Source organism: Camelina sativa, chromosome 5 (assembly GCF_030686135.1).
Source record: "Camelina sativa cultivar CO46 ecotype springtype chromosome 5, ASM3068613v1".
Lineage (NCBI taxonomy): Eukaryota > Viridiplantae > Streptophyta > Magnoliopsida > Brassicales > Brassicaceae > Camelina > Camelina sativa.
In genome coordinates this window covers 23,961,566-24,032,890 of record NC_141884.1, presented here as the reverse complement: position 1 = coordinate 24,032,890, position 71,325 = coordinate 23,961,566, and the positions used below count along the sequence as shown (strand labels likewise).

Sequence of the window (71,325 nt, the reverse complement as noted above, 5' to 3'; positions counted from 1 at the left end):
AAAGAAAGATGGTTGGAGAGAGAGAAATAGAAGTTAGGAAGGGGAATTTTGCCAAAAATGCCACATTTGAAAAAAAAAGTTTTCTGCAATGCCACAATTGTAAAACTTTATTAGAAATGCCACAAACTTATTAAAGTGGTCACTTGAGTTGACCATTTTGCCCTAAAAAAATAATGACGAGAATCTGAATTAATTTTTAAGAGAGATGATGTGACGTGTCAGCAGTATTAATATGGGCATTAATTGTGTTCGTGGACAACATTTCAGTTATTCATATTTTAACGATAATTGTCCACTAGTTATTAAAATATTCTTAACCTTTAGAAGTAGTGGACATGATGTGTTTTCAAGTAAACTAAAAGAAGTTTACGTGAAATTTTGATTTAGAAGTTGTCCATACATTATAGTGATCTTGTCTATCATAAACAAAAATGTAAATACATTGTGGACATGTTTCAAATTATAACATTTTGTCCTTTGTCCACAACAATTGATCACATTTCATTCAGATGAACCATATTGATTATAGACAACTTTTCTTATCCATGTATAAATGTAGTGGAGAACTTTAAAATTTGGTAAGTTGTCCACATGACTTCAAAGTTGTCCACAAAAATGAAGATTAAGTTGTCCACAAAATGAAAATTAGGTTGTCCACAAAAATAAACATTAAGTTGTCCACAAACGCTGGCTAAATACTCGTCTATCGCCTAACAAACACCATCATTAGCTATTCTGTAAACCAAAACGGAACTCTTGTGGTCCACCTACAAACATCTATAACACAAAAACAAGAGAAATCAAACAAGAACAGAGCCAACAAACCCAGATTTGCGAGTCACAAACATAATCAGAAAACTTCAACCTCTAAGACCAGAGCGGAGAAGAAAAACAAACTCACCATGAAATATATCTGAATGTGAGCACCACATATCCCACTAAAACCAACAAGATAGTCACTACAATATATGGATCCACCATCACCAAGAGAAAAGAAGAAATGTTTTACACTAATGAAAAGAAAAAGAAGAAGACAAGAGAAAAAGAACGACGACGATGCTATGAAATTCATCGGAATCTGTCCATCGAAGAAGATGATGCTTCGACGGCTAGGGCGAACAAGAGAAGAGAGAGCATTATTTGTTTTGTTTGGAAAATATCATTTTTATTAATAAATTGTGGAGAGAGAAAGTGAGATAGAAAGAAAATAAATGAAAAATATATAAATAGAAGAAAGAAAATAAAAAGGCTAGTTTAGTCAATCTACCAAACATATATGACATTGGAGAAAAGGTTTTGTGAATGTGGCATTCTCGGAAAAACAAATCATTGTACATGGCATTCCTCTTAATAAACTCGTTAGGAAAAACGAAAAGAGAAAAGAGAAAAAACAAAAAAGAAAGAAAAGATGATTTATTTTGTGTGAGAAGAAGATGTCTCTACTCCCTTTATTGTTTGTCTTCTAATCATAGGGACAAAATGGACTTTATAGATGGTGGGTGTGGCACCCGAGAAAAGAAGTTTCTGAATGTGGCAGTAGAGATAAGATTATGCACTGTACATGGCATTATTCATAAATTTCTCTTAAATAAACTTTTGTTAGTCGTTTTAATGCCATGATTATATAACTGGGATTATTATCGATTTGGGCTTTTTGTACCAAATATATGAGATAAAGCATTTTTGTCTATGCTTTCAAAATTGAGCATTTCTGGTGAGGGTAAATGAGAAAATTAACCATAATGAAAGAAGAAGTCGACGTTCTCTGTCTCATCATCTGATCGATATCTTCATTTTTTCAATTCCATTGATCAAAATTAAACCCTAAAAATTAAACAAATTTTGTGAATCATTCTCGTCTTAAAGTTTTAGATCGCTGAATTTTTATATGGTTTACAATATATTTCGAAACCACAATCAACACAATCATCACATATCAGATATGTCAGATCTGTATCTCCGACGGGTGTGAATCTCTATGATGCAATTGTTTCATTATTTGTCTATTCCTAACAGTCATAAAATTGTAGACTCGAGAAGGACATGTATGTGAGATTTGAAATTGCCCATAAGAGTAAGAGACGACAAGAGAAACAATGGACCTTATTAGAGTATGGGCCGGCAGTCCATGTTGGACTTTGTTAATGTCGGTTATTATTATTAACCCTAATATTGTTGTAAACCCTACGACCTAGTGTTATATAAACTATCATTGATTAACAAAAATAACACAATAATAGTGACTTTTTTCCCCAAATCTCTTTTCTAGTTTCTACATGGTATCAGAGCAGGCGATTCTTGTGGATCTAAATTAAAGCTTCTGCGTTAGTGTTCTTGTGATCCAATGATCATGGGATGTGAAGATGATGGTGGTGATGAAGACGAACCAGACGATGACAAAGACGTAGATGTACTTTCTTTTCTTTTTCTTAATTATTTGGGTATTATTTGATTTTCCAAAAAAAAAAAAAAAGCAAATTACGTCATGGTTTCTTTTTAGTTTATGGTTTTGATGGGAGAATTTGGTGTGGTGTCTCCGATCCAGTTTGTTAGAGGGAGATAGTTTTGATTTTTTTTTTTTTTTTGCAATAATTAATTGGGGTTTTCTTTTATTTAAACTGATGGTTCTAGGGTTCTAGGGTTTATGGTTTATATGGGTTTGAATTATGATTTTTTTTGAGTTTTTATTTGGTAATAGTTTTACCATTACGGGGGAGTTGTTTGGAACACTCATGTTTTTAGGTCAATTTCTTTTTAGTCTGATTTGTGGACTGTCCGAGATTAGGACAATTATTTGTGGAGATTGCAGGATTTGCACCCACGGGTTGTTGTTATTCCCTTTTACCAAAGACCGAAGACGAGCTGATGTTCTACCTCTATTTTCAAGATTAAAGTTTATGCCCGAAAGAGTTTGTTGACATGATTTGTCCATTCTTGACATGTGTCCACGACATACGTGTTCCGTTTTTCTATTGCAAAGTTTGCATTTTGCGTACCATGTTTGTCGTGCAGGGGAGTATTGGAGTATGGGCCAGCAGTCTATGTTGGATTTTGTTAATGTCGGTTATTATTAACCCTAATATTGTTGTAAACCCTAAGACCTAGTATTATATAAACCCTTGTATCATTGATTAATAAAAATAACACAATAATAATGATTTTTTCCCCAAATCTCTTCTCTAGTTTCTACATACCTGCGTCAATCTTGTTGCTGCATCAATGAAAAGTAAAATCGTCCTTCAATGACAAAAAATGCCTAAAACTGTAAGTTAGGACAATCAGTCCCAAATCCATAAAATTTTGAGAAATGATGCGTATTTCAATAATTAATCCTTACTTGAAGTTTTTATTCTCTTTTAAATCAACCACTGGTCCAAGAAAAGTATATAAATAAAGTTATGAGATAATTAGTGATAATAATAGTCTCTATCCTCGGCCACATCACAAAACACTAGAGGAGGAAGAAAAAATAACTCATCACATGATCTCAATTCTCAAATAATGTTTTAGGTAAGAAGACTCTTGAGCCTTTTTTTTCATGCCGTTCGGTGACTGGTGAATACTAATTTATGAAACTGAAAACTTTAAACTATACATCGGCTGACCTTAGAGATCTTTTCTTTTCGTAAGAGCGTTAACATGTGATGGCACAAAAAAAACAATAGATACGAAAGGGTAACAAGAAGGGACAAAAAAAAATGGAAGACGACTTCACAGACATTGCCATACGTACAAGTGAAATCAACAAGTCATTAAAATGCTAATTCAAAGGGTAAATAAATGTTCGCGTGGTTGGGCACATGAATAATTCTTGGCGACAAGTTAGTTTGCCCTCGTATATGTTTACCCTCAAAAGTAGAGCAAGGGAATCTAACAAAGCTCGATCACATGATATATATGAGAATCAGATATAACATCATTTACACAGGTAACTTTGGTCAATATTTACACTTAGTTATGATATTATAAAACTTTATTTTCATTTACACAGGTAACTTTGGTCAATATTTACACTTAGTTATCATATTATAAAACTTTATTTTCTGATATTCATAAAAATGACCGTTTACTTGCGAACATCCCTAGTTATATACAATATCTGAAAAACGGAACAATGTGAGAATTTTCTTAAAACATATTCTAAATAATGCATTTTTAAGTTTGACCAAAATTAATACACATAGTCAATTCTCCCTATAATATTTATTAATTTGGCTATTTAGTATGCGCACGTGTCTTTTTCTTAATAGCTTTGTATTAATGTAATATATATTTTAAAACAAAGTTTTTTTCCTTATATATAACAACAGATTGACATTGTTGTATTAACCCTCTAGACCTGTACTGTTTTGAAACTTCTGCCTTAGCAATGGAGTCTCTCGTTTGTGTTTTTGCTCTTTCAGTTTTGTATGTGACGGTTGTGTCGTCACATACCGTTCCTAATGTTTTTGAAGGTATTAGACTTAAAGATACCAACAACGTTATAGTCAAAACAATTGTGGTAGATCAGTCTGGTCATGGTAACTTTAAAACCATACAGGCGGCCATTGACTCTGTTCCCTTCGGTATGAACAATTGGACCAAGATTGTTGTCAGACAAGGAACCTACTAGTAAGTATTCCTTTATAGGCTTTAACTTTTCATTACATATTTTACATATATTATAATATGTTTTCTTTTTTTTTTGCCACTTCCCCACTTGTGAGATCTCTTGTACAAAAAATTGTGTTGGCTGATGCAGTGAAAAGGTTACGATTCCAAAAAAGAAGACAAAAATACAATTGGAGGGAAATCGATCATCACGAACGATAATTCAGTATAACGATGCAGGGAGCTCCGTTAAAAGTGCTACTCTCACAGTGTTGGCTGAGTTCTTCGTCGCGACAAATATAACATTTAAGGTTTCTTGCATACTCCTATTTCTAAATATTTGATGTTTCAGAATTTTGTTTTTCTTGCAAATTAAGTTCTGTCCTCATAATTTTGTATGCAAAATTTATTAACTTTTATATTTTTGACCAGTTGTATTCTACAGTATTTTTTTTTTGTTGACTTGGATTTAGGTAAATAATAAATTATATTAATTTCAAATATATATTAAATAATTTCTTAATATATGTGTAAAACCCTTAAACATGTATTTTGAATCAGGTGGAATACAAATTTGTAGTATTGTCTTTTTTTACTTCTATTTTATTTAGTGAAGAATCACAAATTTGTTTTGCCCAAAAAAAAAAAAAGAATCACAAATTTGTAAGCAAACGTAGTCGCTGATTATACTTGTTGATTAGATCTGAATGTGTATGACTTTAGATAATATTTTGGGTTATCATGTTGTTGAAACATCATCTCTTTTTCTTTTATTATAAGGTTTTTTTTGGATTAGAGATCTGAATTGTTTAGTGACCAAAAAATTGAACAATTTGTTGCAGAATACCTATAATCAAGAAAAGCCTATGACACGGTATGAAGAGATAAGAGTAGCTCCAGCGGTTTTGTTAACAGCAGACAAGGCGGCCTTCTTCGGTTGCGGATTTTTTGGTATGCAAGACACAGTTGGTGACTTAGTCGGCCGTCACTACTTCCAACAATGTTTCATCAAAGGAGCTATTGACTTTATTTGGGGAGGAGGCCAATCTATATACCAAGTAATCTCGTTTACAATTCTTATTCTTTCTAATTACCTAATACACACGCATGACTTAAAACCACCATTATACATTTAAATTTCGTTAATGAAAGTTACTGTTACATATTTTTATATTAAAAATAAAATTGAAAAGTCAGTTAATGTGAACACTAAATTAGGAGAGTTTCTGTTCAGAGTTGTACGATAGAGGTTATGGGCGTGACAACAGCGACAGCGAGTAATGATGAGGTTAACAGAGGATTGATCGCGGGTTACATAACAGCGCAAGGAAGGGGGACCGAGAAGGACACAAGTGGATTTGTGTTTAGTGGATGCGCCATTTTTGGACCTGGTAAGGCATTCCTAGGAAGAGCTTACGGAGGTTACTCGAGGGTTGTGTTTAGCAATACTAACATGGCTAATGTTATTGTTCCTCAAGGCTGGGATTCTTGGACACATCCAAAAGAAGTGTAAGTATTTCATTACAAATTAATTTTGAAACAAGTATACGTATGTTAATAACGATATTTGACATTGAAAATCAGGAATAAAGTGACATTTGTGGAAGTAAATTGCAAAGGGCCCGGAGCAAACAAAAAAGGAAGAGTGGCGTGGGAGAAGAATCTCTCACCTCAAGATGTATCATACTTTATAAACCATAAGACCTTTTTAAACAAAGATGGTTGGATAGATAGTCTCCCTCCACATCGAAGAATACTTGGGTTCAAGTGTAAACCATTTTTTTCACCTCCTCCTTTTTAAATCAATCATAATGTTCTATGTAATATTATATTTAAAATAATTCTAAATAAAATTCAAAAAAGTAAAACAAATTAAGAAAACAAATTATGTATACTTTTAATTAAATAAAGTTAAATATTAGCTTGGTTTAGATTTTATAAGAAAAGCCAACAAATCTCCCAGAAATCACCAAAAAGCTCAAGAACACATTTTCTCTTTGTTTTCTCTGAAAGTGGCGTGAGACAAAAACATAACACGACCCCAAGTCGTTTTCTCCCTTTTATATCACGGTTCAATGGTTTCCTTAAACCAAACCGGTCCAAAATCTACGATTAAATCAATCTGGTCGAACCAGAAAACAATGGTGTCGATCGACACCCCTTTGGTGTCGATCGACACCCTCCCCCAAAACGCACAGTTTTGGTTTGCGGGTGTTACAATTTCTGACAAGAATGAATACTTAGAGCTATTACGTCTCCACCAACTGAGAACATCATAGGGCATCTCCAACTTATTTTTTACTTTGGGCTCAGGTTTTTCTGCTAGATAATGTTATAACTCATTGCAGCTATCTGCATTATTCTTCAACCCAACCACCTTGTCGAGTATTGCAAGTATCCCCTCACAATAATCTTCATCATCTGATAACTCATAGACAATAGACTGTGATTGAGAATTTGTGGTGTCTTCTATGGCTTATATCTCAAACTTGCTCAGCAAGATTTTCTACCTTCGACCAAACTTAATCCTAAACATCAATAGATCAAGATTTTCTACCTATATAAATTAGTTTGTCAATAGATCAATGTATTCGGCCTACACAGTCGTCCGTGTACATCATGTCTCTCTCCCTGGTTCTTATTATGTGTTCTAGGTTTTGATACACATGAAGATATAAGGATTTTAGTTTAAATCATTCTTTTTTTATATATACAGATTTGATCATTTGAACCAAGTCCATTTCGGGATGGTCATCCTCAACATTTTGCTTTTATGATAAAGATGTTAATCTAGCAAAAAAAACAATTGCTTTGTTGAGCCTTCCAATAGCTTATGTTTCTAGATTTTTTTTTTTTTTTTTTTTTTTTTTTTTGAACAAAGATTATTAACAACGAAAGAGAATGACTTTTGAGTTTATTTTCATTTACTAATTTTTCTTTTCTTTTTTACTTCTGTGCAGGATTATTTGATTTCCTCAATTAAAAATCTCAATTTGACAACATGACTTCCGACCTATCAATAAACAAAGGAAAATGATTTTTACCAGCTATATCATACTAAAGCATTTGTTGGTTATTTTTACAGGTATAATTTGTATTCATTAAATAAAGATTCAGCTTTTTAACACTAAAAATTCTTTTTCACCGAGTAAGTTGTTATATTTCATGTGATTCGACGAGGTATCTCTGATAAATAATATTTTTAATTTGAAATTGACATCTCTATATTATGAAAAATCTATTGACTCTCCAAAATCTCTAACCGTGTCTTTGCAGCTCTCCAAAGTTTTTGTTCGTCATTTTTTTAAAAAATCAAACGGATGATAAGGAAAATACAAGAATTTTCTAAAAAAGAGAGACAACAATATCTTCGTCATATTTTGTTTAAAATTTTAAATCTTCTACAAAATCTTAATTATTGTCAGCAAAACTGCTTACTAAATATGTATGAAATATACTTATTTTAATTTCCTATATTTAATTAGAAATTATTGTATATACCATAATTTATTTATGTATTTATTTCCATCAAATAATCGCGCGATTAGAATCTAAACTAAATATTTGACAATAAATGCCATAAATTTCTCTTTAATTGTTATACATATATTCGAAAGAAAAACTTATAGAAACTAATTAACTCTGCTAAACTTCCTATAAGGAAAATAAATATGCGGCTTCACTATGATAAGCCTGAACCTATCCGTGTTTGTTAGTTCTTGGATGTTTATTTTTTTCTTCTCATGTTTATAAAATGAGACAACAAAAATGGGACCAAAAGAAATATAGAATTCTAAACTTTGCCTTAATATTACATTAATGAAGAAAAACTAATGATTAAATAGTGATTTAAAAGTTTGTAGCCGGTTTATTTTGGTTCTTTAGACTAACTATATATAACTATACCAAATACGAGGATCTACTCCATGGTATACCACGGGGCAATTGTTTTTTTTTTTCTCCTTTTCCTAAATTACTCTTCTACTATTAGTTTTCATACAATTGGCATAGTTATGTTTTAGTTTCATAAAAGTTACATATGTTACTTTGCTATATATACATTATATGTTTTTAGTATTTTTAATCAAACTAACTATATATATTTATGAATTTGCTGAATTATAATACATTTAGAGATATCAAACTATATTAATTTATTTTATGTAAATTTGCTTGATATAATTTTTGGATGGAAGAAAGTTATAAAAAGAAAATATGTTCCCAGTACATGCGTTTTATTAGACCAAGTTTTGGCTTCTACCTTATTCATCTTCACTCAATTTTCTAATAGAAGCTGAAAGCCGGCAAAATAATATATATATATAAAGAAGCTGAAACTTAAAGAGTAATTTTATAACATAAAGTAAATCATGTTATTAGTTTTGTAAAATTTCAATAATCTAACTTTATTATTAACATAAAATGGATGAAAGAGTTATATAAAGATAAGTTTTAAGTAGAAATATGTTTATTCAACATATTTGTTCTCCATATTCTGGAAGACATGTTTAAACACAACATTAGTTGTTGGTGTTTCAATCTTGCCTCTTTGTTGAGAAAAAATAATTATAAAAACCCTAAATTTTTTAGAAAGCAAGAAGTGCTATTAGTAGTTAATTAATATATAACATATAATGATATATGTATACATGAAAAAACGAAATAAAGTGTTGACAGAGATCTGCTTTTTTATCGGCTAACACCAATCACTTAGGTAAGCAAAAGAGGCAGCTATTTAAATCTTTAAATTTATTATGGATTGCTATAAGTAAATTGTGTATGCTCAGATGATTTTTCTACCTTCTATTGACAGGCTTTTATAGAGATCTTTGATGAGGCCAAGTTTAGGTGTGATTGCGAATCAAGAGAAAATTGGAGAGCAAGCATAATATATTTTAGATAAGGAATCTTAGTGTAGCAAATTTTAGTGTAACAAATCTTGGTGTGATTTTTCCTATATTTTCTCGATCTTTAGCTAACAAATGGGGGAAATCTTACTGAATTACAATTTCATGATTAATGTATATTTATGTGCTTTTGTTTAGAGTATATTTATCCGATTTTACTTGCTTTGATTTAGGGAATAATGTTAATGCATATCATAGTTAGGATTTGATTTATGTAAACTGCAATATACGGATCCAGGCTAATTAATATATATCTTATTATATAAAGTTGGGTTTTGAAAGTTAGTCATTAATAAGATTTTGACATGTGTCAAGTTATCAATCTCAGATTTTGACATCTGTAAAAGTTAATATTTAATAAGAGGAATTTAATTACAATAAAAATAAAATATTTTGTTTAAAAACATATTAGTAATGCAAAAAGATAATTATCAAAAGTTACAGAATTTATAAAAAAATACAAAGTTTTTTAAATAATTATAAGAATATTATATATATATATATTTCATAAAATTCGAAATTATAATATTATTTAATTATTTTTAATTTTAAGTTATTCTAAAACACTGCTTTCAACTTTTTTTAATTAGGATTTTTTTTAATGGAAAGAGAAATTGTTCTTATTTTTTTTAAACCAAAATTTTCTACTACTTTATTCTTTTTCAGTTGGAAATAGATAAGATTAATATGTTGATCCAAACAAAAATTAATATGTGCGTCTACTTCTCTTAATACTGTATTTTAAAATTAATTATAGTATTTTTAGATTATTTTATTTAATTTGTATTTTCATCTTTGATTATTTGAGATTCATATATTACCGTGCTTATAATTTTCTATTGTTTTAAAGCCTCCTTGACGTAACAAACCAGCCATCGAATATGGGTGGATCCACAAGCCGGAAAAAGATGTAGGGCCCACTTAAGAAGGTGAGCCCATGGATTGAGAGTGGATATGGGTTCACTAAGCAAAGTGACGGTTGAGGCATTACAGAGACAGATGCTATATCATGGTGTGTCAAAGACAATCCCATAAATACATTGGGGAATTTAACATTAGTTACTATCAAAAAAATTTTGTGACATTAGAAAAAAGCTTTTACTTTCATTGGTTGTCGGAACAAGTCATTTGAGATAGCAAAAAGACATGAACATGTTCTCTACACACAAGAGGAGGGCAGAGCCGAGGTTCTCTCTATAGTGTAGAAGGTTGGACACAAGGTTATCTCCCCAAGGGAGGAAGGTGGAGGGATTTGACGCAAGGTTATCTCCCCAAGTGAGGAAGGCGGAGCCAAGGTTGTCTCTATGGTGAAGGAGGTTGGACGCAAGGTTCTCTCCATAAGAGATGAGGACGGAGCCGAGGTTTTCTCCATGGTGGTCATACACTATTGTGATGATACATTATTGATTAGTATATTATGTAATATATTTTTCATTTGATATGTTTTGAGCTAACAATTTTAGTAATTAAAAAACTATGCAGAAGTCAAAGTAAAATAGTTGGCTTAATGTGTTCATATAGACATTTTCTAGGTGGGTGAATATATTTGTAACATATAATATATTTAGGTATAAAAAAAATATTTTTAATAGTAACATACATAAAAGATTTGTAAATGGATATAATTTAGTGTATTATAACAAAAATAAAATTTATAAATAACGTATAATAAATTTTAATATAATTTATAAAACTTTAAACCCGCACATCGGGCGGGTCCTCATCTAGTATATAAGAATTTACCAAATTGTTTTTATGATTAATAGTTAGGATCGATATTTTAGGTATGTTGCTAATTGTATATTAGCAAAATTTTAGGGAAGATCCGATTACCACAAACGGATAAATTGTTTTAAAATAACTCGACCCGTGTGATAAGGTAAGGAAATATCCAATTAATTGAATCGGTTTAAATTCTTTAAAAAACCCGACCCGGGTGTGAAAAAGAAAGAGACAAATTTGTACTCCAAAAATGTATAGATAGATAAGAAAAAATTTAAACTTTAAATGTTATGAAACTTAAACTTAAAATTTTTAAAAATATTTCATGACGAGATTAGATGACGAGACAAGTTCAGATCACTATTAATAATTTGAAATATCATTAACTCGGTGCTACAATATAGATAATTCATCATTTCATTTCATGAGTTGGTTAACATCATCAGTATTAGAATATTAGACATATCTAATTGAATTGATTAAATTACGATTATGTAAAAAAAATTGTTTTTAGCGGTATACTACGGGTTAAACCTACAATTAACAATTATACAATCTTAAACATTAAACTAAACTAAAAATTAATAAACAAATACAATTTAAAATTTGATTTTTAGTCTTAAAGAATAGTCTCGCGGTGTACCGCGGGTTAAAATCTAATTAGAAATGATTTTTTCAGTTATTTATATGTTTATGGAAACAATTATCATTGAATGCCATTTAATCCTTACTAGGTAACAACCCGCAGTACGTGCGGGTTAAATCGATTTAAATAAAATATTATGAGTCAAATTATTATTTGAGATTTAAAATTTATTTGTGTAAAACAAAATATGTAAGTAAATTTTTTTTCGTTTATTTAAATTTGCGTTTATTTTATGTGAAATACGTTTCACCCGCGAAATATTGAATTTAGAAAAGAATTTTAAGGTGGTGTAGAATTTTTAATGTTTTTTTGTGTTTTTTTTTGGTAGGAAATTTTCTTTTTGTGTTTCTAAAAATTAAATTCAAATTTTATGTTTTATATTATTATCTGCATTACTATACCATCAAATAGATAAAACAATATTTTTAAGAGTAAACGATTTAGTTTAAACTTTAAACTAATCCTAAGTTTAAAAATGCAATGAGAAAAATGTATAAAAATGGTAAATAAATGAATAATTTTTTATTGTTTGTGAAATGTAATTTAGTTCTAATAATTAAATATGTTATGAAACTGATAATTAAATACATTTCTGGATTTTAATTGTTGATTAAATCTTTCATTTTTAAAAACTAATAGAGAAGCATTTTCTTATATATGTTAATGACATATTTATGTAAATAATAATGAGATGTAAGGACGTTTATGAAAAAAGGCACATAAGTTATGTAAGGGCGACACATCAGCTTTTTTTGTGAGAGTGCTTCACTATTAATATATAGGGGGTATTCATATCCAAACAAATTTAGTTAATTCTCTTTACTATCCTTATAACCAAACAAAATTAAAATATTTTAAATATCCATATATGTAATATTCTATAATTAATATAGATATTTAGAAGATTTATTTCATATCAAAAAAAAATTATTCTCCTGTCATCATTTTTTATATATTTTAAAATGTAAAAAGTTAATAAAAATGTGTATTTTTTTCCTACATATATTGTGATTTAAATTTTTTTAAACAAACATATATTACTCAATTAATATAAAAGCGTGTGTTCAACATACATATATAGTAAATTTATCGTATATAATAAATTATAGAATTTTAAGAAGTTTATAATTTATAACTGATATATCGAAACTTAATAAAAAGTTTAAAATTATGAATATTTAAACATATTAAATTTTCAAAATAACGCAAACGAGTTATATTACATGACGGATTATATAATATTACATGATTGAATTAATAATACTAAAAAATATGATACTTCGATACGGGTTAAATCCTTATTTTACTATTTTAACAACATTAATATAAAATATATGGAATCAAACTGATTTAATTAAGATTGTATTAAACAAAAATTGTTGTGCGGTATACCACAAATTATATACTAAATCACTAAAATTAACAAAAGAGTACATTAGCAAAATTAGAATTAAAATAGTACATTAACAAAAAAATAAAAAAAAATTTGTCCCGTGGTGTACCTGCGAGTCATAATCTAGTATGTATTATAACAGAACAGTATGTATTTTTTTTAAACAAACTAAACTAATTTTCAGTGTCATATTCTTTAACTTTACACTATTCGTTCATTGTCATGTTTATAGTATATATAAGATAGACATAGACCTTATTGGTTTTTTTCAGTAAAGAAAATATTTTGCTTTTTCATGTCATACATTTATGAAATTTATATGTGAATTATAAATAAGCCAATTTCCAAATCAAATAACATGGTCTATATCGAGGTTAAATCATCGACAAAAAAAATAAAATAAAATAAAAACTAAAAAAATGAGAAAAACAAATTAGATGGCTACCTATCATGATCTCCTAACAAACACGACATGTGATAGTTTCATTGTAACATCCGCGAACCAATTTTTGTAAATTTGGGGTGGGTGTCGATCGACACCTTTGGTGGCATCGATCGACACCATGTTTTCTGGTTTGGTCCGGTTCGTTTTAATTGCTGTTTGGTTCGGTTTGGTTCAAGGAAAAATCCCTAAATCGTGTTATAAGTAGAGAAGCGACAAATTTAAGGGTTTTAGGGTGTCTTGTCGCCGTTTTCAGAGATAAAGAGAGAGGAGAGAGCCTATTGTGGTGTGAAGGAGATTAAAGGAGAAAGATCAGAATCGTTAGGGTTTGGGAGGAAACAGTTTCGGCATATCAAATCGTTCTCAAAGGTAATGAAATTTGGTAGGTTTATTCCCAAGTCTTTCATCGTCATTCGCCTTTTTACAGAAGTAGATTTGGATTTAAACTCGATGAGTTATTGGCAGTTTCGTGAGACACGTTTTCTCAGACGCGAGTTGGGACCATCGGAGATTGTAACTGAGATCGTGGTCTCGTGTGGTGCCTGATCGTGCGGAAATTTTGAGGGAAGCGTCGTGACGTCTAGGGGTAGCTTTTCACCGGAGCGATTTGATAGTTAACGGTTGGTTTATATTTTAGGGTTTCGTCTTTGAGACTGTTCTTTTCTGATGTTTCTGTCCAGTTTTGTTATAAGTCGTTTTTGGTTGTGTGGCTTGTTGTAGGGCGTTTCTGGGCTGTTTCAGACGTTAGGAGGGTCTCAACTGGTTGTATTTGTTGTTATAATCAGTTGATAAGGTGAGTGCATGACCATGGCTTATCTAAGCCTGAGAATCCTTTGTTGTTCTTGCTTGATTGGTGGTGCTTTGTGGTGTTGTTCTTGCTTGGTTGGTTGTGTTAGTGGTGTTGTTCTTGCTTGTGGTGGTTGTGTTATGGTTCTTATAGGTTCCTGAAGGTTTTGGGTGAGGTTGGAACGGATTGGAGATGATAGGAAACGGAGGTTCGTCGTTCGGATTTGTGCAGTTCGCGTCTGCGAAGGGAGTGTCGATCGACACCATGTTTGGCCAGTGTCGGTCGACACCAAGTTGCTTGTTATGTGATTTCCTGGTTTGTTTGTGTTTGGTTGTTATTTGTTAAGCATTGGTTTCTCAGTGGCTTGTGTGTATAGCCCAGTAGATGGGAGGATTGCCTCACTAAGTATTTGTGATAATACTTACGCATCTCAATTGTTGTTTGTGGTGTGAAGGTAAAGGTATGTGACGTGGAATCATGGCGATGAGGAGGAGGATGATCTAGGGTCTCGTTTGTGTGTTGTTGGTCTTTGTTATATTGTTTAGGATGGAACCTTGGATAGAGATATGTTAGGTTGCTGGATAGAATGGATAGAGGTGTTATTGTATTGGTTTTGTATTATTGATATATTACCGCTGTGCATGTAATTGGATGTTGGTTTATTATTGGTTGGTTACCATGTGTGGGTTGGTTTGTTTAATTAAGTAGTATGGGATACTTAATTATATCTTGTAATTAATTATTAAAAAGTAAAAAAAAAGGGGTCGGGTTGTTTCATTCATCCTCAGAAATTTTTACAAAGTTTGAGGAGTGAATTAGATGGTTTCCCATCTCAAAATTCTAAGCACAACCTCCAAACAAAGAAACCAAGAAAAGAAAAAAAAAGTATACATAATCAGGTGTAGAAACTGCAAGTTTTAATATTAAGGACACAACTTCTAAATTAAATTTAAAATAATTTTTTGAGGCGAATGAAAACTGGTCTATATTCCAATTCTTAGTGTATTTATATAATTTTTTTAGCTTTTTATTAAAATTTATAGCAGTTTTTATATCTCTTCTCTAGAGTAAATTTTTTTTTAATTTCTTTCATTAAGATCTGTTGAATTTTTAATTCAGAATTTATATAGTGTGAGACTTATATAGGTAAACCAGTTATATGCTTTATTTCTTTTTATAATTTCCCCCATTTATAAATCTTTTCAAAGAACAAGTAATTAAAAACATTCGAATACAATATGGAAGCTAACCAACTAAAATATGAGTTAATTATGAAAGAACACATTTCGTAGTGGCATTTGTCATTTTTGCTAAAATCATATGGATTTGCTAATTTTCAAGATTTTAAAACATAATTTTACACATTATGTGTTAGTTTTTTTTGTTCTTTTTTTTTTTTGTAGAGTTTAGTATTTGTTATGAAGTATGTATTTCAACAAAAAAAAAGATTCACAAATATATAGATTTTAAAGTGACCAAAAGTGGCAAATCTAAAATATTCATACTAATCCATAATAATCCCACTAAAATATAGATACAACATGTAGATAAATATTGATTCACCTCACATCTCAAATTTGTTTAAGAAAGCCTATCCAAACAGCTCTTTTTCCAATCTCTCATCATATAAGATGTGCCAAGATCAAACTAATGATTACTCCATACAAACATTGCCAAAATACTTTTAAATCAGCTCAAAAACGTTCTTGGGAGGCTCAATCCAAAAGTCATTAGAAGAAAGCTGGTTTCCCCAATCAAGATTATGCTCACGTGGGTGGTATCTCCTTTCATGAACCGAATACGCCACACAACGTTTCTCACCGTGACTTAACTTAGGGAAGTAGACGCTATTCCTTAACATCCCCTTGTTGACATAAGTTCTCGATTCACATGACATACTACTCACAAAAATAGTTAAGCTACCAAGTGTATCATTCTTTTCCCAAGTACCTCTTGCAAGATCGAGTTGAAACACCAAAGGATCCTTGTTTTCATATGTACATATCACAAATATGTCTCCTTTATAACCCACCATGAACCTTACTCCATTCCAACTCTCCTCATCAGGACATCTAGGTGGCAGTACATCAAGAACATTCCATGTGCGTAAAGACGGATCAAAAACCGCAAGACAGTTTGTTCGGTTGAGACAGTAAAACAAACCATTTGAGAAGACAACTTTGTTATTTTCAACATCAAGAAATTGAGACTCAACCTGCATTGAAGTCCACATCGTTTGACCGGGGCTCCAAGTGCGGATAGTGACATGGCCTGGATCATAATCCTTGATCGTAAACACAACACACTGACTCGATATAGGAGCACAAGAGAAACCCACTAACTGATAATAATTCCACAGCTGAAGATCAGGCAAGACCACAAGATCAATACTAAACGGATTGAACAAGACAAAGTCTGATGAATCCTCTTTGCTCATAAGTACCCAACCATCTTTAGAGTAACGAACAATAGAGCCAACTAATGATTTAGGAAGCTCCCTTGCATATTTCTTGCCGTTTGATGGATCATAAAACTCGTAAGTGTTTTTGGTTTGAGGGAAGCACATGAGCCAAGGTGATTGGTCTATGACCCTAACCGAAACTGCGGCTTCATACCACGATTTGCATACAACAGAAGCTCTTACGTTATCTTTGATTTCAAGATAAGTCATTACTGAGCTTAGAAGCTCCAAAGGAAGGTATCTCCATATTTGATTATCAGCCTTTTCTTTTGTACACTCCATGTTCTTGGACCCTTCATTGTTTTTCACGCTCATGTTGGGTCTGAGAATTGTTCATAAACAAGATCCAAAATCTAAAATCAGTTTAAGAAAAAGACTAAAACTTTAACTGGTTTCGGTTCATAGAGCCCCCCCCCCCAATATTGAATTCAAGAATCTGGATTACGAAACTTGGTTTTCCAAATTGCCACTGATGATGATGATGATCAAGAACATAATAAAGCTTTCGGTTTTATCCCCAAATCAGATACAATTAAAAAAAAAAAAGAAAAAACAGAACATGAAAATTGAAACCAAAAGATACAGAGGAGAGCGAAAGAAAACTTACGAATCTACACTTTACTGCTCCTGCTTGTACTTCTTGCGTTTGGGTGGTGACAACTGACAAGATAATGCAATTTATTATTCCTTTCATTTACAGATTTATCCAAAAAAAATATTTATTATGTATTTGGACATTCCAATCCGTTCCGAATTTTTTTTCGGTTTTAGAGTTTATTTTCATCCAATAAGTACCGGAAAATAATTATTTTGGTTTAGCTTGGTTCAAATCCGTTCATTCTGGATTTTGTCGAGTGCTTTTTTATATTTCATATATTTTTTGGTATTTTCGAATATTTTTGGATTTTTCAATACTTGGTATTTCTGATATTTTCGTTTATTCGAATCTAAAAATAACAAATATTTTCATGTGTATAACTGTATTTCGGGAAATATTTTGGAAAAGAATACCAACACGATATTCCACTAATTATTTTGATTTTGTCACTTTTTTCCGAAATAATTTCAAAGATATTTACTTATTTTTTGAAAAATTATTACTCTCTCTGGTTTATTTTAGTTGTCATTCTAGCTAGAGTAAAAATTTTGTTTTCCAATACTTGTCGTTTTAGATTTCCTATGCATATGTTTGGTAAAAATATAAATTTTATCCCAACTATTTTAATGCTTTGACCAATAAAACTTAGAAAATATATTAAAAGGGGGTAAAATATAAAATTTAGTTGTTTTCTTAATCTGTGTGAATAAACCTTAAACGACAAATAATTTAATACGGAGGGTGTATTATACATTTGTTGTGTTGTAACATTTAATTACATATATATATATATATATATATATATATTGGAAAATTATCAATTATATTTTAATACATTTATTTGTAGCTAATATGTTTCTTAGTTTACTCATATTTCTTTATAATATAATTCATATTAAATACTTAATTATTAGTACTCTATTTGTTCCTAAGTAATCCATTTTTGGACTATATATATTAAGATATTAAGAAAACATATTAAAATTTTATTAGAAATGCCTTATTTTTTGTAATTTACAATTTTATATAACTCTACATCAATAATATTCAATTGTTCTCCTTGAATTCTACAATGTATCCCTAATAACTAATAAATATATTTAAAATAATGTATATTTTAAAACAAAAGTATATTTTAGAAATTGGATAAACAAGGAACAAAGTGAGTATATTTTATTTTGTTATAAAAACGGTTACGGTTTAACTATATGATTAACTAACAGTTTTCATATGGTTACGGTTAATATAATTTTAACCATATAATTACGAGTTTTAACCATTTTATATGGTTACAGTCTAGTTATGGTTTAATACAGTCTGGTTATGGTTGGAAATATGGTTATGTTTTAATTTTTGGTCATGTTTGAGTAGGACGCTCAGAAAGAACAAATCAAGTATTTTTCTGGTGCTAAATTGTAAATATTTCGTTGATAGTGAAAATGGTTTAGGTTAAATCAAAAGAATTGTAACCTATACAAATGGTTCCATAGCAAATATAAATAAAATCATGAAGCTGTGAGCACAAGATGAAGTGATGATGTTTTATTTTGTTGTCCTTCTCACATCAAGTCTTTACCAAGAGCAGATAACACATCATTTTTTCCTTTACTCTTCTCTTCTCTGTCACTCTTATCGACGGCTTTACCACTCACTAACTGTTGCCTCTTCCTAGCCTTCTCTGTAGTACCCAAACACGCATCCGCCTCTATCGAGCATATCACTGCTACAAAGGCCCGTTATATTGTGTCCGTTGAGTTATAATTGTAAGTGAAAGCAAGTGGATTCTTGCTCATAAGAAGAATATAAGATCATTAACAAGATAGATAAATAAGATCGAAAATGAGATACTTTATTAGAATTTTATCCCCTTTTTAATAAAAGGGAAGTACACAACATAGTTTTTGTAGACTTTATCTATATATACATTTTTTAAGTACATTTTGGTTTCTACCCTTTAACTTTAACTTATTTAAATTGTTATTTTGTAGTGTTGATCCCTAAACAATTCAAAAACTTAATTAGCAAAATCAAAGAAATCTCCCAAAAATATAATATTTTATTGCCATTAGATCAACAACATATCTATAAATTTACTATAATCTCTCAAACTTTTAATGATACAACCGATTTTCCATAACAAAATAGTACATAATCTCTACATACAATAAGCTATTAATTAGCGTTTATATCAAAAAGGATTTTCAAGATCTCAGACTTGCTCAGCAAGATTTTCTAGCTTTCGATCAAACTTAATCATAACCATCCACTACCTACACAGTCGTTTGTGTACATCATGTCTCTCTCCCTGGTTCTTATTATGTGTTCTAGGTTTTGATACACATGAAGATATAAGGATTTTAGTTTAAATCATTATTTTTTTTTTATACAGATTTGATCATTAGTCCATTTCGGGTTGGTCATCCTCAGCATTTGCTTTTATGATCTAGATGTTAATCTAGCAAAAAAAAAAAACAATTGCTTTGTTGAGCCTTTCAATAGCTTATGTTTCGGAAAGAGAATGACTTTTGAGTTTATTTTCATTTACTAATTTGTTTATTACTTCTGTGCAGGATTATATGATTTCCTCAAATAAAAATCTCAATTTGACAACATGACGTCCGACCTATCTATAAACAAAGGCAAATGATTTTTACCAGGTATATCATACTAAAGCCTTTGTTGGTTATTTTTACAGGTATAATTTGTATATATTCATTAAATAAAGATTTCAACTTTTTAACACTAAAAATCCTGTTTTCACCGAGTACGTTGCAATATTTCATGTGATTCGACGATGAGGCATATATGATAAATAATATTTTCAGTTTGAAATTGTCATCTCTATAGTATGAAATATCTTTTGACTCTCCAAAATCTCTAATCATGTCTTTGCAGCTCTCCAAACAGTACGTTCATCGGTTTTTGTTCATGTAACTTTATTAAAAAATAATCAAGAATATCTTCTAAAGAAAATACGAGAATTTTATTCATGTAACGATGATAAGGAAAATACGAGAGTTTTCTAACAAAAATGAAACAATAATATCTTCATCATATTTTATTTAAAATTTTAAATCTTCTACAATCAAAACAAATCTTAATAATTGTTTACCAGAAATGCTTACTAAATATTCTTATTTAAATTTCCTATATTTAATTATAAAATTATTGTATATACCATAATTTATTTATGTTTTTATTTCCATCAAATACCAAAATTGCGCGATTAGAATATTAACTAAATTTTTATCATTTATTTTACCTCTCAACAATATGTATACAAATATAAGAAATTGGATCTGCAAATAAATAAATGTCATAAATTTCGCTTTAATTGATATACATATATTCGAAAGAAAAAACTTATAGAAACTAATTAACTCTGCTTAACTTCCTTATAAAGAAAATAGATATGCGGCTTCACTATGATGAGCCTTAACCTATCCGTGTTTGTTAGTTTTTGGATGTTAATTTTTTTCTGCTCATGTTTATAAAATGAGACAAAAAAAAGACAAAAAAAAAATATAGAATTCTTAACTTTGCCTTAACATTACATTAATCAAGGAAAGCTAATGATTAAGTAGTGATTTAAAAGTTTGTATCCGGTTTATTTTGGTTCTTTAGACAAACTATATAACTATACCATATATAAGAAAAATAAACTTTAAAATGTATGAAAAATTAAACTTAAATTTTTAAAATATTACAGGACGAGATTAGATGGCGAGACAAGTTCAGATCACTATTAATAATTTGAAATATCATTAACTCAGTGTTACAATACGATTATGTAAAAAATAAACTGTTTTTAGCGGTATACCCTACAATTAATAGTCATACAATCTTAAGCACTAAACAAAATTAAAATTTAATAAACAATATAATTTAAAATTCGAATTTTTAGTTTTAGAAGATAGTCCCACCTGTCACTTATTACTTTTTTAGATGTGTACCAAGAGATAAATGTATTACTAGACTATACATATACCACACGGGTTAAAACCTTGAAAACACTACAAAAATCCTATACTTATATCAAATACCTGTAAAATTTTATATTTTTAAAATTAATAAAACAATAATAAAATAAAAATAAATACAATAAAAAATTAAATTTTTAAAATTAAAAATATTGTCACGCGGTATACCGTGGGTTAAAATCTAGTATTTTTAATAAATGATTAAAAATTGTTACAAATAGGTTATAGATAGGTTTTAGATTAATCCATATATTAATATTAATGGTTACACCTAAATATTAGAGATATTCCAAATTGATAATTGATATATTAATGGTAACAAATAAAATCATGGATATTCCAAACTGTATTTTTGGAAGATTTTAGTCTTATATCACATTGTTTCCAAAGATCTTTAAACACAATATTACAATTTATTTTTCACATATTTTATCGATAGACCACAACGTTAACCAAAGATAGATTACGAAATTGATAGATTGATTGGTTACAAATTAAATAGTGGGTTACAAATAAGATTACAAAATAAAATTTAACCAGTGATATAGCACGGGTAATTATCTAGAAACATTAACAATATAAAACTAACAAAATATGTGTTTTTTTCAAGTTTTCATATTTAGCATATGATTTTATTGCATAATGTTTTATCTAAAAAAAACTTTTAAAAACAATAACATAAATTTTATTTTATATAAAAAATACAATATAAATAAAATAATTTTCAATCCGTGGTCTAGCACGGGTCTTAATCTAGTTTAGAGTAAAAAGTAAAGAAAAAAAACTAGTTGCAATTCTGAATTTTATATATAACTTAACTCTTCCGGATAATTCACGGTACTTAATAGCGAGGAACTAAAGGTCTAAAGAGAAAATCTATGAGTTGCTCCGGATAAGACGAGAACAAACTTTTCTTAAACTATGGTCATATGTGAAACTTATGTTTGCCAATCACGTAACCTGAAAATAGCCTAAAACAATGGAAACAACAAAGCTAATTAGCGAGGCTTATATCATGAAAGGAAGCAGATTCTACAAACAGGATTAACTCAAGTAAAAACTCTGGTGAGTGTCTTTCTGAATGATTAACTGCAACTCAAACCTCAAGTTCTAGCAGAAGTTTTCTCTGTGGTATCAAATTGCAACTCAAACCTCTGGTTATATATTAATTGCGTTATCATTAGGAAAGGGTGTATTATATATAAAAATGTAATTGATGTGGGATATATAAAACATTGTTTTGCTTTCAAGTAACATCGAGGATAAAACCTGGGGGAAAAAATGATAACCCAACAAAATGATCACAACAAAACCTGTATTCATGAAAAAGTCACATTTCCAGGTAAACTAGCTAGACGTTGTGTTATATAAACTTAAAATCTTCTATATAGTCTACAAAGGTGTAAACTTTACTACGACTTTTAGCCACCAAAGCTTCAAAACCTTGGATTCCAACTCTCTCCAGAGCGTTTCTTTCCGGATAGAAGTAAAAAACAAAGAAAGGGTTAGATATATAATCCTTGGACAGAACAATTTCACCATTAGCAGTCACTCCAACAACCGAAATTTCGTCCTCACCAACTATATCCACCGGAAGAGTATAATGATGTTCCAACCATTTCTGAATCTGGGGATCCTCAAGAATCCACAAACGCAACTCAAAATTTACAGGTCGCCTGTAGCAGTACAAACTAATCATGCCTAATCTACCCTTGTAATGAATCAGTTTAGTAGTCTTAGATATGATCCTTGTAGTAGAATCTGCGTCAAGAAAGCTAAGCTTTTCATACCTAACATCAAAGCAAACTATTTTCGCAACGTTACCAAAAGTTATGTAATACAAAACCCCATTGATGCATATCCCTCCACTTCTAGGACGATAATGGTTTAATCGACCTTGGATCATACTCCATGACATTTTTCCAGTTCCTAATGTCAGAATATTTCCTTCCCCATCACTTGAATTGCTTATGGCCAGTACCTTGTATTGTTTGCCAATCGGATCATACCCTAAAAGGCTTCTCCAAGTGCTCTCACCTCTCAGCTGAGGTAATCTCGCGTACTGTCCCGTGCTAGGGTTACATATAACCGGCACATTATCTCTATCTTGGAAATGCATACTAGGGAAATATAGCAAGCCAGAGACAGGGCCATAATTATTATGGGGGGCCATGTATTCAACGACCTCCATATGAAAATCAGCGGCTACGATAAGAGAATGATTCTCATCTGGATTCTGAGGCTGATGCGACGAGTATAAGCGCCACTTATCGGAATAATTTACGGCGAATAAGAGACGTGGACGACTCGAGGACCTAGTAGTCAAGAACAACTCTCTGAAATCTGGACGGCTAAGTATGGACGCACAGAACTTGGAAGCGAGACCAAACTTAGCGATTGACTTAGTAGACAATCTCGAGAGTATCTCGAGAATGATGTCAATCGGGATCGGATCGGAGTTGCCTTCCCTATCCATCGAGTTTTAAAGATCGTGTATTAATGTTGGTTCCGGGACCTATACCGTAGGCTCTATAATTTAGGGTTTTAAGGGCAATCTTTAAAATAGAAGAAATATGTATATATATATACATAAAAAAAAGAAAATTGTTAATTCTGCCATGAACAGTGACAATCTTTATCACCAATGCCACTTTCATTATTCCCTTCTCTCAAATACCATAGAACCCACTTTAATTTATTGAAAATGACAAAAATATCCTTTATTTTCTTTTCTTTTTTTCTCTCTAGATCTCTCATCTTTCTCTCTCGATCTCTCATCTTTTCTTGCTCTCTCTTTTCTTCTCCCTTCTTTCTTTTTTTCTTCAACAACAAATAAATCACCACATCAGAGAAATCTAGAAACTTGATTGTAATAATGGAGACCAAACCAGTGAAGAAGCGTTTAAGAATCGAGGCTTGATTTCTCATCTCTCTCATCTTCAATACTCATCTTCTTCATCTCTCTCCCTCTCTCTCTCTGGAAACCTCCATATCTTTTTTGAGTTTCTTCTGTTTGTTTTCTTCTCTCTATAACTTTGATGGACAAGATCTGATAGCTAACCCATTTTTTCGGTGGACCAGATCTGGTATACCAGATTTGATGGACTAGATCTGGGAAGTAAATATGTCCATTTCTTGTTTTTAAACTTGTTGTTCACTCAATTTTCACAAGTTTTATTGTCCATCATGCAGTTCTTCAAACCAATCGATGGACAACACTGATTTATCTTCCCAGATGGACAAGACTGATGAATTTCCCGATAGACAACACTGATGAACCTTCTGATGGACAAGATTGATTAACTTCCTGGTGGACAACACTGATAAGCTCCCCGAAGACAACAATTGATTTTGATGAACTCCCGATGGACAAGAGTGATGATTTCCCGAGATAATAATCGGTAGACAACACTAATAACCTCCTGATGGACAACACTAATGAACTTCCCGAGGACAACAATCGAAGGACAACACTGATGAACTCTCCGGTGGACAAAATTGATGAATTCCCAGATGAATTCTCATATAACAACAATCGATAGAAAATATTGATGAACTCATCGATGGACAAAATTGATTCATATCAATTTGTATATTTCTTTTTTTATTATGTTTTTGATTCAGATTTAATTCAAGGATAAAATCGTCTTTTTATCAATGCTATAAAACTAAAAAATGGCAGTTTCAAAAAGAAAATTAGAAACTGGCATTTGTCATAAGTTTTGTTTTGAAAGTGGCATTTTTAATAAAATTCCCAAAAAAAAATATATATGCGGTTTAAGATGTTAGAAGATTACTATTTTTTTTATTTTTTGGAAAAACATTAGTAGGTTATTTAATTGAGTATTTTAGACCCAAACGAATTAAAAAGGCTGGCCAAAAGTTGGGGAGAGAACAAACAACATGTTGTTGTTGCCAAAATAATATGTCTCTGATTCTGTCCACCTGTTGAAACAGAGCTTAGGTTGGACTGTGGTACTGTGGAGTCCAGTTGTTGCGCTCTGGATCGATTGATAGGTACAAAGCAATGGCTTAGTGAGCGAGTCTGCAAGTTGATCATCCCCAGAGATATGTGCGACCCTCAGTGTCCATGATTGGATGTTTTCTCGAACAAAATGATAATCAATGGCGACGTGCTTCATCTTGGAATGAAAAACAGGGTTGGCACATAGATATGTGGCACCCATATTGTCACAGTAGATGACCGGTGCTGTTGGAAGATTGATCTCCATTTCGGTTAAAAGAGAGCATATCCACCGCAATTTTGATGCCGTGTTTGCAACGGCACAGTACTCAGCCTCAGTGGAGGATCAAGAAACACTCCTCTGTTTCTTCGAAGACCAGGAGATAGGACTACCCCCAAAGTAAACTATGTACGCATTTGTGGACACATAGTTCACCTTGTCCCGACCCCAATCTGCATCGGAGAAGGCATGAACTGTGAGAGGTGCATCATTGCGGAGGAAAATACCAAGTGTGCGTGTGCCTGCCAAATAACAAAGAACCCTCTTTGCGGCCTGCCAATGTTCATTGGTCGGTTTATGCATGAACTGTGAAACGCGGTTTTCTGGAAAAGCGATGTCAGGACGCGTAAGTAATAGATACTGAAGGCTCCCAACCACCATCCTATATTTTGTGACATCCAACAACGGTGTACCAGATAGCACAATAAGTTGTGAGGAAGCGGACATAGGTGTAGGAACGGGCTTAGCGTCTAGCATGTTCGTTGTGGCCAGGAGATCGGTGATGTACTTTCTTTGCATTAAGTGTAGTCCCTTAGATGTTCTTGTTGCCTCAATGCCAAGAAAATAGCTCAATGGTCCAAGGTCCTTCAATGAGAAACGACGAGCCAGAAAGGGATTGAATTCATTTACCAAAGATGGTGGTCCTGCAATGATGATATCATCAACGTAGACTAACACATATAGATATTGTTGACCATGTTTGTAGATGAACAGAGAATTATCGGCCAAAGATGTTTTGAAACCAGACTCAACGAGAAACCGACGTAACTCATAGTACCACGCCCGTGGTGCATGTTTTAAACCATATAGAGCTTTCTGGAGGTGACATACATGATGCGGACGATCGCGGTCAACAAAACCAGGCGGTTGCGAGACATATACCTCATCCTCCAAAGTCCCTTGAAGGAATGCATTGTTTATATCAACCTGATGTATAGCCCAATTCCGCTTCACTATCGTTTCAAGGACCACCCGAATAGTTGTCGACTTAATGACGAGACTAAATGTCTCTGAATAATCAAGACCATACTGTTGATTGAAACCACGAGCCACCAACCGTGCTTTGTACCTATCAATCGATCCATCAGGTTTAAATTTTAAAGTGAATTTTCACTTACAAGTAATCACGTTCTGAGCAGGTTTAGGAGGTTTCAAATCCCAAGAATGTTCTCGAATCTGAGCATTGATCTCTTCGACCATCGCATTTCGCCACCGAGGGTCCTTGAGGGCCTGTGCCACCGTCGTCGGTATGAGAGGATGATTGGAGATGGTGAGACCAAATTTCGTATTTGGTTTGATAATATTATTCTTGGAACGGGTCGTCATGGGATAATTGTTCAGTCTTGGCGATGAGTGAGCAATCGGAGACGGCAAGAGTGTGGGACTTGAGATCGAGGTAGATGAAGACGATACCGGGCTCGGGTTTCGTCTTGGAGAATTTGATAGTGGGCTCATGTTGGACGAACTTGACTGGGCCTCACGAGTTTGTCTATCTTGGGCCTGTTTGGTTCTGGTATCATGAGCCCGATCAGTGGACGAAACAGAGGACGAAGATGATGTTTCGGTGGCAGAGGAGGACTCATCAACAGGCAACGGAGAGGAATGCGATAGCGGTGCGGACAGAGTGGACGTTAGTGATGGCAGGTGATGATCGGAGCACGGAGGTGAGAGCAACGGAACTGGGGCCGGAACAACCGGTGGTGAACTTGGTACCGGTATCGAACTAGAGAATTGAGGAGAACATTGAGCTGAAGCTGATGGTGGCGAATGAGAAGCAGGTTGTTGTTGAGCAAACGGAAAACACGACTCGATAAATTGCACATGACGAGAGGTGTACAACCGGCCATTATCAACATCAAGACACAAATACGCACTTTGTGTTAGCGAGTAGGCAATAAACACACAAGGGGTAGAACGTGGCTCGAGCTTGTGACGTCGATAGGAACGCAGCCAAGGATAACACTCACACCCGAACACCCGAAGCTTGAGATAATTGGGAGTGGTGTTAAATAAACGCCGGTACGGTGTATCACCATGCAAGACGTTTGTTGGCATTCAATTTATCAGATATACTGTAGTGGCGTACGCATAAGGCCAACACAAAGAAGGAAGTGAGGCTTGACTAAGTAGAGCAAGTCCTGTTTCAACCACATGACGGTGCTTCCGTTCAGCAACACCATTATGTTCAGGTGTATGCGGCGGAGAAGTGAGGTGGGTGATGCTATGCGAGACCAAAAATGGTCGAAGAGCAATAAACTCTCCTCCGTTATCGGAATATAACGTACATATCTTAGTCTGAAACCTGTTCTCCACCAATGATTTGAAAGCAACAAAGACATCTTTGACTTGAGATTTAAGCTTAAGAGGGTAGAGCCATGTGTATCTTGTGAAACGATCGATAAGAACCAAATAGTATTTGATATTTTCAGAAGATAAAACAGGGAAGACCACACATCTGTGTAGATGTATTCAAGGGGTTTAGAGGAAACAATTGTGTTTGTAAAAAATGGAAGTTTGTGACTTTTATTGATTAAACAATCTGAACAAGACAACTGTTTTGGTGAAGAGGAAGAAAGAGGTAATGAAAATTGGGAGACAATAGATTTTAAAACTGAAAGAGAAGGGTGCCCAAGTCGTAGATGCCAAGAGCTCAAATCGGTTGATGTAGATCGTGAGACCGAGAATGCCGTAATGGAGCCTCCACTCATCGGCCATTCATACAATTCATTTCTAGTTCGGCCTTGGAGTAACTTGACCCACGTGCTCAGATCCCTCACCTGAAAGAGGGCAGGATAGAAATGAACTGAAACCTGATTAGTATAGCGTAGGCAAAAAACTGATATCAAATTCTTTCGAACATCCGAGACATATAGAATATCATTGATAAGAGAGCGAGATGGTGTAGGAAGGGAGGCAACCAGTATGTGTGATTTTGAGACCTGAACCATCCGCAATCTGCACCTCTTCACCACCGGTAGATGGTTTATGTAGGGACAAGTTGGCGAGATCGGACGTCAAATGGTGTGTGGCACCCGAGTCCATGATCCAATTTGCGGGATTGTACGGTGGGACAGCGGCCATTTTCGCACGAGGCTGCCACGGGGTGGAAGGTGGGTGGTAATTACCACCAGAGGGTTGATATGTGCCGCCGGAAGGAAGCTGAGAGCACCGCCTCGCGCTATGACCAAACACACCACACAGCTGGCAACGCCCTTGATAACCTTTGCCTTGGGAGCCACGGTATGATTGATGAGATCCGCGTGAATCATGACGATTTTGGTGACGAGAGGAGTTGTTGTTGTTGCCAGAGGGTTTGTGAAAAACCGCATTTGTTGTAACAGGAACAACAGACGATCCGGAAGCTTGGAAGGAGGCGTGTCACGGCCGTCGATCTGGTCAATAAGCGGCTTATAATCCTCCGAAAGACTGCTCAGCAGAAACTCGATCTGTTCTTCATATTCATACGGCTTACCAAGCGTAGCAAGCTGGTCAAAGCGAGCAACCAAGCCCTGAATGTATTCACCAACCGTGCGAGAACCTTTCCGCCATTGCTTGATTTATTCCCGAAGTTGTTTGATGTGTCCCCACGTTGGTTTAGCATACGTAGAGGAAAGAAGACTCCAAATCTCGGTGGACGTGGTAGTCTTGGAGAGCATGGGTTGGATCTCAATTGAGATCGCACTGAGAAGGCTAGCAACAATGAGTTGGTCTTGCCTTTCCCAAATATTATACTCCGGATTAGTAATAGAGAGTTCACCTTGACGCACAGTGGCGTCCGGAGCAACGGTGGTGCCATCGAGGAACCCCGCAAGGCCATATCCAGCCAGCAGAGCACGAACTTGACGATTCCACATCAAGTAGTTGGAAGCAGTGAGCTTGGTAACATTAGACATATTAATTTTGTGAAGCTGTGAGGCAGAAGCAGGGTTGATAACATCAGATGGAGAGGCCGCCATAATAAAGAACGAGAGAGAAGAAAAAAGAGAAGCGGCGGTGAAAAAAAAAATTTAGGTCTAGGATTTTTGCTGCTCTAATACCATGTAAGGAAAGCTTGTATTGTACATGTGAATGTGTTACAATATATATAGTGTTTAGCACTAGGGTTTAACAATAACTAATTACACATTAGTCTTTAAGTTGTAACACTCTCCTATAATCTCAAGTTCACGAATCATTCTACTCTATTTTTTCTTAGATATCAAGTAAAAATATCAATAAGGGTAACTAATTATCGTCGACGCTATATAAACAGCAACTTGACAAATACACTAACCAACAATATCAACCAACCAAATTTGTGAGGGGAAGAGCCAATGTTTTCATGTTTGTGCACATTCAATTGCATCGGCCTCATGTTTAGATAGTTATAGGAACGAATACTATACATAAAGATGTGAGATTCCTATAAGGAACCTTATAACATATTACTTAGAACATGTTTTAATCAGTTGGTGCACACACACACAAAAAATAAAAATAAAAAAACAAGTTTTAATCAGTTTCTGAAATTTAATAAATGTTTAAAACCTTTCTGTTTTTTTGAACAAAGGTTTGTTTTCATTAATCAACCGAATATAAGTTCATACAAACCATAGAAACAAAGAAAATACAGCTTAACACAAAGTAAAAGCAACAATAAGGGGAAAGCAAATATTACACGAATGTAGCTAAGGTAGCTCAACAAGGATCCATGAAGGCTTGGGAACCAAAGCTAGATAGCAAGATGGCACAAGAGACAACACTGTTTGTCGAGAATTCATCCACGGATTAAACCTTTTTTTTCTTTGGGACAAACCTACTTACATGCATCTATAACCTATAAACGCTTTAAACATCTTAGGAGCAACCAATTGAACATCCAAATTGACAAAAAAAAAAGTAAAAAAAAAATATACAAAAGAGAACAACTGAACCTAAGTAGAATCTAGATTGGATTAGCGAGATGAGACAACATCTAAACCTAATATAATGGTTTTAAAATCTAATACACCAGAAAATCCAAAATAAGAAAGAAAATAAATCAAACCGGAGAACCAAGTTTTTAAGTACTATATTTAGTACTCTGTTGAAGTAAAATACAAAATAAACAGATCGCAATACGTTCCACAAATGTTACGTACTAGAGATTTAATTCAAATAAAAGTCTTAAACTTGCAAAACAAAACCATATAGTCTCAAACTTGGCCTGATGGTTCGATCCAAAAAATGCCATTGAAATGGTCCCTACCTACTCCATGTCTGATTCAACAACAGCCTCGGTAATCACTGCGTCAGTGTCCAACTTAATCCGTTTCTTTGGCTGCTCAGCCTCTTCAGACACGACCACATCAGTTTCTTCCTCAGAACTGGTACCAGAGCATTCACCTTCATCACCTTCAGGCTCTGCGTTCTCCTCTTCCTCATTCTTCAGCCTCTCTATCAAATCCATTACATCTCTGTTGACCTGTTTACACACATTTCCCAAAAGTAATTACTCCTCGATTTGTGTGATCATAACAAAATGGTAAAAATATCATATGATTTGCTACAGTTTCAATTTTAAGGACTGGAAGCATCAAATAAGTGAATGACATAATTAAATTCCTCACAAATTCATTGGTTATATACCTTTCCCTACACATTACTATTGACCAACTTCATCTACCTAGTTCTAGCAGAGCCAATTCATATGATATTAATACAAAAAAAAAAGTTGTGCTATGTTCACTGTATGAAATCAATGCAAGAAGAAGATATGATGATGTTTTTACCTGAAGGTTCGGGAGAAAATCAGAAAGGTCAGTGGGACAATAAGGGCATTTCATGACATTCTTCTGGGCGCGTAGTGTACGTCCACCTCTGCTTCTCTCTCTCATTAGAGTTGTCCCAGCAAATTTAGCTTCCAAACATGGCTTGCAGAAGTTATGAGCACAAGGTGTTGTCACAGGAAGAGTCATCACTTGTCGACAGATCAGGCAACTAAACTCTGCATCAAAGAAAAACCCAACAGTTTACATATTCCAGATTTGGAGAAAAGCTATATAAAGAAAGAGCTGAATATTTTGTTAACTGATCATAATAAACTTTTTAGGAATCTTGAGCCTGATCATTTCTAGAAAAGGTAACTTCAAAATTGTTTAGAAAGGCACACAGACCTTTCAGAAGTTTTCCCCTCACGGTATTCGAGTTTGCGGTCCTCAAACTTTTCCTCTCCTTATTCACCCGCTTTTTACTAGCAGGTGGAGGCTTCATCCATCTCCAACGACCCTCACTTTCCTGATCAAGTAAGCCTATTATCAGTAAAGTATAGGGGGAGAGATGAAAATTAAAATAACGAACCAGCAAAAGAAAATTCGATATATAACTCGCCAACTATTATAGTTGAGATGTCTTGGAACTTACATCAAAATCCCACGATGGACTTTCCTTTCTCTCAAACAGGTCTATGGCCATATTAAGTTCAGGAACATTAGGTATAGGTCTTGGACGATCTCCTTGCTCATCACTACAATAAATCACACCATTAAACTCTAATGGAATATATATATATATATATATATATATATATTAAGCGCATGCACGCTTTCAAGAAATAGATCAAACCTGGTCCATGGAGCTGGCTCATTGTCACATCTAACAAATAGGTAACGACAGGCCTTATAACAACCCTATGGACCACAGAAGAATAGGTCAATGCATGAAAAAGTTCAGGGAAAATTTACAGTTGTTGGCTACGTGTGTATGTGTACCTGTTTTCCAACTTTCCGCCAGCACTTCTCAATCCTGTAAACTCCATCATACCTCACTCCTTCCATAGGGGAATATACAGAATGACAGCTCTTCACATTGTGAGACCTGATCATATATGGCAAAAGGTTATTGAAGAGATAAGATCACTGAAGTAAGCTTCAAGTTGAAAAGTGAGAAAGTTACATGCAAAAGAGTTGTTCTCAAATAACAGCTAACCTGATAACTCGAACAGGATACCCCATCTTGCAACTAAGTCTTAAAGCTGCATTTCTTTTTTTGAATGCTTGATCATGAGACTGATCCTTGGCTGTCCTTTTGTTGCCACTGAGATCTCTTCCCCCACTGCGTGACACATCCACACATTAAAACAAACAGAGACAGAACATATTAGTAAACTGAAGAATATAAAGCTAGATGATTATTAAAATAAATAATATGCATATACCTTCCGGTATATAGGAACCACTCCCCATTGTCCTCATCATCGACGTAACCACCAGAAAGCACCACGGACTGAGCTCCGTGGTTGGCTTGTCCAGCAATGCCGGAGACATGTGGGAAGTGCACCCCCCACTGTCGACACTCCTGTCGGTCCTCCCAGGACTCCCCGACCAAGACACCGAGGTTCCTACGAGGATCATTTTCCGCTGGTATGGGACCAAAATGATCTTTTGGTATGGTAACAAATATCTTGCCACTTGAAGCATTTGCGTTCCCTGTTTTCTTTGCACGCTCAGTTGTAAATGCTTTATCTGGTCGGTCTTGGTTGCTAACGAAATGACGGTCCTTTGAAGTACCCGCATCATCAGCACGTATAGGGTCTTTTGCTAACCGAATAGCAGCCACGATGGACAAGTTGATACGGGGATTTCTTGCAATTTTTAAAGGAACAACGGTGCGGCATTTTCCACAAGTAGGTATTTTATTAGCGCCCATCCACTTCTTGAAACATTTCAAGCAAACGTTGTGCCCACATGGTGTCTGAAAAACAAACATATAAGATATCCATCAGTCCATATACTTCAAATTTGTCACACACACACACACACAAAAAAAAGAAGTTAACACTTATTAAAGTCTTTCAACTCTTACCATATCGACTACTCATCAATAGCAAAAGTAAATGAAACCCCAACTTCGAAAATGAATATAGAAAAACATCCCATAAACGGCACTAAACAACAATATATATAGACAAGAACAACCTTCAACAAAAGTGTACACATACCACTTCCTTTCCTAACACTATTATCAACAAAGACCATGATACACCTCTCCAGTCTCAACTAAACAATATCCAACCCAACAAGTGTACACAAGGTGTTGTCACATATGGTAAGCACAATTAATTCTATGTCTTTGTAAATCATCAAAAGTAACAATTGAACGTGTCAATAAACCCTAAATTTTGTAATTGTGGTATGACACAAACTCGAATTAGTAAATCAAGTGTACACATAAACAATCATGCATAGTAAGTATTGTGATATTGGACAATTAATTTATAAGCATGAAGCATAATAGAGAAGAGAAAGAGAATGTACCGTCACAGGTAGGTCAAGTAACGACATACAGTAAAAACATATCAAGTTTTCATCAAGAGTAGATAACACATCACTTTTTCCTTTACCCTTCTTCATCTTCTTCTCTTCTTCCTCATCCTCAGCGACGGGTTTACCACTCACTAACTGTTGCCTCTTCCTAGCCTTCTCCTCATCACTCAAAGACGCATCCGCCCCGATGGCGTGAATGGCCGCAACAAGATCTGAACCAACAGATCCGTACCCGGCCGCAACGCCAGAAACAGGAAGAGGACCGCCGGAGCAATCAGGACACTGCCAATCCAAAGTGGACGCTAGGGTTTCTGGAGGAGAAGAGAGACAGGACACGTGCCAAGGCGTAACGCATGTGCCGCAAGGGAGAGTTTCTTCAGGCGGAGGCTCGGATTTGCATCGCATGCATACACCGTCGCCGTTGCAGGGGAGTTGGATGTCAGGAGAAGCCATATCCGATGATGAAGAGAATAGCCAAAAGATGAGGTAGAGAGCGAGAGAGCAGAAAACGATGAAGATGAAAAATGAAAAGTGAAGAGAGCGGGGTTTTAAAAAGCACTTAGGGAATCAAATTAGGAAGGAGATTTCATAGAGTCAAAAATAAATAAAAAATTGTCCTACTATGAAATATCTACCATTGAATATGGACTGTTTATCATATTTATTTATATTGACTAATTTAGGGTAGTGAAATAATTAGTATTTTTAATAGAATAAGAAAGAAATATGTATTTGAAAATTATGTGGATATTATATCATTTTACAAGGTCTTGTTTGTTAGGTAACTTTTTATTTAAAATTGATTTCTAATACAAACAAAAAAGATGATAACAAGGGCCATTAGTTGTAACGCATGGGTATTAAAAAGCTTGCTCTGCTGACTAATGTGGTGGTGTGGTGATGTAAAGAATTAATACCAGAAAATGGAAGGTCGTCTACATTGATTCACATACTTGAACAATGTCTATGCGAGATTCTCGATTTTATCATGTCACATGCCATAAGTTACGAGCTATTTCATTTCATTGATGTCTTTTCTCAACAACTCTATCCATTTAATTTGAGAAACGAAAAACAAAAAAAAAATACAGAGGTCGACCATGTTTTATTATTTATATGTAATATATTCTACTAGCTTTTGACGAAGTCACTTACCTATGAAATAGATGACTTTATGGACTATGGAGGTTTATGTAACTTGATGTATCATACCATTAGAAACATATACACTACACGAAAACAATATGTTATCCTACCAAGTTTCCTACGGAAATTTTCGTAGGGCTAGTTTCCTTCGAAAAACCTTCAACTTTTTGACGATTAAAAAACAGTCTAAGAAAGGTATTTCCTACGGAAAACGAGAGGAGAAATGAGAAGCTAATTTACTTCAAAAATCCTTCGGAAAACAAATTCGAAGGAAAAAGTGAAAGAAAATCGATAGAATATTAAAAGTAAAACAGGGGAAGGAATTCGGAAGGAAATTTTGCTCTCAGTTTCCTTCGAGAATCGATTCGAAGGAAACGTTGAAAGCAATCGGAAGGAATATAGAAGGAATATATGCCGAAGGAATATAAAAGGAAATATGCCTTCGGGTTTCCTACCAAACTTATTATTCGAAAGAAAATTCGTATAATAGTTGTTTAAGTCGGCAAGCCAAAACAAAACCAAATGGGACAATCAATTGGAAAGATTTGAAATTTTTTTCTATATAAGACAGCCATTGCCTATCTTAACTCCCAGACAACAAAAACATTTATTGCTCTGACCTATCTATTATTTTAAAAACAAGATTTTTCTTTTACGATTCAAATTTTTTCTATCAAGTGAGCTTTTTACAATTCTTGGTTTTAATTGACAGGTTGTTCCAAAGGTTAGAGGTAAACTTTATGGATTTGGTAACCTTTTCGATGATGGATGCCCATCTTCTTCTTCAGCTCCACGACAGATTCCTAAACTACAAGAAGAGATTCAAACATTGAAGGCTCGTGAACAAGAGAAGGACGCTCAGATCAAGTTTCTTATGGAATGCAACAAGCTCCTCCTAAGCCGGTTTCCTGATCTACGTCCACCTGAGTACCCGGAGACACCATCAACCGTGGAAGACGAAGACGAGACACAACCTTGAATCCTTGATCAGTTTCATAATTCTGTAAAAGTACGTTTTATTTCTATTATTTTTTTGGTCGGCACCTGTAAAAGTAAGTTTATTGTATATGGATTGTTTTTTTGAGTTATGAAGTATGTTTTGGGCATCGCATTTGTAGTAGTTTAAATTTATAAAAATGCAAACTAATTGGAAATTAATAATGGTTTGATGAAATTGATCTGAAATTAATAATATGAAATTTTTGAAGGAACCTAGAATGAAATTTTCTAAGGAATCTTGAAGAATATTTTAGAAGGAACTTTGAGTGAAAATGTGAAGGAAAATAGAATGAAATGTGTAGAAGGAAAAACAGATGCGAAGGGAAATTAAAGGAAAATAGTGGAAGGGAAGCCGAAAGAAAAACAAATGCGAGGAAAATTAAAAGAAAATATTGGAAGGGAAGCCGAAGGAAACGCTTTCCTTCGCATATAAAGAAGGAAATTTGACAAAACTGCCCTTCCCCTTTCTTTCTTTTTTCCTACAAATTTTCCTTCGAAAGTATTTTCGTAGGAAACTTGAAAGATAATTCCTTCCAAATTCTCACTAATATCTATTTCCTTCAGGCTATTTCTTCTTAATATTTTCGTAGGAAAACAGTCAAAAAACACTGTTTCCTACCAAATCCCTACGTGTTTCCTGGTAGGAAAACATATTGTTTTCTTGTAGTGTGAGTTCTAAAACCTAATAAACTAGATAATCCAAAATAAGCAAAAATCAAATCAAATCAAACCAGGGAGTCAAAGTTTACCCTCGATTTAGAACTCAGTTGTAGTAATATCCAAAACAACAGACCGCAAAAGAAAATTTGCGTACGACATCAGGTACTAGAGTGTTTTTTTTTCTACTTCAGTCTTTGGTACCAAATCAAAACCATAGAAGTCTCCAACTTTACCGAATGGTTTGATCCAAATAAGCCATTGGAAAGGCCCCTACCTACTTACTGCATGCAAGATTACACAACAGTCGCCGAAACTGCTACGTCTGTGTCCAGCTTAATCCGTTTCTTTGGTTGCTCAGCTTCTTCAGACACGACCTGGGTTTCTTCTTCAGGGTCTGTACCTGAGCCTTCACCTTCATCTACAGGCTCTGCATCGTCCTCTTCCTGGTTCTTCAGCCTCTCTATCACCTCCATTACTTCTCTATTGACCTGTTGACACACAATTGCAATTGGGAAGCAAAGAATAAGTTCACAAGAGAGATTTTTCCTCAATTTGTATGATCATAATTATGGTAAGTAGCGAAATACCAGATTTGCTACAACTTCACTTTTCAAGAATGGAAAGCATCGGTGAAAGACATACTTAAATCCACTCAAATTTATAATTTATATAGGCTTCTGAAAAAACCTATTCACACACAATCACACTACAAAATCAATAGGTATTTGAAGATACAAACACATTAAAAATTCATTGACCAACTACATCTAGTTCAAGCAGAGCCAAAATCAATGCAATTTGCACTTGAAAATATAAAATTATACGAAAGACGTGTGCTATGTTTACTGCAGAAACAATGCAAGAAGAGAGATGATGATGATTCACCTGAGGGTTCTGGAGAAAGTCAGAAATGTCAGTGGGGCAACAAGGGCAGTTCATGACATTCTTCTGTGCACGTAGTGTGCGTCCACCTCTGCTTCTCTCTCTCACTAGAGTTTTCCCAGCAAATTTAGCTTCCAAACACGCCTTGCAGAAGTTATGAGCACAAGGAGTTGTCACAGGAAGAGTCATCACTTGGTGACAGATCTGGCACTTAAACTCTGCATCATCAAAAACCCAAAGACAGTTTTAAGAAAGAAAGAGCTGAACATATCTTGGTCATATTAATGTTAACTTTATCAGTTAGGTTAACCCATTTCGGAATCATTGACTTCCTGATACTAAAGTTTCGAGGGAACCATAGCTTGAGCCTCCAAGTACAAAACATTTTCTATTTTCTAGAAAAGATAACTTCGAGCTGTTTAGGAAGGCCCAATCTAGAAATATAAACATAATGCACTAGAACTTATTTGGCAACAAGGATAAACATAATAACAGCAGAAGTAGAGAATTTGGACACACACACAGACCTTTCAGAAGTCTTGCCCTCACGGTATTCGAGTGTGCCGCCTTTATGGCTTTCTTCAAACTTTTCCTCTCCTCAGGATCCAAAACATTCACTGACTTTTTACTGGCAGGTGGAGGCTTTATCCATTTCAACAACCCTCACCTTCCTGATCCAGTAAGTATATTATAAGAAAATACCAACTTGTATAGTTTATATAACAGATAATGAACCGGCCTAAACAAAAAAATCAATATCTGCTCACACGCCAACTTGTATAGTTGAGATGTCTTGGAACTTACATCAAAATCCCATGATGGACTTTCTTTTCTCTCAAACATCTCTGATGGCCATATTAAGCTCAGGAATATTTGGTAAAGGTCTTGGATGATCTCCATGCTCATCACTGCAATATATCTCAGCATTGAACTCAAATGGAATATATATTGAAAAGGGGCACACTTTCAAGCAGTAGATCAAACCTGGTCCATGGAGCTGGCTCATTGTCACATCTAACAAACAGATAACGACAGACCTTAAAAGAACCCTATGGACCACAGAAAAATAGGTCAATGCATAAAAAATAGAACAGGAAAAGTTTACCGTTCTTAGCTATACGTATGTATTGTATACCTGGATTCCAACTTTTCGCCAGCACTTTTCGATCCTGTAAACTCCATCATATCTCACTCCTTCCTCAGGGGCATATGCAGAACGCTTTTCCTTGTGAGACCTGATCATATATCGAAATAGGTGAAAAAGTTAAGATCACTGCAAGTTGAAGAGTGAGAAAAACGTTGCATGAAACGCAGCTGTGCTCGAATAAGAGGTAACCTGACAACTCGAACGGGATACCCCAATTTGCAACTGAGTCTTAAAGCTTCATTAGACTTCTCGAACTTTTGGTCAAAAGACTGATCCTTGTTAGTCCTTTTGTTGCCACTGAGATCTCTACCCCCACTGCATGACACATCCACACATAATCAAGACAAAAAGAGACAATCTATCAGTAAATTGGAGAATTGATATTTCTATACACATGAGAGAAGTAAAATTGTACAAGATTATTTAATAAATCAAATGGACCAAAAAGCTAGGAGAAGTGAAAGGCAGACCTTCCTGTGTATAGAAACCATTCTCCATGATCTTCATCATCCTCATAACCTCCAGAGAGTGCTACAGATTGAGCTCCATAACTTGCTTGTCCAGCAATGCCAGCGACATGTGGGAAGTGAGCCCCCCACTGCCTACACTCGAGTCGGTCCTCCCAGGATTCTCCAACTAAAAGACCTTGGCTCCTCACAGGATCATTCTCAGCGGGAATGGGACCAAAGTGGTCAGGTGGTATTGTAACATAAATCCTGCCACTAGCAGCATTGGCCTTCCCTGTTTTCTTTGCGCGCTCAGTTGTAAATGCTTTATCTGGTCGGTCTTGGTTGCTCACGAAATGATAGACCTTTGAAGTACCCGCAGCAGCACTTCTGGAGACTCTTGCAAACCGGATAGCAGAAACAAGGGAAGAATTGATACGAGGGTTCCTTGCCATTTTCTCAGGAACTATGCTGCGGCATTTTCCACAAGTACGTTTTCCCTGACCCATCCACTTCTCAAAACATTTCAAGCAAGCGTTGTGCCCACATGGTTTCTGAAATGAAAACATACAAAATATCCATCAGCCCTACTTAATATTATAGCTGTCAATTGGGCGGGCCGCCCATGGACATGCCCATGTCCATATACATATGGGCGGACCATGGTCGGACCAAAAAATAAATGGTTTATTTGGGCATTTGACCATTTTTGTCCATAGACCATATGGGCTTAACGAGATGGACAATGGGCATGCTCAACTAACAAAATTAACATGTTTTAATTTTTTATTTTTATGAGAAATTCTTTTTACAACTAAATAATTTTAAATTATTATATTTTACATTTATAAATTTTTATTTTCATTAAACACATTTATAATTTTTTATTTTTATGAAACAGACAAATTATTGTATTGGCGGAAAAATAATTTTACGGTTTTGCCGGGAAAACACAATTTTACGGTTTTGACGGGAAATGGTTTATTTGGGCATTTGACCATTTTTGTCCATAGACCATATGGGCTTAACGAGATGGACAATGGGCATGCTCAACTAACAAAATTAACATGTTTTAATTTTTTATTTTTATGAGAAATTCTTTTTACAACTAAATAATTTTAAATTATTATATTTTACATTTATAAATTTTTATTTTCATTAAACACATTTATAATTTTTTATTTTTATGAAACAGACAAATTATTGTATTGGCGGAAAAATAATTTTACGGTTTTGCCGGGAAAACACAATTTTACGGTTTTGACGGGAAAACATAATTTTACGATTTTGGTGGGAAAACATAATTTTACGATTTTGGCGAGAAAACGCAATTTTAAGGTTTTGGCGGAAAAACATAATTTTATAAGTGAATAACAACAAAAATAAATTCAGATTTTATAAAAGAAAATAACAACAACAAAACTCAGATTTTATAAATGAATAACAACAAAAATAAATTCAGATTTTATAAAAAAACATAACAAAAATAAAACTCAAATTTTATAAATAAATAACAATAGGAAAAAAATGGGCTGTCCATGGTCATGACCATCTGGAAATGGTCTTAATGGGCATGGACACTTTTTGGACCATTGTCCATTTGGTCATGACCATCTTCCGCCCATATAAAATACTGTCCAAGCGGACACGCCCATTGGTCGCTGGACGGACCATTTGACAGTTCTATTTAATATAGCCTTCATCTTTGTAAAAAAAAAAAGGCTTATTTTGAGAAGATGTTTACACTTATAAAATGAGTGAAGAAAAACATCCCATAAACGGCAACTAAACAACAGAGGTGTACATATACCAATCCCTAACAATTATCAACAACTATACTGACACAATGATACACCTCTCAACTAAATAATCCAACCCAAAAAGGGTAAAAAAAAAAAAGGACAACTTAACAAGTCTAATAACAATCATGAACTATAAATGTAGCTTAACATTGACACAATTTGTCACAAATGGTAAGCACAATCAAAGTCTCTGTCTTTGTAAATCAGCAAAAGGAACGACTTAATTGTGTCAATAAAGTCTAAGCCGTTGTATCATAAGCTCTCGAATTTAGTAAATCAAACTATACACAATAAAACAATCACAAATCAATACTAACACAGATTCGAGAAAAGAACACTACATTAACAAGTATAAGAGCCAGGACAGAGAGAACGAACCGTCACAGGTCGCTCAGGCAACTGCATACAAAAAGAGCACATCAAGTTATCTCCAAGAGCAGATAAGACATCGAGATTCGCATTTTTCCCTTTACCCTTCTTCTTCTCTTCTTCGTCATCCTCATCGACGCCTTTACCACTCAGTAACTGTTGCCTCTTCTTAGCCTTCTCCGCAGTACTCAAACTCTCATCAGCTTCAATCGCGCGGATTGCCGCTACAAGATCTGAGCCAACAGCTCCGTACCCCGCCGCAACGCCGGAAACAGGAAGAGGGTCGACTTCGCCGGAGCAATCGGGATAATGCCACTGTAAAGTAGAAGCTAAGGTTTCGGGAGTAGAACAAGGAGATGGGCGATTTCGGGACTGCCTGGTGACATGGCTTGCCTCAAGATACCCCTCTCCTTAAGCAAAAATGTTTAGTATGTAATATGTATTTCATTTACGCTGCACTTGATGTAACAAAGTTTTTTCGAATAAATTTTACATTTTATTCAAAAAAAAAAAGGTTTCGGGAGGAGACGAGAGACAGGACACGTGCCAAGGCATAACGCACGTGCCGCAAGTGAGAGATTCTTCAGGCGGAGGCGTTGATTTGCATCGCATGCATACTCCGTCGCCGTCGCACGGGAATTGGATGTCACGCGCCATTTCAAAGATATCGACGGATTTGGGGAGTGGGAAATTAAGAGGAGAAGTGGGAAATTAAGAGGGAGAACGAAAAAAACAAAAAAGTGAAGAGGCGGGTTTTTTAAAAAAATTTGGACTATCAAAGATTCAAAGCGTCTTTACGCCAAACGGAAAAAAAAGAAAAAAATAAAAAAACATTGAATTTGTTTTTTCTTTTTAGGGGAATTGCATCGTATACCCATAAAACGAATTATAATTCACCAACTGACTATTGTAACCACTAAAAGTGCATACAGACTATATTTTTTATATTATTTACCTCTTTAACCTGGTTGCATGATCAACAGTTGTCTAGTCTCTCTTTCATCTATACCCTGATAATTTAAGGATGACGACCAAAAAAAAAAATTGTTCGTAAAAGGGGAAGACGAATCTGGGAGATTCCAAACCGTGATCGCAAACCTTCCCTTGTTCCTCCTCCTTTTTAATTTTTATCTTTCTTTTTTTTTTTCTTTTTACTTTTCTACCATTCCCAATCATCTTCTTCCTCGATCTACTTAGCCCAACCCTAGCCCCCAGATTGAAGATTTTGGGTTTCTTAATTTTGGTGGAGATTTTTTCGCAATGCATCGCAGTGCCGCGATGCCGCCGATTTCATCAATAGATGAGTCATTCTCTCCTCCTCCCTCCTCCGGCGACTTACCTGAAATCCCAGATGCTTGGTACGGTAACATTCAGTATCTTCTTAATATCTCCGTCATTGGTCTCTTATGCTGCGTCTCCATCTTCCTTTTCGTCAAGCTTCGTAGCGATCACCGTCGTATGCCTGGTCCTTCTGCTCTTTTCTCTAAACTCCTCGCCGTTTGGAAAGCCACGTGTCGCGAGATCGCTAGGCACTGTGGTGCTGATGCTGCTCAGTTTCTTTTGATCGAAGGTGGGAGCTTCGTGCTTCTTTTTTCTATTGCTCTTTTGGCTGTTTTCGTTATGCTTCCGTTGAACCTTTACGCTGGGACTGCTTTGCTTAGTGATGAGCTTTCGAAAACGATGATTACTCATATTAAGAAAGGTTCGGGTCTGCTTTGGGTTCATTTTGTGTTTGTTGTGGTTGTTGTTGTTATCTCGCATTTTGGAATCTCTGCTATTGAAGCTAGGTTGAAGTTTACTAGGTTTAGAGATGGGAATGGGAATATTAGTGACCCTAATGCGAATTCCACGGCTGTGTTTACTGTAATGGTTCAGGGTTTGCCTAAGAATTTAGGGTCTGATAGAGTTGAGTTTGAAGAGTGTTTTAGGCTGAAGTACCCTGGTAAAGTTTATAAGATTATTGTTCCCATGGTTATTGTTGTCCTATTCCATATTAATCTGTATAGTAAACCATACCATTTTCACTTTTTCTATACTATATACAATGTATGTAGTAACAAACCCTGATAGTGTGTTCAGGTTTTTACTGCCCCGTTAAGACGACCACTTAGAGAAGACTTGTTAATTGTTTGGTATGGGTTGGCAAATTATTATCTTGTAGGGTTTAGTGTCTCACATTAATCAATGTTAATGTTTTACATATACTGTTTGATATTAAACTATGTATGTTTCCGATACTAGAATTGGTTCCAGCATGGTTTTACAATTGTTTGTATTGAATGATATAGAGCTTGTATCAAACACAGTTTTGATAAACAGAAGGTTGATACCCCTGCCTTTGCAACACTAACCCCTAGTGCAAAGTAGTCACTAAACCCCAATTGATTAGTGTTTAAGCGGTTTTGGTTTGTTTACGGTTTGGCAGAAATGTTTGGATCCACAAATGTTAACCTCTACGTTTGGGTTGTCAATATATGATCTTGTAGGGCTTAGTACCTCACATTAACCAAGTGTAAAAGTATGACATAGACTGTTTCATATCAAGGACTATAAGGTTCAAGTTTCTGCGATGAAACTATACAAACACAGGACTGCTGAAGAAACGGTTTACTACCCTACATTTGACAACACTAAACCCTAGTACAGAGCTGATACTAAACCCCATCTAGTATGCGATGGACCGTTGTCAGTTTTGTTTTGGTGTAACATACTAGCTTTCGTGAAGCCTAACTTGCTCGGGTTACTAGAAGATGCTGAGACGAAACTAGTGATGGACCTTCCTAAAGAAGTAGTTGAATACATTTCCAGTTTTTACTGCCCATTAAGGCGACCTGAATACTCTATTTAAGGAAGAAAGAACAGGTTCGTCTTTGCTCTGTAACTTAAAATTTGAACTGTAAATATTAACTCACGGTTATGTTAATGATTTAACATAATTCCATTTAAGCTTGGTCACTAGAAACATAGCCGAGTAGCATGCCACATCCACCCCAAACACCACCACCTTGCATGCGCGTGTATGCCACTTGGGCCTAAAATGGTAATCGCGACATGAGTTATGGTTACCCACTTAATTTCTCGATTTAGTGTGCTATATTCTTAACATGTTATCAGAAATTGGTCACTACGCAAATTCGCCCTTCTTTTTAACTAGCATTTTTTACCTTTGAAGAAAAAAAATCGACGAAGAAAAAAATTGAATAATTTTTAAAATAAGGATAATGTTAGAGATTCGGGTTATTCGCAAAATAGAATCTCTCATGGATTAGTTGCAGGATGTGCATGTCATAGTGTTGGTTTCACCGGAGATCCTTGACTGTTGGTCAATATGCTAGATTCAAGGACAAGTTTATGTTGGTGGGGGAGAACTGTAACGCCTGTGAACCAAATAGTGCTTGGAAGTATCGATTGACACCACGAGGGGTGTTGCTCAACACCGACAATCTCTTTAGGGTTCGGGTTAATTCTAAGTTCTCCAGTTTGGTTTGGTTTAGTGGGAAATCCTAGGGCTCATGTATTTAAGGAGAAAACTCGGCACCCTTATTTTTTTTAGCCACTTTTCGTTCGAGAGACTTAAAAGGTTCCCAGTAAGTTCATATGAGTTTTTATGAAGTTCCTTGCTTGTTCTTGTGAGATGTTTCCATGTGAGTGGAGATTTGAGGCTAAGGATGTGAAAGGAGTTTGATGTGGTTTTTTTCTGGTCGCGGTTTGGTCAATTATCTATGTTTTACAAAATTGAGTGCATGATCATGACTTATCTAAGCTAAGATCTCTGTTTCCTTGCTTGTTTCGTGCCATTTGTGGTTCCTATGTCTTGTGATGGCCTCTGGGAGAGTCTTGGCCGCATCAGAGGCGGTGGAAGGCAGAGATTAGACCTTCAGCTTTGAGGGGAATGATGTTGCAGCGATGTCTCTCGACACCAAGGTGTGACAGCGTGAGGGCCTTGGTAAGTGTCGGTCAACACCATGTGGAGGTGTCGGTCGACACCAACTAGGGTTTTCAGGTTTTAGTGGTGGGGTGTCGGTCGACACCAACTAGGGTTTTCGGGTTGTCTAGGTAGGGTGTCGGTCGACACCAACACTCAGCAGGTGGCTGAAAGCTTGTTCTTTTTCTGGTTTGATTTATGATTGTCGTTTGTGGTTGATATGCTCAAATTTACCTTAGAGCTACTCTCTAAAATTATGAGATCACTGTAGTATTTAGGGATCTAATCAGTGTTTTCAGAACCGGACCGGACCGGCCGGTCGAACCGGTTAACCCGCGACCCGCTCAATTTGCCGGTTTGGATTTTGCTCTAAAACCAGGATGTTAAGAAACCGGAAAAACCCGAATAAACTCAGTAAAAACCGGCAACCCGCCTTAATTAACCGACCCGCCGGGTTATGGGTTTCACTTATCACACGATTTTAGCATTTTAATTTGAACAGATCTGTTAATTTTTCACTTTTCTGCAAAATTTGATGAAGAACTGGGTTTGAGTAGAAGTCACGAAGAAGAGGAAAGAGAAGAGACACGTGAGAGAGGGTTAGACAATTTAATAGGAGAGATAACCAATCATTTTTATTAATTTTATATACTACAAGAATTTTTTATTATTATTTGGTTAGATCATCTCTGACTAGGTCCTAGTCTAGGACTCCTAGACATATATGTATAATATAAATATACAAATAATATGCTGTCAAATATAAACAAACAAACTAAGAAGAATTAACAATTTTAATTATGATTTAGTTATATTAATTAAATTAAACGAGTAAACAATTATTAAAATTTAGAAATATAAATTTGTTACATATATCAAAAATAAATTATAATATTATATTTAAAAGATGTATAATATATATATATATAAATAATTAAATATATTTAAATATTATTGACTCACGGTCGAACCGGGTTGACCCAGTGAACCGGTGACCCGATAGCATTCCCGGTTTAGTATCCGGTTTGGGTTTCAAAACATTGGATCTAATCCACAAGGATTCTAGACTTACACAATAGATTTAGTAATTTTTTGATTATGCTAAACAAAAATAATGTAATTAAATTTCAAAATAAAACTGGAAAATAAAAGAGTTGTAAATCAATAGGAATAAACGCTAGGTCTAGGGAAATTCTTAGAAAATCATGCAAAATCAGATCAATTAATTAATCAAGCAGGATTCAACAATTAAACACCGTTCTTGAACTCTAAACACAATTGTAAAATAAATCAGTTCTCAATGCAAATATTATTTAAGTTTTAAAACCTGAAAATTCAAATCTCTTTGCAAAATTCAAGTTATAAACTTGTGAAGTGACCTTAGTGCAGTGGCCAATGGTAAGTCCTTAATGCACAAGGCACCATCACACCAGGGATCGAGTCCTGCTGTCTATGAATGTAAAAATCAAGTAAAAACCCAGCAATAAAATCAAGTTTAGATTTGGCCCAATGATTCATAAAATCACTAATTCAAATCTCTTTGCAAAAAGTAATTTTGCTCACTAAAGATTTTTCTCTGGAAAATCAATTATATTCTCATATCAATCAATTATCCTAAGATCTAAATCCATATGACTAATCAAAGATCTAGCATTAAGAACAACCTATGATGAAGAACAAGAAAGATAATGAATCTAAACAATCAATCAATCTAACAATCCATGAAATCCCTAATGAGAAACCCTAAACCTAACAAGCAGATCTACTCAGACATAATCAGTGAAGAACACATCATATTCTAAATAAATTGCATTAAGAGATTAAGAGGGGGGTATTGAAGTTAACATTTTAAAGGATTTTAAAATATTCTTAAAATCGTTTGTTATTCAATTGAGGATTTTTAAAAATCTCATGAAATCCTATGTTATTCAACTAAGATTTATATAAAATCCTTTAAAATAATTCAGAATCTCTTGTTATTCAATCAATAGTTTATAAAACCAACTTTAAATCTCTTGTTATTCAAAATATCACAACTTTTTTTAGAATGCTACTTTGAATGATTCTAGGAGACTTTTTTTTTCTTTTTTAGTTGAAAAATACTACTCTCAAAATCATACTTTTTAAGGTAGAATTTTGAAGAATTTCGTTATAACCCAAAACCAGAGAACGAGTAAAGCTCCTTATCTTCTTCTTCGTCTCCAATGTTGAGAGGACCAGGTCGTTTAGTACAGAACGTGGCACAGTTCGCTGATGCTCAGTTCAAGCAATTCTCCACTCTTTATGGACAACAAGTAGACATTCTCGATTTTCCAATCAAATCATCCTCCATTAGAATCCCTAGGGTTTTCTTCACACAATCAGACTCAACGAATTGAAGAAGAAGAAACTCCTACGAGTGGATGATGAGTTACGAAGGTAACGGAGATGGCGTTGCTGTCTCCACTGCAATCAACAACAGCAACAACAACGAGGACTACATAGCTCTGAAGAGTTCGCCTTTTCAGTCCCTTAGTGGCGAGGATGGTCACGAAGACTCCAAGTCTTGAGTATGTACACTTGACCCTTTACATATCCTTCTCTTTCGATTCTGTTCGGACGAGTAGTCACAATAGTTCAAGATTGTCCTCCTCTTTTGTCTTACTCCTCTTCTTTTATGTTGTAATTGGGTACAAATTGTTAAATAGTGGACTTCCAACTCAAAACCAATTGGCAATGAGTGGAGAGGCCCATATCTTATATATACTACTTAAGATCCTATTCAACTTCCAATGTGGGATATTGTATCTCTAATACGCCTCCTCGAGATGATGGCTTCTTTAGGCATCAATCTCGGTATGTTCGGGCATGAATCGGCGGGCCAACTATTGGGCCGAGCCAATTAAGGATTTTGTTGAGTATGTGCGGACCGGGCTCTGATACCATGTTAAATAGTGGACTTCCAACTCAAAACCAATTGGCAATGAGTGGAGAGACCCATATCTTATATATATTACTTAAGATCCTACTCAACTTCCAATGTGGGATATTGTATCCCTAATACAAATTTCATGTTCTGCCGCTTTTGTTTTCTTGAAATTTGGATTTGATACTGTGATTTAAGTTATATTTTTCTGAATTTAGGTGATGCTTTAGCTTTGTAAAGAGTTGAATTTGAGTTTATATGCATTGGTTTGAGCCTCATGATATTGAAAAGGATTCTTCAAGAAGCAAGGAGAAAGACAAGGAGAATGGACGTGATAAAGACAGAGACAAAGATTGTGATGGTCATCCTAAAAGGGAGAAGAGCAAAGATAGGGAGAAAAGCAGAGATAGAGATAGGGAGAAGAGTAAGGATAGGGAAAAAGACCGTCATCATAGAGATCGTCATAGGGACCGTAGCAGAGAACGTAGTGAGAAAAGGGAACGTGAGAGAGATGATTTGGATGATGATCATCATCTTCATCGCAGAAGTCGAGACAAGGGAACACGAAAAACAGTGGCCGTCCAGCTTAATTACTCTGTTTTTGTTTTTGTTCTGGTCTAGATAGACATTTCTTCACAAATAAGCGATAGCAAAATATTTTAAAATCACACAAAGTTTACTAATAAAATCTCATAGAAACTCATAGAATCAATTTCATTCTTTAAAAAGAAAAATAAAAATAAATCTAAAACACAATTAAATCTTCTAAACATCTCCTAAATCTTACAAAATTCTAAAGAAAGAATTACCGAAATGTTATTTAAAAGTTGATTTATTACTCATATTTATAAATCTTTTGAAAATTACTTAAATGTTTAGTGTCCTGGGTACAATTACAATTTAGCCCTTAGGTTTTGTTTTTCGATTTTGAGTAAAAAATTAAAAAAAAAAATACACATCAGCAAATTAAAATACACATCAGATATAATTTAACATGTCACTAAACAGTTTTTTTTTTTCAGAATCTATAATTGTTTTTTCTTGTTTATGTCAAAGAGGAAAACAAACGGTTTCAGTGTTCATATAACCCAAAAAAAAAAGACACCTCTCTCTCGTCGTCTCTCTCGTTGATTTTGTTGTCATTGTTCTTGAGCGGACAAATAAAAAGAAAAGCCTCTTCGTTTGAATCCCACACACAGAGATCTAATTATTGTTTTCCGTTGGTAAAAGTTAAGATTTTGTTCTCTCTCTCGCTTCTTTGAGTCGTTTCATATTCCCTTTCAATTTTTTCAAGTTTTATGTAATTGGGTATTTCTCGTTTACTCTCTAATAATATACGATTAGTGGTCTGAACTTGTAAACTATTCAACCCAATCGATTTTATTAAATCAGGAGATCTACTTCAAGTTAACAGCGGAATCATGGCGATGAGAGACCTTGTTAACGGCGGAGCCGCTTGTGCGGTTCCCGGTTCTTCTTCTTCTTCTAATCCTCTCGGAGCCCTTACCAACGCCCTATTTGGTTCATCTTCCAAAACTCAGGTTAGCTTCCTGATCATACCGTATTTCAATTTGAAGTCGAAGTAGATCTCTCTAATACTAAATCGATTCTTGGTATGCCTTTTATTCACAAACGGCGGTGACGGTGTTTGGCTCCACGGCGGCGGAGAACGATCTCCGAATTTGGCTTCGATTCTGGTTTCTTGGGACAACAGTTCCACGGAAACCAAACTCCAAACTCGATGAACTTCGCTGGATTGAACCACTCAGCACCGGATTTTCACACTTCCCGGTCAATCCCAGCTCCGGATCATGTGGACTGAGTCCTCTGTTCGAGAATAGAGCAAACGTTCTGAAACCGTTAGAGCAAAGTGGAAGGTAACTTTTCATATTTATACTATAAGAGTAGTGATGTTAAAGTGGGCTCAGAGCCCGCGGGCCGAACGGGTACTGTTATAAAAAATTAGACCCGTGACCCGTTTATTAACACTATAAAATAAACGGGTTTTAAACGGGTAAGCCCGTTTAAATCCACGGGCGTGACGGGTCTGATAAAACATAAATGGGTAGCCCGTTTAATTTTTTTTTTCTGAGTTTTTGTTTTTTCTGCGAAACGTTGTCGTTGAGTTTAGGGTTGTACTTTAACATCACCGCCTCTATCTCCGACCTCGCCGCCTCTATCTCCAATCACCGCCTCATCATACGAGCGTAACAGTTTTGAATTTTATAGTTTTCATATTCTTAGTAGATCTACTTTTGCGGAGGTGATGATGGTGGTGGTGACTGGTAAGCACATCGAAGTTCTTCGATGGTGGAAGCTTTTTTTTTTTAACTCAAATTATTTTATTGTAGTATTATTGAACTTAATTAATTATTTAATTAAAAAATAAATAAATACCAGTATAATCGGGACATGGGACATCCATTAACTAAACGGGTCGATATAAATTTAAGGGGTGTTAATGGGACAGGGCTTAAATGGGTACATAATTAAACGGGTATGACTTTTTTTTACATTAAACGGGCAGGGTCTAAAAGGGCCGGGTCTAAACGGGTCAGGGCCGCCCATATTAACATCTCTATATAAGAGCAATTTAGCAATTGTGGAGAAAAATGGAACTTTGTTTTCTGATCTATCTAAACATGTTCTACCATGTGAACGTTGTAGAATAATACTTAGCAATTTTCAGAATAAGGCTATTGATATTTATCGTTATCCAGCACTTTTAGTATCTTTGTGGCATTGTGGTTGATCGTCCTCCGTCTTGTTTCAGCTTAGCTGTTCGTGACTTCTCTAACTTGGTTAAGCCAGAAGATATTGTCGCTTCAGAACATCTCCTGACTCTCCTTGCAGTTGTTCCAAAGTATTCCCAAAAAGACTTGTTGGGTTAATGGAGTAGACTAATGGTAACGCTATTAGTTTGTGGCAAAGTGATTTTGAATCAATTTATCCTAACTGTTTTTAGGTTCTTAGGTCCTCGAAGTTAAGACATTTGGTTGATTCATTTTACATTTTATTCATCATATATTGTACACCATTATCCTCTTTTAGGTCCGTGATTTTGAACATATCGTTGAAGCACAAGAGACTCGTAAACAAGGAGCTAGAAAAGTTGGTACAGGATCAGGAAAGTTTGAGAAGCTCTCTTTTGCAGTGGTTATGGAGAGGTAACTACACATTGCTCTGTATAGCTATAATCTTGTAATATCGATACCCGAATCTATTTTGATCATCGGTCTATATATAGGTTTTCAGCTCCTGGATGCATTTCTGTGCTGTGCGTATATTCGCTGAGAGCATTATGAGATATGCTTTACCTCCAGCATTCTTGGTAAATTAGGACTCCAAGCTATACTGTTCTAGAGAATCCCTAAACCCTTTTAACTCACTGACCAAATCCCTAAACCCTTTCCTATGTTGTTTTGAGGTTTTGGAATTTGCAAATATTTATTAATTATTTTTTGGTTTGCTTATTATTGTTTGCTTTTGTTTTGCAGGTTATCTTATTCTTAGGTGGATGATTTGTGAAACTTTTCTAGGAGATAATTGTTTAAGTTTTATTTAAAAATGGCAGCTTCAAGCGACTCTGGTTTGGAAGGTCAGAAACATGACCTCAATTCCTATAAATTTTGTAAAGCATTGCACATTATTATTATACCATCACGTTTACACTCTTTAAAGATAGTATGTGACTATGCTCAGTTCAAGATGAATTGTACTTGAGTATGTAAAACATTGATTTGTCTATTTTCAAAGTTATGGCTAATTTACGGCTGAGTTATATATTTTACACGGTTGAGTTATGAATTACGGTTGAACTTCGTACGGCTGAGTTATAAGATATTAATACATTTTTTTTCATGGGTCTTTCGTTCTGTCAGATTCCTAATAAATTATCTAATTAAAAGTGTTGTTGGGGAATCGCGAAAAATCACTAATTTTGTGCCTGCTCAGATCCACACATAATAAATACATAAAGTTAGTTTTTCTCACAATATATTATTCAAATTGATTAAAAATTTTGAATTCGAATTGGTGCGAATAAAAGATATAAAAGTATTTCTCTAACAATTGAATGATATGGCTGAGTTATCTGACATAAACGGCTGACTTATGAAATATTTGTAAATTATAATTACTAGGTGGGTGCCCGCGCTACGCGCGGGTTGTTTTTTGGTTTGTGTTTTTATTTTGTATTGTGACATTTGCTTATAGGATGTTTTTGTGTTGTTTTTATAATTATGTGTGTTTAATAGCAGTCAGTGCTCTGATTTCTTACTCTGTAATAGATGTTTTAATAGTAGTTTGATTTCAATTCCTTTTCATCGAGATCATTTGGAAAAATAATAGGAAACACCTTAAAGTTTAAAGTTAGTCTTTAATTAAAATAAGTTATTCTAACCTTAATTCTATTTTCTCATGCTATAAATCTCTGATTTATTTACCCAAGTTAAGAAGTATTTTAATTTTAGTAAATTAAACACTAAGTTATATAACTTTGTTCAATTATCTAGATTAACATTTTATCAGTACTTATTGTGTTTTTAACTTTGAATTATACGTATTTATAAATTTAATACTTTGACGATAATAACTTTTCTATTTGGTATGTTTTAATGGTTGTTCATATCTATATTAAGTAATTATTTTAAAAAATTTGGTTTCGGTATTAAAATTTAATCTGATGTATATCATATTTTTATTTTAACGGATATAATTATTTGACGGGTTATATCGTTATAATATTGTACTTACGAGATAGATTTAATGACGCCTTTTTTTCCTTCTTAAATGTAAGTAGAATTATTTCATAGGTTTATTGTTAGGAGGCCTCTAATAATTATTTATTCTAGTTTGTAATTATTTTTTTGGTTGTAATGTAATTCTATTATAAATATATTTTTTAATTGACCCATTTGGGGCTTCGGTATACACTTCATTAATTATTTAAATTGTCAATGTAAATTACAAATGCAATTCTCATTTTTAAGAGGTTATTTAATCCGGTGTGTGTTGCAAGTTAAAATCTTTTTTATACTTATATGTAGTCTTCTTTAGATATTTCCCTAAATAATACCTGCCACATATCGTTGTATCAACCTAGTAGTATTAACAAAACTCCATCAATTTGTATTTACTTCCTTAAAAACAGTTTGCCTGTTTTAACTCTCCTCTTTCGGGCGAGAAGATTTAATTATTTTAGTCCATAATAATATATTAAGTTAAGTAACTGTATTGTTGGGCCATACGCCCAAATCAATTATTAAGAATCATAATATTCACTTTTTAAATTAAACAAATAGTCAAAGGGGTAATATCTTTCCCAAATTCGCCGTTGTCTACTGTGAGCAGCGATGGTTCTTGTTCGGGGTTTTGGTTTCTTCTATTTATCTCCTTGTTCGTCCAATCATCGACCCTGATTTACTGCGGTTGTGAAGATTGATCTGCTATATCGGATTTGTGTTGATATTTTCCAATTTTAATTTGTTATTTGGATGTTTGTTTATTCAATTGAATGGTCTGTTTTAATTATTTCTTCCATTATTTTTAAAACAAACTTTGTTTATTTTAATTTTCTGAAATATTTTTATTTAGGGTTTTTTATTATTTTTTCCCTTTTTGCTAATATTTGAATCTACTTATGTTTATGGTTTTAATGTTTTTGTTTTCTTTTTTCATTGTTTGATTATTGCATGTTCTTATGTTATTTTATTTTTATTTTAATCTCAATGTCTGTGTATTTAATTTGTTTGGTTGTTTTCATAATTTTATTTAATCAAAAGTCACTAAGATTTGGATGTCCAATAATGTTTTTTTTGTTATTGATAAAAAAGAAAGAACTTTATTATTTCTTTATTTTTATGAACTTCAAAGTTTGCATACAATTTGATCTAAAGGGATATAAAAGCAAGTAATTTTCTGGGTTTTTCCCTAAAAAGCAAGTACATTGGTCCTTGGTCTATTTTCTTCCTTCTTTAGAGATGTTTTTTTGTAATGAATTTCATTCTCTCAGCCACTTTTTAGTTGTTTCCCTCCATTGCTATTGTTCTTTGAACTTGTTGGTTTGTTCTCTATGAAGTTTGGTCCTCTTTTATTGTTTTCGTTCTGTAACATTAAACTTGTATGTTATACGTAGTGGTTTTGTAAATGTAAAATAATAAATGCTGTGTTTACCGTTGTTGGGTTGTTTGTTGTTGTAGCGGTTGTTATGTTTGTCACCCTGAATTTGTTATATTTTGGGGGATACTTTAATGGGGGGACTCTTATTTCAAAGATGTAATCGTTTCCCTCAAGATCACTTAAGCTTGTTGGGAAGTGTAACACCCGCAAACCAATTTTTGGTATTTTGGTAAGGGTGTCGATCGACACCTTCTAGTGAGGCATCGATCGACACCAGTTGTGGCCGGTTTGGTCGGTTCAATTTTAATTGTCCGGTTTGCGGAGTTGGTTTAGGAAAAACCCTAGCTCGGGTTTTTAAGGAGGGAGCTCGAGTTTTTCTCCTCTCTTGGCCGCTTTTGTCAAAAACAGAGAGAAAGAGGAGGAAAGCTTTGTTCTTGAGTTCCTGGGAGTTTTTGTGAGATTTTCTTGCTGTTCTTGGGAGATCTAAGGCTGGGAAGGTGTTAAAAGCTTGCTAGGAGTGAGGGAATTCGTCCTTATTGGTCAGAAACTTCCTGCAAAGAGGTGAGTGCATGACCATGGCTTATCTAAGCTAAGATCTCTAGATTCTATGTGATTTGGTGCTTATGTGGTTGTTTCATTGAGTTCTCTATGATATTTCGTTGCTGTCTGGGCTGGGTTTGGCTTCTGGGAGTGCAAGGAGCGGATTGGAGAAGCTTGGAGGCGAGATTTGGAGTTTCTGATCGAGGGGAAATCGTTGCTCGGCATCGGTGTCGGTCGACACCAGTTGGGGTGTCGGTCGACACCAACGCGAGGACGGCTCGGGACTTTAGCGAGTGTCGAACGATGCCATGTGGAGGTGTCGGTCGATGCAAACTAGGGTTTCCGGGAGTGTCGGGCAGGGTGTCGGTCGACACCAGTTTGGTGTCGGTCGACACCAGATGTTCAGTATCGATCGACACCATCTGGTGTCGGTCGACACCCCTTGTTCAGTTACGATGGACGTCGCATGCTTTGTATATTGCCTGGTTTGTTTTATTGGTTGTTGTTTGTGGCATGTAGAGATCTTATTGCTTGTGTGTATAGCCCAGTAGATGGGAGGATTGCCTCACTGAGTGTTTATCAAATACTCATGCATCTCAATTTGTGTTTGTGGTGCAGGTAAAGGCAAAGTGTGATCGTGGAATCAAGGCAATGAAGAGGAGGATGTTCTAGGGACTCGATTGGATGTTGTCTGGCATTGCTAGGTTGCTAGAGTTGGGTCATTAGAAACATTGCTAGGTTGCTGGTTCCTTGTTTCTTGTTGTTTGGATTGATTATTGTTGATGATTATGGTTATTGGTTTTTATTGGAGTATTATTGGATATTATGTTGGTGTTGTTATTTCCGCTGATGTTTGTGATTGTGGTTAGGTGGCTAGTGGGTATGGGACCACTAGTTGTAGTTCTATTTATTATTATTATTATTATTTATTAAAAAAAAAAAAAGGGTCGGTCGTTTCATTTTGGTATCAGAGCCCTTACGGTTCTAGGTTTGGGTTCACTAGGTTTCTGTTGTAGATGTTTGGGATTGCATGTCTTGATTGATTATGTGAGTTAGTCAATTGTGTGTGGCATGGAGTCCTAGAACATCCTCTTCGAGCCGAGTGTGTGATTCCACGGTGAGTTTATGTTTCTGTGTTATATTAGTAATTGTTTGCTTAGCCTTCTGTTCATGGTAGTGCAGATGGTTAGAGAGGATGCTGTGACTGGTCGAGGTCGTGGACGCGGACGTGGTCGCGGACGTGGTCGTGGTAGGGGCAGAGCCCCAGTGGTTAGTGAGACCGAAGACCAGAGCGTGACAGCTGAGGGTGTTGGCGAGTCACAGGATGTTCCAGGGGATTCCGTGAGTGTGGCAGGAGGGGGCGGTGTTGATGCTCCAGTGGCCGGTGATGCTAGGGTCCCGGGTGTGGGAGTCCCAGCGGGTGGAGTCCTTGGTACTGACGTTGTGGCTATGCTAGCACAGTTGTTGGAGCGGTTACCACCTGTGGTGCCGGCTCAGGCTCAGGTAGTGCCACCAGTGGTGGCGGAGGAGCGGCAGCCAGTGGCTGCGGATGTGGGAGTTCATGCTCGTTATCTCAGCATGTTGTCAGAGATGGGTAAGTTACGTACCGAGCAGTTTCCGGGAGGTGTGGATCCTACTGCTGCGGATGCGTGGAGGACGAGGGTGGAACGCAACTTCCATACCTTGAGATGTCCTGAGGAGTTCTGGGTGGACATAGGGGTCTACTTTTTGACTGGAGATGCTGAGTTGTGGTGGAGATCTGTGGCTGCTAGGAGAGTGCAGCGGGAGATGACTTGGGCTGACTTCGTTTTGGAGTTCAACCGCAAGTATTTTCCGAGAGAGGCATTGGATCGGTTGGAGGTGCAGTTCCTTCAGTTGTCTCAGGGGACACGGTCAGTGCGGGAGCTGGACTTGGAGTTCAGTCGACTTCTGTGTTATGGGGGTCGAGCTATGGAGCCTGAGGAGGCTCAGGTTAGGAGATTTATGAGAGCTCTACGTGATGAGTTGAGAGTTCACTGTAGAGGGAGGTATTATGCTACGCGTGCAGAGTTGGTGGAGACTGCAGCAGAGATTGAGGAGGATATCCGGGCACAGTCAGTGCCGGTTGCTCCAGCAGTTCAGCCTAGTAAGGCTCAGCAGCAGGGTGGTTCTAGCAGGGGCGGTAGGCATGCTCAGGGAACCAAGAGGAAGTGGGAGGCTACGCAGAAGCCGAGTGGTGCGGGTTGCTTCGGGTGTGGGAGCAAGGATCACAGGGTTGCTAGTTGTCCCAAGAGGAGTGTTCCGACTGCGGGGCCTCGGGTATGTTATCACTGTAGGGAGACAGGGCACATTAGGCCTTTTTGTCCCAAGCTACAGCCGGCAGCAGTGGCAGCGTTGCAGCAGGTGCAGCCTGGAGGTCAGCAGGTGGCACGGATTGAGCATGCGCCACGTGTTTACTCGACAGTAGAGATTGGTGGAACCAGTGCCGGGGCGATCACAGGTATAATTTCTGGTACTTAATCTTTGTGAATTTTTGTAGGGTCAGATTTTATGTTCCTGTGATAAATTGTTAGGTTCTCAACACATGAGGTTTGTGTAGGGACATTGTTGGTGGGCGGGTTTAAGTCCCACGTTATGTTTGATTCTGGAGCTTCGCATAGCTTCATTACTCCAGAGTGTGCAGAGTGTGCGGGGATCAGCGGGGATCCTGGTGAGCGTGCAGGAGTTGTCAGAGTTGCGGGAGGCGAGTTCCTGAGAGTGATTGGTCGAGCTAGAGGAATTGATATTCAGATCGCAGGAGAGTCGTGGCCAGCAGATTTGCTTATCAGTCCAGTGGAGCTGTATGATGTTACTCTCGGGATGGATTGGATGCATCGACATATGGTGCATTTGGATTGCTATCGGGGTAGAGTGGAGTTTGAGCGTCCAGGAAGGAAGTTGGTTTTTCAGGGTATTAGACCGACTTCGGGGAGTCTCGTGATCTCAGCCATTCAGGCTGGGAAGATGATCGAGAAGGGCCGTGAGGCTTATCTGGTTACTATATCTATGCCAGAGTCAGTGGGGAAGTCTACGGTTAGCGGTATTCCAGTAGTAGAAGAGTTTGAGGATGTGTTTCAGTCTTTGCAGGGATTACCACCATCTCGGTCGGATCCTTTTACCATTGAACTGGAACCGGGGACGACACCGTTATCCAAGGCCCCTTACAGAATGGCTCCAGCAGAGATGGCAGAGCTGAAGAAGCAGCTAGAAGATTTGTTGAGTAAGGGATTCATCCGTCCTAGTGTATCACCGTGGGGAGCGCCGGTGTTGTTTGTGAAGAAGAAGGATGGGAGTTTCAGGTTGTGTATTGATTATCGGGGTTTGAACCGGGTCACTGTGAAGAACAAGTATCCTCTTCCTAGGATCGATGAGTTGTTGGATCAGTTGAGGGGTGCTACTTGGTTCTCCAAGGTAGATCTGGCGTCGGGTTATCATCAGATACCGATAGATGAGGCAGATGTGAGGAAGACTGCTTTCAGGACGAGATATGGGCACTATGAGTTTGTGGTGATGCCTTTTGGATTGACTAACGCGCCAGCAGCGTTTATGAGATTGATGAACAGTGTGTTTCAGGAGTTTCTGGATGTATCTGTCATCATTTTCATCGACGATATCCTGGTTTATTCCAAGAGTCCTGAAGAGCATGCAGTGCATTTGAGGGCGGTTATGGAGAAGCTGCGGGCGCAGAAGTTGTTTGCCAAGTTGAGCAAGTGTAGTTTCTGGCAGCGTGAGATGGGCTTTCTTGGTCACATTGTTTCTGCAGAGGGGGTTTCTGTAGATCCAGAGAAGATTCAGGCTATCAGAGATTGGCCTAGACCGCAGAATGCCACAGAGATCAGAAGTTTTCTTGGGTTGGCAGGTTATTACAGGAGATTTGTGCAGGGGTTTGCAAGCAGAGCACGTCCTATGACTAAGTTGACAGGGAAGGATGTTCCTTTTGTCTGGTCAGAGGAGTGTGAGGAAGGCTTTGCAAGCCTAAAGGAGATGTTGACTACTGCGCCAGTGTTGGCTTTGCCTGAGCAGGGAGAACCCTATGTGGTTTATACAGATGCATCTAGAGTTGGTTTGGGTTGTGTTCTGATGCAGCATGGGAAGGTGATTGCCTATGCTTCGCGGCAGTTGCGGGTGCATGAAGGCAACTATCCTACTCATGATTTGGAGATGGGTGCTGTAGTTTTTGCCCTGAAGATTGGGAGATCTTATCTTTATGGTGCAAAGGTGCAGGTGTTCACAGATCATAAGAGCCTGAAGTATATATTCACTCAGCCTGAGTTGAATTTGAGGCAGAGGCGGTGGATGGAGCTTGTGGCGGATTATGATTTGGAGATAGCCTATCATCCTGGTAAGGCTAACACGGTTGCAGATGCTCTGAGTCGGAAGAGGGTAGCTTCGGCTCAGGAGCAGGAGATGGAGTCACTGGTAGGGGAGATCAGTGCTTTGAGCTTGTGTGCTGTTTCACATGAACCGTTGGGTTTGGAAGCAGTAGATAGAGCAGATCTTCTGAGTAGGGTGCGGTTGGCTCAGGAGAAGGATTTGGGGCTGGTGAATGCCTCTAAGGATGTGGATTCAGAGTATCAGGTCTCAGATAATGGTACTATCTTGGTGCACGGTCGTGTGTGTGTGCCCAAGGATGAGGAGTTGAGACAGGAGATTCTGAGAGAGGCTCATGCGAGCAAGTTATCCATTCATCCAGGAGCGACTAAGATGTACCGTGACCTCAAGAGGTACTATCATTGGGTCGGGATGAAGAAGGATGTGGCTAGTTGGGTTTCGAGGTGTGATGTGTGTCAGCTAGTGAAGGCTGAGCATCAGGTTCCTGGCGGGTTACTGAAGAGTTTACCCATTCCTGAGTGGAAGTGGGATATGATCACCATGGATTTTGTGGTGGGTTTGCCAGTGTCACGGACCTTTGATGCTATTTGGGTCATTGTGGACCGGTTGACTAAGTCAGCACATTTTCTGGCCATTAAGAAGACTGATGGAGCAGCGGTCTTGGCTAAGAAGTATGTGAGGGAGATTGTCAGGTTGCATGGGGTGCCAGCGAGCATTGTGTCTGATAGGGATTCTAAGTTCACTTCGGTGTTCTGGAAGGCATTTCAGGCAGAGATGGGCACTAAGGTGCATATGAGTACAGCTTATCATCCCCAGACAGATGGACAGTCTGAGAGGACGATCCAGACGCTGGAGGATTTGCTGAGGATGTGTGTGTTGGATTGGGGTGGCCATTGGGCAGATCACCTGAACCTGGTAGAGTTTGCTTACAACAACAGTTATCAGGGGAGTATTAAGATGGCTCCTTATGAGGCTTTGTATGGGAGACCATGTCGTACACCATTATGCTGGACTCAGGTGGGGGAGAGGAGCATGTTTGGTGCTAGTTTTGTTCAGGAGACCTCAGAGAAGATTCGGGTTCTCAAGCTGAACATGAAGGAGGCTCAGGATAGGCAGAGGAGTTATGCTGATAAGAGGAGGAGAGATCTTGAGTTTCAGGTAGGAGACAGAGTGTACCTCAAGATGGCCATGTTGCGGGGTCCGAACAGGTCATTGTCAGAGACTAAGTTGAGTCCGAGGTATATGGGTCCATTCAGAGTGATTGAGCGGGTTGGACCAGTGGCATATAGATTGGAGTTACCTGAGGTGATGCGTGCATTCCATAAGGTTTTCCATGTGTCTATGTTGCGGAAGTGTCTCCGTGAGGGAGAGGAGGTGTTGGCTAAGATTCCTGAGGATCTTCAGCCTAACATGACTTTGGAGGCGAGACCAGTGAGGGTTCTCGAGAGGAGGATCAAGGAACTTCGGAAGAAGAAGATTCCTTTGATGAGAGTCCTGTGGGACTGTGATGGTGTTGAGGAACAGACTTGGGAGCCTGAGGCAAAGATGAAGGCAAGGTTCAAGAAGTGGTATGAGAAGCAAGCCGCGACTTGAGCTTGTTTAGCCTGGTCCCATCTGTAATCCGTGGCTGGAGCGGGAATGGAGTATTCCAGCCCATCTCTCTTGTTACTCGGTCGCTTGGGGTGGTTGGTTGTGCGACTCAGTAACAAGATGAGGTGGTGTTTGGGGTACAAAGTTTCCGTGAGGCAGGGTGGTGAAGAGGAGTTTCCAAAAAATGGAAAGTGTTAAATATGGAAAGTTTTGCGGGAGTCAGAATTTTGTCCATTTTAGCGGTGGGAAGCCTTGGGAGGGGCTTTTGTGCCTTTGTGGCGGACTTTTGAGTCAGAGTGCCTGTGTGTGGCGGTATTGTTAGACATTGTATGGCCTTTGTGGCGGGCTTTTAGCCAATTGTGTGGCCTTTGTGGCGGGCTTTTAGCCAATTGTTGGCCTTTGTGGCGGGCTGTTTAGCCAGAGTGTCTTTGTGACGGTCCTTCGGGACAGATGGTCTTTGTGACGGTCCTTCGGGACAGATGGTCTTTGTGACGGTCCTTCGGGACAGATGGTCTTTGTGACGGTCCTTCGGGACAGATGGTCTTTGTGACGGTCCTTCGGGACAGATGGTCTTTGTGACGGTCCTTCGGGACAGATGGTCTTTGTGACGGTCCTTCGGGACGAGTGGCCTTGGTGGCGGTCCTCTTTAGGACATTTGTTTTGGCCTTGGTGGCGGTCCTCGTTAGGACATTTTGTTGGCCTTTGTGGCGGCCCTTGTGGCGTGTGTATGATCCTTGTGTGGTCATGAGGTATCCCGGTGAGGGGATATGTGGTTGGTAGGACATTGAGATGTTTCTACGCGAGCCACGGGAAGGAAACCTGGGTAGGGATAGGACTCAGACGTGTTCAGAATCGTTTGCTCGCGACTCTTGGGGGACTTAGGTTCTCCTAGTACTGCTATATTCAGAGACTTTGTGGCTCGGGAGTATGGTTGGTATATCGACTTCGGATGACGATCCGGGGGCGCGCTGTAGGGTGGCAGCCCGAGAGACGAGTTTGGGCTTTTCCTTATATATTATGGCATGCGGGCTTAGGCCTGATGAGGAGCCAACATTGGCATGCAGACTTAGGTCTGATGATGAGCCAATGAAACTCAAGGTCTAGGCCTATGAGTAAAGGAAAGTCCAAAAAGTCAAGAGCAAATGACGCCTGGAGCGTGAGTCTATCGCCTAGAGGTGACCTTCTGTAGATCAGTCGGAGGAGTGCGGGCCGTGGAGACGGTTGCACGGGAGTCCTTGACTGATGGTTGTTTGAGATTCGAGGACGAATCTAGTTTGGTGGGGGAGAATTGTAACACCCGCAAACCAATTTTTGGTATTTTGGTAAGGGTGTCGATCGACACCTTCTAGTGAGGCATCGATCGACACCAGTTGTGGCCGGTTTGGTCGGTTCAATTTTAATTGTCCGGTTTGCGGAGTTGGTTTAGGAAAAACCCTAGCTCTGGTTTTTAAGGAGGGAGCTCGAGTTTTTCTCCTCTCTTGGCCGCTTTTGTCAAAAACAGAGAGAAAGAGGAGGAAAGCTTTGTTCTTGAGTTCCTGGGAGTTTTTGTGAGATTTTCTTGCTGTTCTTGGGAGATCTAAGGCTGGGAAGGTGTTAAAAGCTTGCTAGGAGTGAGGGAATTCGTCCTTATTGGTCAGAAACTTCCTGCAAAGAGATGAGTGCATGACCATGGCTTATCTAAGCTAAGATCTCTAGATTCTATGTGATTTGGTGCTTATGTGGTTGTTTCTTTGAGTTCTCTATGATATTTCGTTGCTGTCTGGGCTGGGTTTGGCTTCTGGGAGTGCAAGGAGCGGATTGGAGAAGCTTGGAGGCGAGATTTGGAGTTTCTGATCGAGGGGAAATCGTTGCTCGGCATCGGTGTCGGTCGACACCAGTTGGGGTGTCGGTCGACACCAACGCGAGGACGGCTCGGGACTTTAGCGAGTGTCGAACGATGCCATGTGGAGGTGTCGGTCGATGCAAACTAGGGTTTCCGGGAGTGTTGGGCAGGGTGTCGGTCGACACCAGTTTGGTGTCGGTCGACACCAGTTTGGTGTCGGTCGACACCAGATGTTCAGTATCGATCGACACCATCTGGTGTCGGTCGACACCCCTTGTTCAGTTACGATGGACGTCGCATGCTTTGTATATTGCCTGGTTTGTTTTATTGGTTGTTGTTTGTGGCATGTAGAGATCTTATTGCTTGTGTGTATAGCCCAGTAGATGGGAGGATTGCCTCACTGAGTGTTTATCAAATACTCATGCATCTCAATTTGTGTTTGTGGTGCAGGTAAAGGCAAAGTGTGATCGTGGAATCAAGGCAATGAAGAGGAGGATGTTCTAGGGACTCGATTGGATGTTGTCTGGCATTGCTAGGTTGCTAGAGTTGGGTCATTAGAAACATTGCTAGGTTGCTGGTTCCTTGTTTCTTGTTGTTTGGATTGATTATTGTTGATGATTATGGTTATTGGTTTTTATTGGAGTATTATTGGATATTATGTTGGTGTTGTTATTTCCGCTGATGTTTGTGATTGTGGTTAGGTGGCTAGTGGGTATGGGACCACTAGTTGTAGTTCTATTTATTATTATTATTATTATTTATTAAAAAAAAAAAAAGGGTCGGTCGTTTCAGGAAGTTATTAGTGTGTGCTCCTCTTCCCTTCATATTGGTGTAGTTATTATCAGTGTTAATCTTATCTTGTTAGATGATAAGTGAAGATATTTGTTGTGTAGTTGGGTTTTTATTATGTTTCCTTACCATCTCTGCCAATAGTGTTGTTGGTGATTTGTTGATGAGTTTCTTAATTTCATTGTCTCTGACAATAAAAGTGGTTGATTTTTCCCCATCATGAACTGCGAGATCCACTCGGTACCTTCAAATTTGTTGAATATTGTTTGTTATTATTGTTGGTTTTGAATTTGTATATGTGGGATTTGTTGTGTATTACTTTAAGTGGTGTACCTTAGGTGCCCTTCTGTATTAGGGGAATCGCACGTGTTGCACTTTAAAAGTGTTGACCTAACGCCCAAGTTTCTGTCACAATTTGTACATGCATTGTATGTCCATCCTGCTCTTTGTAAGACTCGGATAATTTTTGCATTGCATTGGAATTCAGCTTCCTGAGACTGTTTTAAATATATTTAAATGTACTTTTTTTTAAAGTATTTATTGTATATGAAATTACTGTATTATTAAAGAAACCTGTGCATTTGCATTTGCTTGGTACTCCTGTAGTTGTGCTATTGTGACCATTTCTTTTTTCCGTACTCCTTCCTTTGTTTCAACATGTCCACATGATGCTCCTTCTTCTATCCCCATCCTACATGCATTAATTTGGTTTCAATTGTGTATATTTACTATGTTTACTATATTTTTTTTTTGGTCGTTTGTTTGGGTTGATGTATCTTGTTTCACTTACACGTGTACATCTAGCCACCTAACCACATTCACAATCAACAGCGGAATAACAATACCAATAACAATATCTAATAATATCCAATAATAAACCAATACTATAGCATAAGCAATATCCAATAACAAGATAACCAATAATCCAATAACCAATCATCAGAAAACATGAAACCAGCAACCTAACAATGTTTCTAATGACTCAACTCTAGCAACCTAACAATGCCAGACAACATCCAATCGAGTCCCTAGAACATCCTCCTCTTCATCGCCTTGATTCCACGATCACACTTTGCCTTTACCTGCACCACAAACACATATTGAGATGCATGAGTATTTGATAAACACTCAGTGAGGCAATCCTCCTATCTACTGGGCTATACACACAAGCAACAATGATTCCAATGTTCCAAACAAACAACAAACAAAACAAACAAACCAGGAAATCAAACATCGTCTCGCTGGAAGGGAGGTGTCGACCGACACCAGCCTAGTGTTGATCGACACTGGCCTTGGTGTCGACCGACACTACCCCACAGTGTTGAGCGATGCCCACAGTGGGCTGAGACTGGTTTAACTATGAAAGCCTGGAGTTATGAAAAGCCCAAGGATAGTTTTTTGTTAGAGGAAGAAATTTGTAACTGGCCCAAGGATATTTAGAATGAAATAGTTATTTTTGAAAACCAATTAATGACGAGAAGGAGAAGAACAGTTTTCAATAACGTAACCATTTTTTCAAAAACTTAGATAAACCAAAGCAAACAGACCAATTACGGGACCCCTTAAAGGCATATTACTTTCTAGATTTGTACGGATTCATATGAGGGAATATATTGAGGAAGTGGATTACCTTGTTGAAGTAAGAGATGAAGGGATGTATGTTTAATGATAGAAAAGGACCACCATCTTTCCCAGCAATTCCCCATTCTTTGCAAGCCCTATTATCCTGCATTCGAACCCATAATTAATTGGGTTAGCCTGAAGCAAGAGAAGGTACGAATAAAGCTTATTATCTGTCTTTTAAAACAAAGAACCTTGAGTTATTTCCTGGCAATTATTCTGTAAGAGTCATTTTGTCGAGCAGCTTATAGAGACATCGTTGAAAGTCACAAAGAAACTTACCGGCTTCTTCAATGCAGGTCGAACTTTGCTATCGGACCCTCTCGCCGCTGAATTGGCTTCCATGGAGTTGATAGAACCCCTATAGAACCACCATCGCTGGAACCAATGTCATTGATTATCTCAGAACCGAACCAGTAAAGAGAAGTCAAAGAAACCCTCAATTGACGAAGCCTAAGTCTCTCATCAACGGCGAGCTCGAAATCCAAATTAGATACGAAACAAGAACTATCACGAATACTTATTCCTCGGAGAGAACTAAGAAATCAGGATTTTGGCGATAATTAGGGAGACACCCAATTGACTAAAATGGCGAAGAAGACGAGCAGGAGACTAAAATGGCGAAGAAGACGAGTAGGAGATGGAGCCTTTTTTTTGTTTTTCTTTTTTTAAAAAACTGAATCGTTTTTTTTTCTTTCCCTGAAGTCAGTGGTTAGACACTTATGCTGAAGTAGGCCCAATTTTGTTTTTCTCTCTTTCAACAAAAAAAGAGTACACGTGTCACTCTGTTGGGTGCTGACGTGTCAAGCTGAGGGAGAGAGTTCACCTACTTTCATATATATGATTATAACTCAGAATCAAAATATAGAATGGAAAAATGAATATTACAATCATTATAAGCAATAAAAAGTAATAATTATAGACAAAGAGTGATTTTTACACATTCTGATCAAAATGTGTAAAACATTCAAAACATGACATTTAGGGGTTAGGGTTAGGGTTAGGGTTAGGGTTTGAGGTGTAGGGTTCATATTTCCAACATTATGGGTTTTAGTATAACAATTTGGTTTTAGTTATATTGTGTTTGGTTTAAGGTGGTAATTTAGATATACTAATATGATAACCATTTGAAAATTTAAAATTTTTTGAAATTCGTTTTTGGTTATTTCCTGTTATGGGTCAGTTAGATGAATATATAACCATAAATAATCCAAATGTTATCCAAATTAGGTGGGTTAACTTAATATAACCGATAGCAAGCCAAATATAACTGTAATTAACCGAAAATAATGGAAAAAATAGTTTCCGGTTCAGTTTGGTATGATCGGTTATTTAGTCATTCTAATTTGAGGGTTGGCTGAGTTATGGTAAAGTTATGGTTGAGTTATGCAACATATATATTAATTTATTATATATCTTCTCTAGAATACAAAAAGTGTTGTTGGGGAGACGCAAACAATAATTATGTTTATTGTTAAGAACCACACGCGTAATAAATGAGATTTTAGCGATTTTTTGTTTAAAAGGAATTCTAAATTTGAATTTGAATTTAAAATTTTTTTTTTAATAAAAGTATTTCTCAAACAATTGACTGATATGGCTGAGTTATCGACATAAACGGCTGACTTATGAAATAACTGTAAATTAGAATTATTATAACTCAAAATTAAAATATAGAATGAAAAAATGAATATTACAATCATTATAAGCAATAAAAAGTAATAATTATACACAAATATTGATTTTTACACAATCTGATCAAAATGTGTAAAACATTCAAAACATGACATTTAGGGGTTAGGGTTAGGGTTTGAGGTTTAGGGTTCCAACATTATGGGTTTTAATATAACAGTTTGGTTTTGGTTATATTATGTTTGGTTTAAGGTGGTAATTTGGATAAACTAATATGATAACCATTTGAAAATTTAAAAATTTTTGAAATTACTTTTTGGTTATTTCCGGTTATGGGTCGGTTAGATGAATATATAACCATAAATAATCCAAATGTATCCAAATTAGGTCGATTAACTTAATATAACCGATAGCAAGCCGAATATAACCGTAATTAACCGAAAATAATGGAAAAAATAGTTTCCGGTTCGGTTCGGTTTGGTCGGTTATTTAGTCATACTAATTTGAGGGTTGGCTGAGTTATGGTAAAGTTATGACTGAGTTATCGTTTAAGGTTTTCTCAATAATATGAAAACGTATTCTTCTTTCTTTTCTGGGTATTTTGTTCTGTCAGATTCCTAATAAGTATTAAAACGTCTCTCGATGTCACAAAAAATGTTGTTAGGGAAGCGCGAAAAATCACTAATTCTGTGACTGCTCAAATCCACACGCATAATAAATTCATAAAGGTGAGCTTTTTATCACAATATATTATTGCAAATAATACATGGGTCTTTTGTTCTGACAGATTCTTAATAAGTATTAAAACGTCTCTCGATGTCACAAAAAGTGTTGTTAGGGAAGAGTGAAAAATCACTAATTATGTGCTGGCTTAAATCCACATGCATAATAAATTTATAAAGTGAGCTTTTTATCAAAAGATATTATTGCAAATAATTAAATAATTATTATTCGAATTTAGAATTTTATGTTTCTAAAAGTATTTCTCCAACAATTGAATATTAAAATTATTATAACTCAAAATTTAAATTTAGAATGGAAATATGTCTATTAATAGGTTAACTGATGGTTTCACGCCAAAATATCGCTTTACGGCTGAGTTATAATATTTATGGGAAAACGAGAGGTCATGTGACGGCTGAGTTATAGTGAGTTATGGATATTTTGTCACAAGAAAAAACTGAAAGTAAATAGATGATATATATGACTTTACGGCTGAGTTATAATATTTACGGGAAAACGAAAGATCATGTGACGGCTGAGTTATAGTGAGTTATGGCTGAGTTATTACAAGAAAAATCTGAAAGTAAATAGATGATATATATGACTTTACGGTTGAGTTATAATATTTACGGGAAAATGAAAGGTCATGTGACGGCTGAGTTATAGTGAGTTATGACTGAGTTATCACAAGAAAAATCTGAAAGTAGATAGATGATATATATGACTTTACGGCTGAGTTATAATATTTACGGGAAAACGAAAGGTCATGTGACGCCAAAAACTCTACACAGAAACGTAGCTGATCGGTTTTCCATAGCCCCAAAAAACATTGCAATTATCGATCATTGGAGACAAAAACTGGTGGAGTATTATGCGCCATATGTTTCAATGCCTTGTTCGAGAACATGTAGCTCAGATTTAGCTCATGGCTAAACGCATCCAATCCGTAGTCTTCAAGAACAAGCTCCACAAGCTTGTCGTGTGTTGTGCCTCCATCTATATGCACAACTATATACCCTCTATTGTCGGTGTTAGATACATATCTATGTGTCTTTACCCAATTACCGGAAACAACTAGTACTGGAACTGGATCCATGAAAGAAAATGAAAAACAAGTTGAAGAAGAAGTAGAAGAACAAGGTGAAGAACAAGTTGAAGAAGAAGTAGAAGAACAAGGTGAAGAACAAGGTGAAGAAGAAGTAGAAGAACAAGGTGGGGAAGAAGAAGTAGAATAACAAGGTGAAGAAGAAAGTGAAGAAGAAGTGGAAGAATAAGTAGAATAAGAAGGTAAATAGTTCACTTATTAACCAGTTGAAGAACAAAAGTCGAACGACGTTTCGTATTTCTGGAGAAAAAAGATGATGACATAGAATGCCGACATGGATGCTGCGTCCGACGTGGCAAGTCAGCCATCAAACAATTAATAACTCAGCCTAAATAAAACTCAACCATCAAACAAATTATAACTCAGTCACAATATGAAAAACATTACAGTAATTAAAACGAAAAAAAGTTTGTTCTAGTAATTAATTTTTTGCTAATAAGTCAGCCGTCAAACGGCTGAGTTGTCGATAAGTGAGCCTATGACGGCTGAGTTATAGTTTTTTTACCATAACTCAGCCGTAACAACATCTCATAAGTCAGCCATTTTTCATAACTCAGTCAGGCGGAAAATGTTAACTCAGCCGTGTCGTAGTGATAACTCAGCCGTGTCGTAGTGATAACTCAGCCAAAATTTTGACAACTCAGCCGTGTCGTTGTGATAACTCAGCCAAAATTTTAACAACTCAACCATCAGATGAAAACTCAGCCGTAACTACAGCTGAGTTATGCGCATAACTCAGCTAGATTTAATAAGTCAGCCGTAACGCTTGGCTGACTTATGAGCATAACTCAGCCAGATTTTAATAAGTCAGCCGTCCGCTCTTACTCAAATGTTTTTCCGATAACTCAGCCGCAACATACCTATAACTCAGCCGCAACATACTCTGTAACGCGTTACGGCTGAGTTATGGTTACACGTCAGCGATTTCTGACGTGGCGTCTGACGTGACAATGGCATTTTTGTAATTTCGTTTTTTCCGGTAACATAGAACAGGGGCACTATCGGTATTTTAAAAATACCCGAAACATTTTAGTAATAAAAAAGTTTTTTGTAGAATCTAGTAATATTACCTAAAATGAGTAACATTTGAGTAATTCACCCAATTCTAAAATATTAAAATCTTACAAAATCCTTTAAAAAACAAGTTGAATACCCCCCCCCCCCTCTAAAAAAAGAAGAAAATGAGTTCTGAATCTTCTCTGAAGGAGTCTTGATTCTTCTCTCCAAAAGCTCTCTAAAAATCTCTCAAGGTTTTGCAAAAATAAAACTTACGTGGAAAATAAAGCTTAGGTCTAAACAATGATCTAGAAAACCTATTTATAAGCCTAAAACACGTCCAGGGACTAATGATGCAATTATGGAAAACTTTGGGGCAGATTTGTAAATCTTCAAAACTTTGGCTTCTTGTGTCAGCTAAAAGGGGTGTCGACCGACACCAATGGTGGTGTCGATCGACACCGTCACTCTTGATTGTCTCCAAGTTGATTTCCATCGGTTAAATGCTCCAAAATGTTCCAAATTGCTCCACTTTACTTTATCCATGCCAAAATCCTATAAAACCTGTTAAGACTCATAAAGAACCTAAAAACACATCAAAAGACTCTAAGAGACTCATTGTATCATGGTTAAAAATCACCAAAAACCATGATATATCAGTGGTGCAGGTAAGAAAAAGTGTGATGGTGAAATCAAGGCAGTGAAGAAGAGAATGTTCTAGCGGCTCGATTGATGGTTATCTGACTTCTGTTAGATTGTTAGAATTGGGTCACTAGAATGGTGCTAGGATGTTGGTTCATTGTTTTATATTGTTTATGGTATTGGCATTGTTGGTTAGTTACTATTTTTAATTTGTTTATTCGTTATTGGATTAATGTTATTGGTTTATGTTATCCATTATTGTTTGATTGGGGTATGTTGTTAGTGAATATGAGATAATAGTAATATTGTTAAAAAAACTGGTCGGGTTGTTTCATAAAAGAAGTATAAAACAAAAGTAATTAACAGTAATATATCATTTATTATTTTTTTAATTTTGGTGAGAATTCTAAAACATCATATTTTGGACTTTTTAAAACCAAAACTTGAAAAGGAAAAACATTAAAATAATTTTTATTTAAAAGAAAAACCTTTTTATTCAGAAAATTTCTACAATCTAAAATTGTATCACATTAAATATCAAGTTAAACTATTTTAAAATATTTTAAAGTAATTATTCAAAACGTATAAATTAAAAAAAAATAGTGAAGTTACTTTAGTCTAGTGGCAAATGATAAGTCCACTGAGAGCAGACACCGTTACAATTCACACTAGGGATCGAGTTTTGCTCCCTACGAATATAGAGTTTGGGCTAATGGCCAGTCTACAGTGGCTAATATTGAAAAAAAAAATCAAAAATATAAATAGTGAAGGTATTCAATATAAAATTTGGACTGAATTGTGTTTAGATGACAAATCATTTGTTATTTAATCATGAAGTTTCAATTTTTATTTAAGAATCTAGTGTTATTAAATAAGTGATTTTGAAACAACCCCCAAAACCTGTGTTATTAATAATACTAGGTAATTAGTCCACACAATGCGTGATTGTATGCATAATAGTTTTGATTATATTTCATAAATTTTCTTAAACTAAAATATTGTTTTACTAATGTAGAATCTCAAAAAAATTATACTAATGTATGAATCTCAAAAAAAATTATCA

The 71,325-nt window shown here is 36.1% G+C and overlaps 4 protein-coding genes, 2 long non-coding RNA genes and 2 pseudogenes across 7 annotated transcripts; 4 read left to right on the top strand and 4 right to left on the bottom strand.

The window, feature by feature from the left end:
- The first annotated feature begins 4,337 nt into the window (after positions 1 to 4,337).
- Positions 4,338 to 6,521, top strand: LOC104789508 (putative pectinesterase 29). Its single transcript, XM_019245365.2, has 5 exons — positions 4,338 to 4,611; positions 4,742 to 4,901; positions 5,433 to 5,648; positions 5,825 to 6,099; positions 6,175 to 6,521. Exons 1-5 carry the CDS (start codon positions 4,370 to 4,372, stop codon positions 6,389 to 6,391), a joined length of 1,110 nt encoding a protein of 369 aa, XP_019100910.1. The 5' UTR covers positions 4,338 to 4,369; the 3' UTR covers positions 6,392 to 6,521.
- A 7,411-nt stretch (positions 6,522 to 13,932) lies between these two features.
- LOC147944254 (uncharacterized) lies at positions 13,933 to 15,167 on the top strand. The gene is made up of 4 exons (XR_015598033.1): positions 13,933 to 14,069; positions 14,166 to 14,320; positions 14,421 to 14,493; positions 14,942 to 15,167. It is a non-coding gene; the product is annotated as an uncharacterized LOC147944254 (long non-coding RNA).
- A 750-nt stretch (positions 15,168 to 15,917) lies between these two features.
- Positions 15,918 to 17,727, bottom strand: LOC104787464 (F-box/kelch-repeat protein At1g57790). Its single transcript, XM_087450675.1, has 2 exons — positions 17,556 to 17,727; positions 15,918 to 17,270 (listed from the first exon to the last, which is right to left on the bottom strand). Exon 2 carries the CDS (start codon positions 17,261 to 17,263, stop codon positions 16,172 to 16,174), a length of 1,092 nt encoding a protein of 363 aa, XP_087306801.1. The 5' UTR covers positions 17,264 to 17,270; positions 17,556 to 17,727; the 3' UTR covers positions 15,918 to 16,171.
- Positions 17,728 to 22,889: 5,162 nt separating this feature from the next.
- On the bottom strand, positions 22,890 to 24,002 carry LOC104789509 (putative F-box protein At5g52620). Its single transcript, XM_010515198.1, has one exon. The coding sequence runs from the start codon at positions 24,000 to 24,002 to the stop codon at positions 22,890 to 22,892; it is 1,113 nt and encodes a 370-aa protein (XP_010513500.1).
- Positions 24,003 to 30,808: 6,806 nt separating this feature from the next.
- LOC104787465 (E3 ubiquitin-protein ligase ORTHRUS 2) lies at positions 30,809 to 35,465 on the bottom strand. The gene is made up of 9 exons (XM_010513055.3): positions 34,044 to 35,465; positions 32,945 to 33,480; positions 32,716 to 32,841; positions 32,499 to 32,604; positions 32,353 to 32,417; positions 32,152 to 32,254; positions 31,905 to 32,025; positions 31,521 to 31,735; positions 30,809 to 31,213 (listed from the first exon to the last, which is right to left on the bottom strand). The coding sequence occupies exons 1-9, from the start codon at positions 34,503 to 34,505 to the stop codon at positions 30,998 to 31,000; spliced, it is 1,950 nt and encodes a 649-aa protein (XP_010511357.2). The 5' UTR covers positions 34,506 to 35,465; the 3' UTR covers positions 30,809 to 30,997.
- A 1,670-nt stretch (positions 35,466 to 37,135) lies between these two features.
- Positions 37,136 to 42,167, bottom strand: LOC104789510 (E3 ubiquitin-protein ligase ORTHRUS 2-like; annotated as a pseudogene). Its single transcript, XR_015557453.1, has 10 exons — positions 42,028 to 42,167; positions 41,513 to 41,847; positions 39,357 to 39,886; positions 39,076 to 39,201; positions 38,875 to 38,974; positions 38,724 to 38,788; positions 38,544 to 38,647; positions 38,267 to 38,410; positions 37,743 to 37,957; positions 37,136 to 37,345 (listed from the first exon to the last, which is right to left on the bottom strand). The product of XR_015557453.1 is annotated as an E3 ubiquitin-protein ligase ORTHRUS 2-like (transcript).
- Positions 42,168 to 48,238: 6,071 nt separating this feature from the next.
- On the top strand, positions 48,239 to 48,347 carry LOC147944253 (uncharacterized; annotated as a pseudogene).
- Positions 48,348 to 49,360: 1,013 nt separating this feature from the next.
- Positions 49,361 to 52,108, top strand: LOC109132985 (uncharacterized). Its single transcript, XR_002037885.2, has 5 exons — positions 49,361 to 50,210; positions 51,107 to 51,239; positions 51,385 to 51,500; positions 51,581 to 51,664; positions 51,831 to 52,108. It is a non-coding gene; the product is annotated as an uncharacterized LOC109132985 (long non-coding RNA).
- The last annotated feature ends 19,217 nt before the right edge of the window (positions 52,109 to 71,325 follow it).

Coding starts and splice junctions, on each gene's coding strand:
- LOC104787464 (XM_087450675.1), bottom strand. CDS start 17,263: ATGAGCGTGAAAAACAATGAAGGGTCCAAGAACATGGAGTGTACAAAA.
- LOC104789509 (XM_010515198.1), bottom strand. CDS start 24,002: ATGGATAGGGAAGGCAACTCCGATCCGATCCCGATTGACATCATTCTC.
- LOC104787465 (XM_010513055.3), bottom strand. CDS start 34,505: ATGGCTTCTCCTGACATCCAACTCCCCTGCAACGGCGACGGTGTATGC. Junction 32,026..32,151: donor GTCCATCGTGGGATTTTGAT/GTAAGTTCCAAG, acceptor TTACTTGATCAG/GAAAGTGAGGGTCGTTGGAG. Junction 31,736..31,904: donor GAGGGGAAAACTTCTGAAAG/GTCTGTGTGCCT, acceptor TCTTTGATGCAG/AGTTTAGTTGCCTGATCTGT.
- LOC104789508 (XM_019245365.2), top strand. CDS start 4,370: ATGGAGTCTCTCGTTTGTGTTTTTGCTCTTTCAGTTTTGTATGTGACG. Junction 4,612..4,741: donor GTCAGACAAGGAACCTACTA/GTAAGTATTCCT, acceptor TGGCTGATGCAG/TGAAAAGGTTACGATTCCAA. Junction 5,649..5,824: donor GAGGCCAATCTATATACCAA/GTAATCTCGTTT, acceptor GTTTCTGTTCAG/AGTTGTACGATAGAGGTTAT.